Source organism: Cetorhinus maximus, chromosome 28 (genome assembly GCF_964194155.1).
Source record: "Cetorhinus maximus chromosome 28, sCetMax3.hap1.1, whole genome shotgun sequence".
Classification (NCBI taxonomy): domain Eukaryota; kingdom Metazoa; phylum Chordata; class Chondrichthyes; order Lamniformes; family Cetorhinidae; genus Cetorhinus; species Cetorhinus maximus.
Genome location: NC_135906.1, coordinates 3475979 through 3547618, shown reverse-complemented (window position 1 = coordinate 3547618; position 71640 = coordinate 3475979). Strand labels below are relative to the sequence as shown.

General features: G+C 46.8%; 2 protein-coding genes, 1 non-coding gene and 1 pseudogene across 3 annotated transcripts in view; 2 read left to right on the top strand and 2 right to left on the bottom strand.

Annotated features, from left to right (window-relative positions):
• LOC144668740 (zona pellucida sperm-binding protein 3-like) overlaps positions 1-17030 on the top strand; it is a 24009-nt gene extending 6979 nt beyond the window's left edge. Inside the window, exons 2-8 of the mRNA XM_078531070.1 lie at positions 1791-1906; positions 1995-2098; positions 2190-2367; positions 2454-2580; positions 2661-2886; positions 3027-3161; positions 16957-17030. Coding sequence (XP_078387196.1) covers positions 1791-1906; positions 1995-2098; positions 2190-2367; positions 2454-2580; positions 2661-2886; positions 3027-3161; positions 16957-17030 — 960 coding nt within the window. The remainder of the gene's footprint in view (positions 1-1790; positions 1907-1994; positions 2099-2189; positions 2368-2453; positions 2581-2660; positions 2887-3026; positions 3162-16956) is intronic.
• Positions 17031-51226: 34196 nt separating this feature from the next.
• Positions 51227-54348, top strand: LOC144668739 (zona pellucida sperm-binding protein 3-like). The gene is made up of 5 exons (XM_078531069.1): positions 51227-51261; positions 51350-51453; positions 51545-51722; positions 51809-51935; positions 54178-54348. Exons 1-5 carry the CDS (start codon positions 51227-51229, stop codon positions 54346-54348), a joined length of 615 nt encoding a protein of 204 aa, XP_078387195.1.
• Positions 54349-54545: 197 nt separating this feature from the next.
• LOC144669192 (U2 spliceosomal RNA) lies at positions 54546-54735 on the bottom strand. The gene has a single exon (XR_013573628.1). It is a non-coding gene; the product is annotated as a U2 spliceosomal RNA (small nuclear RNA).
• A 4091-nt stretch (positions 54736-58826) lies between these two features.
• Positions 58827-59000, bottom strand: LOC144669169 (U2 spliceosomal RNA; annotated as a pseudogene).
• Positions 59001-71640: the final 12640 nt, after the last annotated feature.

Sequence of the window (71640 nt, the reverse complement as noted above, 5' to 3'; positions counted from 1 at the left end):
GGTTGGGGCTGTTTAATTGGTTCAACGTTGCTGCTTCTGGTCTCATTGGTGTCAGGTGAGTGCAGCTTGTGTGTATAAAAGGTGCTGCTCGGTGGCTGAAGGGATGGTGAGTTGTTTGGTATCATGGGGGATTTTGTAGTGAGGGCTTTGTTCCCAGGGCTGGTGTTAGTTGGAGCTGTTTGTGGCTCTGATACTTGGCAACAGTTTCTAGGCCAGAGTCAAAGCCACCCCTGTGCCTCAGACAGTCTCTCCTCCTGGGCCTCCCTTTGGTTCCCATTTCCGTGTGTCTGAGGGTGGAAGTGTGTCTCCACTGCAGACTGTGATGGTGCAGTGTGGAGAGGACAAGCTGCTGCTCAGGGTCCAGCTGGATTTATTTGGAACCTGGCACCTGATCAAAGCTGCTGACCTGACCCTGGGGACAGCAGGTTGTCGGACAACCAGGATCTACTCTCAGAACCACACTGTCCTCTTTGACTATGGACTCCATGAGTGTGGCAGCAGGTTGCAGGTAATGGGAATCCTCAGCTCTTGCTCTAAGTTTGGGCTGTTGGTTATTCCCCACTCTTCATTCCAACACTGGGTGAGATGTCAATGATATTGAGGAGATAGCTGTCTCCTGCATTATAAAACTACAAATTAGCTTTCTAGTCTGTATTGTACTTTGCATTAACTGGTCCTTGAGTCTTTCCAACCTATGACATCAGCCCCATTGGTCTTGAACCTTCTCTTTGGATCCTCTAAGCTTTTCCTTCTGTTGTTTTGAGGATTTTCATCTCTATTCCCCTCATTCAGATCAATTCAACTGGAGACTTCAGTTTCAGTCCAGTTTTATCCAATTTGATTGTCTCTTAAATGAAGAAAATGGAATACGAATTAAGTCCACTTTGACTAAAGAGTAACTCCACACTTCCCAGTTTCCCTGCTATTGGAATAAATGGGGCCCTGGCTTCAAACTGTTCTATTTCCATGCTCCATGTTATTGTCCACTTGTGGCTCCTTTTACTGTTAACTGAAGCTGTCCTTTTGTTGAGAGACTTCCCAATTAATGGACCATGATCTTGTGCTCATGATCTCTCTCCTTCGATAAGGGCTGAGGTTACAAAGCAACAAATAACCAAATGAGGCCATACGGCCCCTTGAGCCTGTACCCCAATCATTAAGATCATGGCTGATCTTCTACACAACCTCCATGTTCCTCTCCCCTCAACATATTCTTTGATGCCCCAAAGTAAATCCATCTGTCTAAAATATACTCAATAACTGAGCATTCACAGCTCTCTGGGGCAGTGAAGTCACAAAATGCATGACCTACAGGATGTTCTGGCAGTGTTACATGTGGGACTGAGCACGCTACTGCCGACAGTAATTTAAGGCCCATGATCCAGACCCAGGGTCGGTTTGCTGCTGAACACAGATGTGGGTAGACCAAGCTGTACCTGTGAAAATAATTCTAGTTAATGAAGACTTAGTTAAGCTACAGGAGACAATGGAGACTTCCTCAAAACACAGCATTCTCTGAACACCCTCAAACTGGGATAGAATTCCCAAGATTCTTTCCTTGCTGAATGAAGAAATTCCCTGTTAAGTTAATCCTAAATGACTGGCGCCTGACCTGAACTGACAGCCCCTAATAGTAAATTCTCCAGTGATGGGGTAGCAGTCTCTTCACACTGACCCTGTCAATCCCCCTCAGAATTGTTTTCAGGGGATGGGATGACTTCATTGTTAACCCCTGTGGAGAACATTCTCATTTCAGATCAGTTCTTCATTCCTTCACCTGATTCTTTCAGATGATTGGAGATTTCCTCATCTACACCACCCACCTGAACCACACCCCAGAGTATCATGGATCTGTCATTGTGAGAACAAATGGAGCTGTCGTTCCCATTGAGTGTCGTTATTTGAGGTGAGAATCTTTATTCGCTTTGTCAATAAGATCTACAGCTGCTGGTGGTCTCTGAAGATGTCCTAAAATGACTCCCCTGCCTTTCCAGGAAGGGCAATGTGAGCAGTGACCCCATCAAGCCCACCTGGATCCCATTCAGCTCCACCAAGTCTGGAGAAGGGCATCTGTCATTCTCTCTGCGCCTAATGCATGGTATGTGATGGGTGGATGGGGAGTGATTTCCTGTAGTCACTCACTGGGAGTTACAGCCACTGTCTCTAACCCTTGTCCTCTTGTACTTCAGGTGACTGGCTTACAGAGCGCACGTCGACTGTCTACTACCTGGGTGAGCTCATTCACATTGAGGCCTCTGTTTCAATGACCAACCACATGCCCCTGAAGCTCTACATTGACCGCTGTGTAGCTACATTGAGCCCAGACAAGGACTCCACCCCGAGATACAGCTTCATTGACCACAATGGGTAAGGAGCTCTCTGCTTTCTCCAGCTGGTCCCATCTCAATGGCTTCACTTGATTCACTTCCTGTCCCTTTTTAATCTTTCTTCAGTTGCCTCCTGGACAGCAAAGCTGAGGACTCCTTTTCAACTTTTGTGTTGCCAAGAGACGAGCAGGAGCTGGACAAGCTCCGGTTTGACCTGGATGCGTTCCGTTTCCTTGGAGATGACCGTTCCTTGGTAAGAGGAAGCTGATCATTGGAGTCTCCATGTTGGGAGGGAGTCACTGAATCATGACGTGTGTTGAATGTGTCCCTCAGATTTTCATCACCTGTCACCTGAAAGTTGCTCCATTGGATCAGAGGGATTCCAGGAACAAAGCTTGTACTTTCCAGAAGGTGCAGAATGTGTCAGTTCCCTCTCTCTCCATCAGGGATGTGTTGTGTGGAGATGTGATGCACAACCTGGTTGATGGGCTCTATCTCTTGTTTAGCTGGACCCCATTGGAGGAATCGAGCATTGACATTTGTGCCTGTTGCCATGTGGGTAACTGTGGTGCCACAAGGGAGTTGTGGTTTGGTCCCAGAGGAAGGAGAGATCTTGTACCTGAAGCTGGTGGGACATTGATCCTCTAGATGTTGGACGTCCCCCTTTCCCCTCTCTAACTGGAATGTTTGATGTTGCAGAGAGTGAAGCTGGATTGAAGTGGGTGGGTGAGGCCTCACTAGGAGCCCTGCTCATTCTGGATACTGATGTGACCAAGCTGGCAACAGAGTCCCTGAATGAGGCTGAGCGAAGGATGCAGGAGAGGTCTCCAGGTGGTGAGTTGGCCGACTACTGGTTTCCATTTCCCCCTCAGTGTTTCCTTCACTAACCATTGGTTTCTCATTGCTTTGTAGGTGTGGAGTCTGAGGTGGTCCTGATCGTGGCCCTGACTGTGACAGCTGTCTCCCTGATCTCTGCTTCATTCTGGAGGTTATTAGCTATGAGGAGAGGTTGGAGAAACTCGGATTGTTCTCACTAGAGCGACGGAGATTGAGGGGCGACTTGATAGAAGTTTACAAAATTATGAGTGGCATGGACAGAGTAGATAGTCAGAAGCTTTTTCCCAGGGTGGAAGAGTCAATTACTTGGGGACATAGATTTAAGGTGAGAGGAGAAAACTATAGAGATGTGCGGGGCAAGTTTTTTTACACAGGGTAGTGAGCGTCCGGAATTCGCTGCCAGAGGAGGTGGTGGAAGCAGGTACGATAGTGGTGTTTTAGAGGCAGCTTGACAAATACATGAATAGGATGTGAATAGAGGGATACGGACCCCGGAAGTGCAAAATGTTTTAGTTGACGGGCAATATGATCGACGCAGGCTTGGAGGGCCGAAGGGCCTGTTCCTGTGCTGTACTTTTCTTTGTTCTTTTCTTTGTTCATTGCTGGCCTTGCTCCTGTACAGGAAACACAAGCAAACTCAGGTCAAACAGTGATCAAATGATCAATGAAGCAGAGACTCCTTCTACCTTGTGTCAGGGAGCTGAATGGTCTATGCATTCTCCTTGTTAGTTAAATATCTCCATGGACCTAATGACTGGTGTTAGTCTATCCAAGCACAGAACTAGGCCTCCTGAATGATGGGTTTACTGAAGGTTGAGAGAAGCAGGAATTGTTCATTTTTTTTCTGGGTGCTTCAGACCCCAGGCTTGGTATCTATAGCCACCCAGTGTGGGGGAGGGGGTGTGAGCAGGCCTGGCATGAGGGGGAGGGGATGTGAGCAGATCTGGGGCCTCCTTGTGGACCTGTTCCTGAGCCTGGCTGGTGTGGATGTTTACTCAGGCTGCCTCACTCTCTTCCATGGTGATGTTCACCCCCTGGAGAGGGGGATCACTGTATTGGAGTGTTTGAGGTTTGCTGTCATCAGTGGTGCCAGAAGGACCGAGTGGATGATCCATCTCAGCCTCCTCCTGAGGTCTCCAGCATCAGATGCCAGTCTTCAGCCGAGTTGATTCACTCCTCATGATATCAAGAAATGGCTGAAGAGCCCTGGATCTGCATCTGCACTGGCCCTTACAATATTCCAGCAATAGTACTGAAGGCTTGTGCTCCAGAACTTGCCGTTCCCCTGTTCAAGCTGTTCCAGTGCGGCTACAACACTGGCATCACCCAGCAAAGTGGAAAATTGCCCATATGTGACCTGTCCACAAAAAGCAGGACAAATCCAACCCGGTCAATTCCTGCCCCATCAGTCGACTCTCGATCATCAGCAAAGTGATGGAAGGGGTTGTCACAAGTGCTGCTTGTTAGCACTGTCGCTGCTCACTAACACTCAGTTTGGGTTCTGCCAGGGCCACTCAGCTCCTGACCTCATCACAGCCTTGGTCCTCAGGGCGGTGTCCAAACCCCAACCATCTTCAGCTGCTTCATCAAAGACCTTCCCTTCATCATAAGGTCAAAAATGGGGATGTTCACTGATGATTGCACAATATTCAGCATCATTCAGGACTTCTCAGATACTGAAGCAGCCCATGTCCAAATGCAGCAAAACCTGGGCAATATCCAGGCTTGGGCTGACAAGTGGCAAGTAACATTCGTGCCACATGAGTACCAGGCAATGAACACTTCCCACCAGAGAGAATCTAACCATCTCCCTTTGAAATTCAATGGCATTACCGCCACTGAATTCCCCACTATCAACATCCTGTGGGTTACCATTGACCTGAAACTGAACTGGGCGAGCCACATAAATACTGTGGCTACAAGGGCAGGTCAGAAGCCATGAATCCTGCAGTGAGTATTTCACCTCCTGATTCCATTAAGCCTGTCCACCATCTACAAGTCAGGAGTGTGATGGAATAATCTCCCCTTGACTAGACAAGTACAGCTCCAACAACACTCGAGAAGCTTGACACCATCCAAGGCAAAGCAGCCCACTTGACTGGCACCCCATGCACAATCATTCGCTCCCTCCATCACCAATACACAGTGCACAAGATGCTCTGCAGAAACTCACCAAGGCTCCTAGAACAGCACCTTCAAAATCCACGACCACTCCGATCTCGAAGAACAAGGGCAGCAGATAAATAGGATCACAACCAACTGGAAGTTCCCTGCTAAGCCACTCACCATCTGACTTGGAAATATATCGCCGTTCCTTCACTATCGCTGGGTCCAAATCTTGGAACTCCCTCCCTAACAGCAGTGTGGGTGTACCTACACCACAGGGACTGCAGTGGTTCAAGAGGGTAGCTCACCACCGCCTTCACAAGGGCAATGAGGGACGGGCCATAAACGTTGGCTGAGCCAGTGATGCCCAAACCTCATGAATGAATAAAATATTTTGTATCTGTTTTCATGGTAGACGACACGAACAACATCCCAATAATAGTGGAAGGTCAAGGGGCTACAGGGAGCAAGGGTCTTAAAACAACCACTATCACGAAAGAAAGTGTAATGGGAATACTAATGGGACTTAAAGCTGACAAGTCCCCTGGACCTGATGGCCTGCATTCTAGGGTCCTATAAGAAGTGGCTGCAGAGAGAGTTTATGCATGGGCTGTCATCTTACAAAATTCCACAGGTTCTGGAGATGTAATGAAGTCAGGAGCTGAGAGTCCCTGGCGAAATCCATACTGGGCATCAATGAGCAGGTTATTGCTCAGCAAGTGCTGCTTGATAGCACTGTTGATGACTCCTTCCATTGCTTTACTGATGATCGAGAGTAGACTGATGGGGCGGTAATTGGCTGGGTTGGATTGCCCTGCTTTTTGCGTACAGGACATACACGGGCAATTTTCCACATAGCCGGGTAGATGCCAGTGTTGAGCTGTACTGGAACAGCTTGGCTAGGGGCATGGCAAGTTCAGGAGCACAAGTCTTCAGTACTATTGCTGAAATATTGTCAGGGCCCATAGCCTTTGCAGTATCCAGGGTCTTCATCTGTTTCATGATATCACGTGGAGTGAATCGAATTGGCTGGAGACGGGCATCTGTGATGCTGGGGACTTCCGGAGGAGGCTGAGGTGGATCATCCACTCAGCACTTGTGGCTGAAAGTTGTTGCAAATGCTTCAGCCTTATCTTTTTCACTGATGTGCTGGGCTCCCCCATCATTGAGGATGGGGATATTTATGGAGCTGCCTCCTCCAGTGAGTTGTTTAATTGTCCACCACCATTCACAACTAGATGTGGCAGGACTGCAGAGCTTAGATCTCATCCGTTGGTTGTGGGATTGCTTAGCTCTGTCTATCACTTGTTGCTGATTCTGGTTGGTACGCAAGTAGTCCTGTGTTATAGCTTTACCAAGCTGACACCTCATTTTTAGGTATACCTGGTGTTGCTCCTGGCATGCCCTCCTGCACTCTTCATTGAACCAGGGTCAATCGCCTGGCTTGGTGATGATGGTAGAGTGGGGGATATGCAGGGCCATGAGGTTACAGGTTGTGTTCGAGTACAATTCTGCAGCTTCTGATGGCGCTCAGCGCCTTATGGAAGCCCAGTCTTGATTTGTTAGATCTGTTTGAAATCTATCCCATTTAGCACAGTGGTCGCGCCCCACACCACGATGGAGGGTATCCTTAATGTGAAGGCAGGACTTGGTCTCCACAATGATTGTGCAATGGTCACTCCTACCGATACTATCATGGACAGATGCATCTGCGACAGGCAGGTTGGTGAGGATGAGGTCAAGTATTTTTTTTTCCCCTTATTGGTTCCCTCACCACCTGCCGTAGACCCAGTCTAGCAGCTATGGCATTTAGGACTCAGCCAGAGGTGGTGCTAATGAGCCACTCTTGGTGATGGACATTAAGGTCCCCCACCCAGAGTACATTCTGTGCCCTTGCCACCCTCCAGAGGTGCTCCCTCCATTTGGTGTTCGGTATGGAGGAGCACTGATTCTTCAGCCGAGGGAGGAGGGAACGTGGTAATCAGAAGGAGGTTTCCTTCATGTTTGACCTGATACCATGAGACTTCATGGGTCCAGAGTCGACACTCCCTCCCGACTGTATACCACAGTGCCGCCACTTCTGCTGGGATGATGATGATGGTGGTGTCCGGGACCTAATCTGTAAGGTATGATTCCATTGCTTCACTAACCCCCAGATGTTAGTTAGGAGGACTTTGCAGTGTTGACAAGGCTGAGTTTGCCGTTGTCATTTCCGGTGCCTAGGGGAATGCTGGGTGGTCCTTCCGGTTCATTCCTTTGTTTGGTGCTTTGTTGTGGTTTGATACAACTGAGTTGCATGGAAGAGTCAACCACGTTGTGCTCTGGAGTCACATGTCGGCCAGACCAGGTAAGGATAGCAGATCAGACGGGTTTTGACAACAATTGACAATGGCACCATGGTCATCGTTAGACTTTTAATTCCACATTTTTCATTGAATTCGAATTCCAGTACCAACCATGGCAGGATTCAAACCCTGGTCCCCAGTGCATTACCCTGGGTCTCTGGGTTACTCGTCCAGTGACAATTCCACTACACCATCGCCTCCCCTCAACACTGAAACCCATTGTTAAGGAAGCAGGAGCAGAAAATTGAGAAAATCAGAATACAAACGGCAGATTAGTTTTGTGAAAAGGAAATTGTGTTGGACAAGTTCATGTGAGTTGTTTGGGGATGTAACAAGCAGGGTGGATAAAGGGGAACCAGTAGATGTAGTGTATTTGGATTTCCAAAAGATATTTGATAAGATGCCATATAAAAGCTTATTAGCCAAGGCAAGAGTTCCTGATGTTGGGAGTAATATATTTGCATGGATAGAGGTTTGGGTAACTAAAGGAAAGAGAGTCAGGAGAATTAGCTCATTTTCAAGTTGGCTAACGGTCACTAGAGGAGTGTCCCAGGGACCCGTGCTGGAATCTCAACTACTGACAATCCATATGAGCGACTTGGATGAAGGGACCGAGTGTATTATTGACAAATTTGCATCCAATACAAGGATAGGTGGGAAAGCAAATTGCCAGGACACACAGGTCAGGATTTTCCAGCACCACCTGTCACCAGGATCTTCCGGTCCCGCCAAAAGTTAATGGAACTTTGGCTGACCTGCCCCATCCCCTGTGATGGGCACTGCCACATGAGGCTGGAAAATCCCGGCAAAGGGAAATCGATGGGTTAAGGGAGTCGGCCAATATTTCAGAGATGGATAAAAATGTGGGAAAACGTGAGGTTATCCACTTTGGCAGGAAGAACAGAAGAGCAGAATATTATTGAAATGCAGAGAGACTGCAGAATGCTGCAGTACAGAGGGAACTGGGTGTCCCTCATACATGAAACTCCAAAAGTTAGCATGCAAGTCCAGCCAGGAATTAGGAAGGCAAGTTGAATGCTGGGCTTAATTACAAGGGGGACAGAGTGTAAAAGTGGATTTCGTACCAGGAGGGCCGATTTCAATCCTTTTAACAGTCTAAACACCTCAATCTGATCATTGCTCAATCTTCTAAACTCAATGGAATACAAGCCAGGCTTATACAACCTCTCCTCATAATTTAACCCTCGAAGCACCGTTTTCATTCTGGTGAATCTACCCGGCACTTCCTGAGCTGGGTGCCCAGAACTGAATATAATATCCAGATGGGGTTTGACCAAGGTTCAATACAACTGAAGCAGAAATTCATTCCTTTTACAATCCAGCTTCCTTGAGGTAAGGGTCAACATTCCACTCATCGTTTTTTTATTGCTACCTTTACCTGACCACCAGCTTTTAATAATTTGTGTCCTTGGAATCTCAAACCACTTTGTTCCTCTCCAGTTCCTGGTTTCTAACCATTTAGAACATTTTGGAATTTATTTTTTCAATTCCAAAATGGATGACCTCACACTAACATCACAATTACACAAGTTGTAAACACACATATCTATTGCAAAGAATGTTTGGGTCTGTTTTTGCACCCTCAGTGGGAATGTTAACAGAGTGAACGCGGTCCTTACCATTGGCACTGAAGACTGCATTCTGAAATCCAGCTCTCATTGACACCATCAGGAGCCAGGGTGTGCCCATGCATGTCCAGCAGTGGAAGGCTGTTTCCTTCTCCAGAACTTCAGATAAGGCTGTAATACACCAAGGGTTGTGGATTGAGATGCTCCTTGCAGCATTTCTTGTTCATCAATGATCAGACTCAAAGATCAGATGGAGTTTATCAGGTGCACTTCAACCATGAGTGCTGTGTTGAAGGCAGTCATCCACACGCGACTGTTATACACTGACTAAAGACGATTCCCCACATGTCAAGATGCCGTGTATGCTCCAGGGAAGGATGTTTATGTAGTTTCTCCACTACACTTGAAGCCTTTGTCTTCTCGGTGGTAGAGGCTGTGGGTTCACAGGGAAGCCGAGGGGTTTGGCAGCACTGCATGTTGCAGATGTCACACACTCCTGACACTGGACACCGGTGCTGGATGGATCATGTGGAAGGTAGTTGGAGGAGTGGTGAAACAGTCTGTGCGGCATCACCCTGCTCAATGTGTAGTCACTGCAGTTCTGTTCACATATACAATCATATTTTACTGATGCACATTCCCAGAGAGGAGTCACAACTGCTCAAAGTGCATGTTGAGAAATTGGGTAAGTGCTTACCATACATGTCTGTTTGTGCAAATGGTGGACTTTAGAAGATAGTTATGTTTTAAACTTCCTCCTTTAATTCAAGATAAAATAGATTAATTTGGAGAGGGGGATGTGACCTCCTGTGAAATCTGCCTGGAGACCTCGCTACGTGACTTCAATGAAATCTTGGGCAGTGAGAAATATCTTGTTAAAACCAGGAAGGATTTGGGCTTTTAAAAAGAAGATTACGTTTTTGCTGAGAGATCCATGTAATGTATAAATGTGGTGTGGTGTTTTTGGCTCTGTTAAGATGTTAATGGAGAATACCTTTTCTCTAGTTTGGAGTATTAGTTTCCTACTAAGTACTGTTTAGTCTGGGTTGATTTTGGTGTTTTGTTACAGCAAAGGTTTTCAAACATGAAATCTTGTCATGTGATTCTTTGTGTTGTTTACTGGGAAGTTCATATCTTTTTTTAAAGTTACCAGTCTCTATGGGAATCATAACACTATCCAATAAAATTAACGTTTTACATTCTTTAAGTGAATAACATTTTTCAGCATTGCATACAAGCCAACAATTGGAAACCGAGTTTACATTACAAAGCTCTGTCCAGCGGAGTTTTTACAGGTCACTTTGTACAAACTTGCTGCTTTGATTTTTTATTGGCTAGAGAGGGTCCTCCAGTCTCCTGAATTATACGGATATTTTTATATTGATTCATTCTAAAGTAGTGGAACTGCAGCTCATTGTTGTAAAGAGCCATCGCAGACACAATGGGCCAAATGACTTCCTCCTGTGCTGTTTGATCCTATCTTGCTCTGTGGTCTGACATTGTGATTCTGACCATTAAAGGTGACCTTTCAGTCTCCAGCTGTAGGTCAGTAATTGGCCTTTTGTCATTGTTAATCTGTACGGTCCTTCCCCAAACATCAGGCAAGGTCCACAACCAGAATCAGGAAGTCACCAATACAACTTTCAACTCCATTTAAAACAATTGTCAAAAGTGCCGGGGGGAAGATGGGGAGAAATTTTTTTTTTTCACAGGATGTTATGATGATTGTCTGAAAGGGGGATGGAAGAAGATTCAATATCACTTAATAATTCACTTTCAAATAGGACGTGGATATTTATTGAAAAAGGAAAAATTTGCAGGGCGACAGGGAAGGAGTGAGGGGATGGGATGAATTGGGTCCCTCTTTCAAAGAGCCTGAAAAGCTAAGTGGGCAGAATGGCCTCTTCCTGTGCTGGAAGATTCGATCAACATTTTATAATTAAAGACTTTACATTGCATACCATCCATTCGGCCATGTTATTGGGCCTGGGGTAGTGTGGGTGATGAGGTAATATGTCAACTCCCCACTTTTCAGACATCACCTTGAGTGGTTTTCCAGAATATTGGGCTCCGTTGTCCGAAACCACTTCTTACGGTGCCTCAGATAGGCTGAAGATTGAACTCAGTGGGCAGAATTTTACAGCCCTGTCATGGCCTGGGTGGGGCTGTAAAATGCCGGGAGCCTTTCAAAAGTCCCTTAGCTTTGGCGTGACTGTAAAATGCTGCCGGCATAAAATTCCACCCAATGCGTTGGCAGTGGCTGCGCTGGATGTATCATGGAACTGATGAATATTTGGCGAAATCATCACAACCAAGAAATCACCCCATGGATGCTGAAGAGATCGGTTAAAATTCTAATTATTGGATGTATCGCTGAAAAAGGAGACTTTTTTGTCTTGCTCTCGTCAGGTCAATTTGCAAGAATGGCAATGAAAGGGAAACAACAAATTTATACTGTATGAGAACAGAGTGTTTATTGCTGGTCAAGTGGACTCTGATTGGTTGAGGCATTGCCATGGAGAATGCACCAGTTGATGGTGATTGACATTTAACTGCCATGCACTGTTTGAAGTTTAAAATAGGGCCCAAGCCATTTGCTCATCATGCAAGCTTGATGCTTAAATAGGGCTCATCAAAGGCATCCTGCAGGATAATGGCTACCCTGATCAGATTATTTCGCACTGTATATCACGCAAACTCAAGAACGGGCCTAAGACTGTCTCCTTATGGCTGTGAAAAGTGCCCAATCTACCTCACACTACTCTAGAAGGGCAAGGTATCTCAAAATTTGAGCAGCAGGTGAAGCTAGTTGTTTCACACTGCTACAATGCAATAGCAACACGAGTGCTATTGGCCACTAACAAGATGCTGCCATCAAGCCAAAAAGACATTTTGCCTATCACACAAATGAGTAATGTGGTATATGAGTTTCAGTGCCAGTGTGATGCTAGGTATGTAGGCCGTATGTCCCAAAACCTGGCGGATCATATCAACATCATGTCCCATCCACTGTTCACAACGGGCAAGGTACAGGCTGGATCCAACCAGCCCATAAAACATAATGTGCAACATTAGATATGATTCGCGATTGGAGAACATTTGCTAAACAATCAGCAGTGTGCTAAGAATTATGCTGATGATCAGTTTAAGAATTTAAGATTGTCAGGCAGCCTCACAGTGTGGCCCATTTATGTGTACTGGAAGCTACATATATTTATTCACAGGGCCCTGTTCATTGCAGACAGAAAGAACATGTACGCATATTGCGCCTGTTTAACTGAACAAAATAAGTGACAGCCATTCACTCGTTCATTCCTCAGGGCAATGTCTTGATCAATCAGAGTCAAGCTGCCTGGTTTACATTTCAAACAATTCTTAGCAGTTAACTGTAAGTCACCATCACCTGGTGCATTCTCCATGGCAGCATCTCTACCATCAGAGTCTACTTGCTAACCAATCAGCACTCTCTGCTCACACAGTATAAATTTGTTTTTTCCCTTATATTGCCATTCTTGCAAATTGTCCTGACCAGTGCAAGATGAAAAGCTTTGACAAAAACTGTCTCTTTTTTTCAGCAATACTCAGGTTCTGGACCATCAAATGTTTATTGGATGTGTGGGTACCTTGTGAGGTAATAATGATTCTTCTGATGTCAGGGCATGTTGACTTGGCACGCCTCACATTCCCTCTGGCAGGATGCGAACAAGTGGAGACCCACAGGGGTCTGTGCTGAGGCCTCAACTTTTTACAATTTACATCAATGACTTAGATGAGGGGAGTGAAGGCTGGTAGCTCAATTTGCAGATGACGCAAAGATAGGTAGGAAAGTATTTTGTGAAGAAGACATAAGGAGGTTCTTGATGGATATAGAAAGGTTGAGTGAGTGGGCAAAGATCTGCCAAATGGAGTTTAATGTGGGATGTGTGAAGTTGTTCACTTTGGCAGGAAGAACAAAAAAGCAGAGTATGACTTAAATGGAAAATGGCTGCATAATTCTGAGGTGCAGAGGGATCTAGATGTTCTTGTACATGAGCCACAAAAACTTAGTGTACAGGTACTGCAAGTAATTAAGAAGGCTGATGGAATGCTATCCTTTATTACGGGGTGAACTGAACATATAAGTAAGAATGTTTTGCTTCAGTTATATAGGGCATTGGTGAGACTGCACCTCGAATGCTCTGCACAGTTTTGGTCTCCTGATTTAAGGAAGGATGTAAATGCATTGGAGGCAGTTGACAGGAGGTTTACTAGGTTGATACCTGGAATGAGTGGGTTGTCTTTTAAGGAAAGGTTGGACAGGCTGGGCTTGTTTCCACTGGAGTTTAGAAGAGTGAGGGGGGTGATTTGATTGAATTATACAAGATCCTGAACAGCCTTGACAAGGTGGACGTGGAAAGGATGTTTCCTCTTGTGGGAGAGTCCAGAACTAGGGGGCACTGTTTTAAATTTAGGGGTCACCTTTTTAGGATGGAGATGAGGAGAACATTTTTCTCTCAGAGGGTTGTGCGACTTTGGGACTCTGCCTCAGAAGGTGGTGGAGTTGGGGTCATTGAATATTTTTAAGGCAGGGGTAGATAGATTCTTGTTAGGCTAGGGAATCAAAGGTTATCGGGAGTAGATGGGAATGTGGAAATCGAAACACAAGAAGATCAGCCATGATCTTATTGAATGGTGGAGCAGGCTCGAGGGGCCGAATGGCCTACTCCTGTTCCTGTTTCTTACGTTCTTATCACTCGATGTCTAGATTCATACCTGATCACTATACTGTTCTCCAGCCTGTTTCCTGGTTCAATCTATCCACATATACACTTGGTGCAATTGCTGGAGGATGTCAGGTCTAAGAGAACAAGGACTTTCTGGCCCTTGGGGAATCCCAAGCTCATCTCTGTGAGGCCAAAATAGTCTTAGAGCCTCTGGAACATCCTGGAAGGACTCTGGCCACCCTCCAATCACAGTCTTCCATAACTGTTGCAATACAGGAACATTGGACATCTCTTGTTGCAGTTGCTGGCATCTATTCTTCCCGAAATTCAGCCGGTCGATATGAAAGATGTCTTCAATTTCCATTTCGATGAAATCCACTTGCAGATCTAAGGAAATATCTGCAGTTTTGGATCAGATGTGAGCATGGAACAAGCCAGTTTGTAGCGTATGTCACAGTCATAGCCTTGTATTTTGATGAGTAAGTGATGGAATCTGGATGGTGCACTAGTTAACAGCTGAATGTCAATTGTACACGAGGTGTGGACTCACTGGATTCTGTAATCACAGGTTTGGATAATCATACAGCCTGGATGGAATTCATTTGCTCCATTATGTCTGTACCATCTTTGAAAGAGCGATTTTGCTTTGTCTCTCCTGCCTGCTCTTTCCCTATAACCCTGCAAATCCCCCCTATCGGTATTTATCCTGTTCCCTTTTGAAACTTACTATTGAATCTGCTTACAGCATGTCTTCAGGCAGTGCATTCTAGATTGGAACAACTCACTGGATAAAAGGAATTGTGTCGAATTCTGGGTGTTTCATATGAGAAAGGATGTGAGGGTCTTGGAGGGAGTGCAGCAGAGATTTACTGGAATGGTACCAGGGATGAGGATTTCAGTTATACGGAGAGATCAGAGAAGCTGGGATTGTTCTCCTTAGAGCAGATAAAGTCAAGGGGAGATTGAATGGAGGTGTTCAAATTAATGTGGAGTATTGACAGAGTGAGGAGAAACTGTTCCCACCGGAACAACACTCAGTTACAAGATTTCAAATAATTGTCAAAAGAACCAGAGGGGAGAGAAAGAGAACATTTTTATCCAGTGAGTTGTTCCAAGCTGGAATGCACAAATCTTTGAAGGTGGCAGGAGAAGTTGATCAAATTGTTAAAAATCCCTGCAGGATATTTGGTTTAGACAGAGACAGAGGCCAGGATTTTCCAGCCACGCCATGGTGGGACCTGCTGCGGGAGATTTGGTGGCCCAGCCAAAAGCCCATTGACTTTCGATGGGAGCAGACGATCCCGGTGGTGGATGGGGCTGGAAATTCACACCCATCGAGTGTAAAAGCCTTCGAGGATTTGTGCACATGTTCTCCACTGTCCCTGCACCTCATTTAAAATCACCTGATATTATTTATATCATCTGTCCTCATTCTTCCTCCCACATGAATCATTCACATTGCTCTGCATTAAATTTCATTTCTCAGGTATGTTTTATATTTTATATCTCACATTGATGTTGATTTTCTACGTGTCTAACAGATTTTATTCGCAGTGTTTTAAATGTCTGCTCCAGCTTCCAGCACTTTCTTCAGCTTTATTGACTTTTCTCTGAGTCCACACTCAGGCTTAATTAATCAAGCACCATGAGCATTGATCAGTCAACAGACAGACATAATCAAAGGCAGAACAATTGAATCATTGGACACCACAAATTCTCTCTCCATTTCACCAATCTATGTCCTCCTAAAGCCTATTCCAATTCTCCTCACTGTTTGCATTCTGTATTCCTGTTATCTATAAACAACAAAATTCTGTCCTTTATATATGTCCAGGTCATTTAACGGTATCAGAAGGAGCAGTGGTCCTAATACTGACTCGTGGGGAACATCACTGTGTACTCCCCTCCATCCTGAATTGTCACCGTTGACCACTTCTGTCTGCTTTCTGTCCCATAGCCAGTGTCGTATCCACAATGTCACTGCCCCTTTAATCTATGGCTTTCACTTTCCTAACATGTGACAATTGAAAGTCCATATACATAACATGAACCAGGCTGAGCTCATCAACCCTCTCCATTACTTCCTCAAAGAACTCCAAGTTGGTCAGACACGATTTCCCATGAACATACCTTTGCTGCTGCTCATTTATTAACTCATGTTTTCCAAACCACATTTTAAGTTGTTGCAGATTTTAGAAGTTAGAAGTTTCCCCCAATGTTTCACTGATGTGAGACTGGCTGGTTTGTAGTTACAGGGTTTATCCCCCTCTCCTTTTTTAAACCGGATGGAACATTTACAACTCTCCAGTTCTCTGGCACCACCGCCATATCCAAGGAGGATTGGAAGGTTAGGGTCAGTGTGTCCACTATTTCCACCATTCCTTCCCTCAGTTACCCTCACAAATCACATCCAGACCGGGTAAATGTTCTACTTTATTGTGGTATAAAAAGTGTTGGATTGGAAGGGATTAACTGAACTTGTTTGTTCAGTGACTGTAATTAATGTCACTCTCCACGGATCCTAATTGTGTCACTGGAGGGTTTCCCTCTTCTGTTAAAAGGGAATCCTTTCAATGTGTTATCCCATAATGTCAGCGGGAACCTCACCACCAACACTGACAGGGATCAGCGGCTCCAGAGAGGAGGAGAGGATGGATCAGAATCTGAGAACAATGGATTGGAATGTTACAACAATGGATTGGAATCTGAGAACAATCGACTGGAATGTTACAACAATGGACAGGAGTTTCTCCTGGGATTTTTACTTTCTTTCCACATATTATGATCGTCTATCGTTAAAAATTCAGATCAAATATTCACTTTACATCGTTCAGTACTTTTACTATCCCATCCTGGCTGTCGTTGGTGTCTCTGGTAAGTCTCTCTATTAACTCTGTCCACCATGTTTAACTGTATTACTGTTCCCATCATTTACTCTGCCCTCTTTGCTGCTGTTGCTGCTGGTGACTCTCTATAATCAGTTATTAACTCTATACCCCATTGCTAACTGCATTCCTGGTTTTGTAATTTTCTTTCACTTGTGTTGCAGTTGGTGTCCCTGATAATTCTGTAAACCATGATTCATTCTCTTATTCTTTCTCATTAAACTCTTGGGAAGACTGAAGTCAGTGTCATCGGTCCCCACTATAAACTCCATTCCATACCCATGAAGTGCATCCACTTCCCTGGCCAATGTCTGAGGCTGAACCAGGCTGATGCAACCTTTGATTTCTATTCGACCCTGAGCTGATTTATGACCCCATATAAACTACTGCTCATCCCAAACTCTGCTTCCCATGTCCTACCTCATACCGAATCCCATTCACTCATCATCCCTGTGCTGACTGACCTCCACCGATTCCTGGTCTTGCAGCTCCTCAATTTTAATATTCCCATTCCTGTGTTCAAACCTCCCCATGCCTTTTCCCCTCCATTTAGTTTCATTCCCCTGTTAATTTCCCATGTTCCTGCATATCTTTCCCTTCAAGTGTTTATCCAAACCTCTTTATAAAATCAGTTTCTTTCCTTCTCTTTCTTGGTCATGAATTTTGTCTCTCCAGCATCAACAATGTTCCAGAAGCCTTGATTCTAAGAATATTGTAAACTGCACAACCAGCCACTCCCAGGATGTGGACTTAGACAGCTTGAGTGAGTGGGCAAATACATTGACATGATTTCACTGTCTCCAGCTCCTTCTCTTGGACCACTCTATTCTTGTACAAGACCAGAAAGCACCTCCTCCCTCACTTCCCAGAGTTCAGCTCTCAGCCTCACTCCATTCAGACAAAGTTTCACCTTTGTACTACTTACTTCATGGGTCTGTGAAACCTCCTGTATTTATACCAGTTGAAATCCTAGTCAGCTGATTCAGCCACTTATGGCTAGGAAACTAGTTCTGACTAACTACCTAATTAACAAATTACAAACAAAGGCAAGTGGAGTGCAGCTGAGATAACTGAGTGAAGACTTGGAATTTGGTGGTTGGGCGTGCGGGGGTGTTAAAGTGTTAATTTTTACTCTTAAATTTTGTTCTTAAAAGCTAATCTAGTCTGTAATTAGCAGTAACTGGAAAGTACTGTGCAGGCAGGCTGAGTTCTTTCATTCTGGCAATTGAGACAAGGTAAACTCACTCTCAGCTGTAGGAGCTGAGTAGTTAACTAGCTACCTGCCTGAACCTGGTTACTGAAGCCGCAGTTCAGTCTACAATGGATTCAGGATTCTTTAGTGCAGCCAAGGCAAACGGAGTTCAGCTGAGCTAACTGAGTGGAGACTTGGAGATTGGTGAGAGGGGAAGTTCAGTGAAGCAGGGAAGGAGATGTTTATTTCCTCTTTCTATCTTTCTCATCCCATAGGAATTGGTTCTTGCTCCAGTCCAGGGAAAGGAGTGAGCAATTTGGCGAGTATCGGGCTAGTGAATAAGCTCCATTCTATCCCTAAGGCTTTAAAAGGTACACAAATGTGTGGTAAAGTTAATAAAATATACAAGGAAATGACATAGGTAAATGATTAATATAATTGAGTAATTATTTAAAACACATTAAGGATGGCAGGGCAGGTGGTGTGTCGAGGCTGCAGCATGTGGGAGCTCCTGAATAACATTGTGATCCAGGTCAAACACGTCTGCAGTAAGTGTTTGCAGCTTGAGGAGCTTTGGCTCAGAGTCATTGAGCTGGAGGCTGAACTGCAGACACTGCGGCACATCAGGGAGGGGGAAAGTTACCTGGATGCTTTATACCAGGAGGCAATCACACCTCTTAAGACAGGGTCTTCTGATTTGGTCAGTGGCCAGGGACAGGAGGGTATGACTGTGAGTGAGGAAGATAAGGGGACCCAGAGGGCAGGAGTGCAGGAGTGTGAGCCTCAGCAATTATTTAACAGGTTTGAGGTTCACTCAGCTTGTTTGGATGAGAGCAGAGACAGCAGTGTGGATGAGCAAACAGACCACAGCACCGTAGTACAGGAAGCCATTCAAATTGGGGGAGCAAAAGTGAACATAGTGGTAGTAGGGAACAGTATAGTGAGGGGGATTGACACTGTTCTCTGTAGCAAAGAGCGAGAGTGCAGATGGTTGTGTTGCCTGCCCGGTGCCAGGGTTCTGGCATCTGCTCAGGGTTGGAGAGGAACTTGCAGTGGGTGTGGTGGTTCCAGTGGTCGTGGTCCATGTGGGTACCAAGAAAAAGGCAGGATGAGGAAGGAGGCTCTGCATAGTCAGTATGAGGAACTAGTCACCAGACTAAGAAGCAGAACCTTAAAGGTAATAATCTCTCTGTGGTAATTATAGTTTGGATAAACTTAGGACTGTAGCTTTAAGAATGATCCTGTGTTGTAAGATCACATGATTTGTGTAAACCAACATCTCAGCAGCACAGGGAACCTCTAGGGGAGAGTTCTTCTTTAGTTATGGAGTATGATGCACATATGTAAGTTGCTGCTGCTGTCTTGTAAATAAAGTTCACTGTGTCCACTCAGAAAAGTTGTCTGGAAGATCAACTCTATAACAAACTGGTGATGAGGAAACATCAGATGCGCTGCTGTAACTTGCCCAGAGATTGTCGGTATCTAAGTTCATTAAAAAGAAAAGAAGATATTCTGATCTGAAATGCCACAGTTTGGCAGAACCAAACCCTTTGAACCAATCACAAACGATTATTCTCAATATATAGATCAACTTGCGTTCTACTTTCAAGCCAACAAAATCACAGAGGTGGGAAGGAGGAGAGCGATTCTCTTGAGTATTTGTGGAGGCAAGACCTACAGTTTAATTTGAAGCATGAAGGCCCCCAGTGCCCTGGATTCATAGACTTTCATTCAATTAATAGACCTCATTCAGGGACATTTTCAACCCAAGCCCTCAGTCACAATGCAGAGATTCCGGTTTAATTGATGGAATGGAGTCCCAGGAGAGTCCATTGCTATCTACATGGTGAAATTAAAACAACTAACGGAAGATTGTGAATTGGGTGAAACCCTGAATGACATGCTCAGAGATCGTTTGGTATGTGGCGTGCAGGAGGATGCTATTCAGCGAAGATTGCTGGCTGAAGTGGATCTTGATTTTAAGAAAGCGTTAGAAATAGCGCTGGTGATGGAAAGCTCCGGAAGGGATTCACAAGCAATTCAAGGGGCACAAAATAGCACTGTCCTCCTAGTTGGGCGGGAACAGTCAGCAGAAAGTGGCGTGAAAAGCCGGAACTCTGCTACGAAGTGGGAAACAGCCCCTGCAAACCAAAAAATGCGAGGAAATCGCTCAGCAACAAAATCAAAAACGAATTTGTATCGACATGGAAACAATCATTCTTCTAGCGATTGGCAATTTAAAAGTAGAGTGTTATTTTTGTCACAGGAGTGGACACATATTGAAACATTGCAAAGTGAGATTTAAACAGGCCTCCAAACAACAATCGAAGTTCAATGAAGTCTGTAGTGTAGAAGAGCCGGAAAGAACCAATTCTGACATTTATTCATTATTCAACATGAAAGTTGGAAAGACAGAGCCAATTATTGTCACAGTGCAAATGAATGGTAAACAATTAAAAATGGAAGGAGACACAGGTATTTCTCCCACTGCTATAGGAGAACACACTTTCAGATATTTAAATAAAGGTGATCAACAATTAAATTTGGAACAAACATCTGCCAAGTTGAAAACATATGCAGATGAAGAAATCCAGGTAATAGGTATCACTAGAACAACTGTTCATTCTAGACACCAATCGGCACAGCTACCAGTGATGGTGGTAGGAGGTGAAGGACCAAGCCTTCTAGGGTGTGATTGGTTGAAAGAGATTAAATTAAACTGGTCCGAAATCTTCCAGTTACGAGCAGGGAGACCACTCGAGCTGCTAATAGAATATGACACTGTCTTCAAGGATGAACTGGGAAAAATCCAAGGCCTACAGGCCAGGATTTATGTGGGCCCAGAAGCAACCCCTCGCTTCTTGAAAGCAAGACCGGTGCCATGCGCCCTGAGAGAGAAGTTTGATGCTGTGTTGAACCGGCTAGAGAGGCTGGGTATCAAGATTGGTCCAGTTCTCAGAGTGGGCAGCACCCAAGGTCCCTGTCCTTAAACCAAACCAGACCATCCGGATCTGCGGGGACTATAAACTAACAATCAACGGAGCAGCCAAACTGGACAGGTACCCCATTCCCAAGATTGAAGACCTATAGTAGGAAGTACAACGTATACAAAGCTTGACATGAGTCATGCATATCAGCAACTGGAGTTGGAAGATGCCTCCCGGGAATTTGTGACCATAAATACCCACAAAGGGTATCAACATACATGCCTGCCCTTCGGTGTCTCCTCGGCCTGTGCCATTTTCCAAAGGACAATTGAGAGCTTACTACAGGGCCTACCTCAAGTAATGGTCTACCTGGACAATGTACTGATAACTGGGTTCACAGAAAAGGAACACTTGGCGAACCTGGAGGAAGTTTGGGAACGATTTATGGAAGCAGGAGTGTTCCTGAAGAAGGAAAAATGCACTTTTCAGGCAAACAAAGTCATTTATTTGAGCCTTTGGGTAGATGCCCAAGGGTTACACCCTGTTGTGGAGAAAGGTAAAGCAATAAGAGAGGCACCTGCACCTAAGAACATCTCTGAACTTAAAGCATTTTCAGGGATGGTAAATTATTATGGGCGATTTCTACCAAATTATTCCACAGTTCTAGCCCCTCTACATTCTCTGCTAGGAAAAAAACAGGGTTGGTTTTGGGAGTCACCCCAAGAAGAAGCCTTTGTGAAAGTAAAACAGCTCTTATACTCTTCAAATTTGTTAGTGCATTATGACCAGACAAAGGAATTGGTGCTAACCTGTGACGGGTCCCCCTATGGATTGGGAGCGGTCCTATCTCACAAAATGGATGACAGCACCGAGAGGCCATTAGGCTATGTATCCAGGACACTTATCACAGCTGAAAAAGGATATTCTCAGCTCCAAGAGGAAAGTGTGTTCATTATTTTTGGCGTAAAAAATTCCACCAATACGTGCACAGGCGACATTTCACGATCGTATTAGACCACAAACCACTTTTGGGTCTTTAGTGAGGAAAAGGCTATACCACTCATAGCGTCAGCACGAATATACAATGATGGGCCCTAATTTTGGCAGCATATGAATAACATTTGTACATAGACCAGGGATTCATATAGCAAATGCCGATGCCCTAAGTCGCCTTCCTTTACAAGAGAACAATGACCACATCCCAATTCCTCAAGCACTCATGTTAGTGATGAATGTCCGAGATTCCTCGCCAGTCTGTGCCAGGCAGATAAGAAACTGGACGAATTGTGATCCAGTCCTGTCTCGAGTGAGAGACTAAGTGTTACATGGCTGGTCCCAGAAATCAGTCTCTGATGAATTGAAGCCATTTTGCAACCGAAGATACGAGATGAGCAGTCAAGATGGTATTCTATTATGGGGTGTACGAGTGGTAGTTCCTTCACAAGGAAGGGAACCACTCTTAGTAGAGCTACACATGCCCATCCAGGAATCTCACGCATGAAGACGATAGCGCAAAGTTATCTTTGGTGGCCGGGGATGGACGGTGATATTGGACGGGGGGTAAAACACTGTGTGCAATGTCAACAGCTGCAAGAGTTACCAGTGGCAGTCCCGTTACACCCATGGGAGTGTCCTGGTAGACCTTGGGTGCAATTGCACAGAGATTACGTTGGTCCTTGCCTCGGAATCATCTTTCATTCCAAGCACTTAGACGTATTGTCGGAAAGGCAGATGAGCTTAGGGCGTGGATTGGCACGTGGGATTACAACATTATTGCTATTAGTGAGACTTGGTTGCAGGTGGGGCAGGACTGGCAGCTCAATGTTCCGGGGTTCCGTTGTTTCAGACGTGATAGAGGGGGAGGGATGAAAGGGGGAGGAGTGGCATTACTAGTCAGGGAAAATATCACAGCTGTGCATAAGCAGGACAGCCCGGAGGGCTCGTCTACAGAGGCCATATGGGTGGAGCTGAGGAATGGGAAAGGTGTGACCACACTAATAGGGTTGTATTATAGACCGCCCAATAGTCAGAGAGAATTAGAGGAGCAAATCTGTAGAGAGATAGCAGACCGATGTAAGAAACAGAAAGTTGTGATAGTAGGAGATTTTAACTTTCCACATATTGACTGGGACTCCCATACTGTAAAAGGGCTGGATGGCTTGGAGTTTGTCAAATGTGTTCAGGACAGTTTTCTAAATCAATATGTAGAGGTACCAACGAGAGAGAATGCAATACTTGATCTCCTATTAGGGAACCAGACAGGTCAGGTGACAGAAGTATGTGTAGGCGAACATTTTGGGTCCAGTGACCACAATGTCATTAGTTTTAAGCTAATTATGGATAAGGATAGGTCTGGTCCTCGAGTTGAGATTCTAAATTGAAGAAAGGCCAATTTTGTGTAAATGAGAAAGGGTCTAGGAAGAGTGGATTGGCATAAGTTGTTTTCTGGCAAGGATGTGTTCAGTAAGTGGAAGGCATTCAAAGGCAAAATTTTGAGAGTGCAGAGTTTGCATGTTCCTGTCAGGATTAAAGGCAAAGTTAACAGGCCTAGGGAACCTTGGTTTTCAAGGTATATTGGCGATCTGGTTAAGAAGAAGAGAGAGGTGTATAGCAGGTATAGGCAACAAGAAGCAAATGAGTACTTGTAGAGTATAGAAAATGTTAGAAAATACTAAAAAAGAAAATCAGGAAGGCAAAAAGAAGACATAAGGTTGCTTTGGCAGATAATATGAAGGTAAACCCTAAGGGTTTCTACAAGTATATTAAGAGTAAAAGGATAGTAAGGGACACAATTGGTCCCCTTGAAGATCAGAGTGGTCGTCTATGTGTGGAGCCTCACGAGATGGGGGAGATCTTAAACAGTTTTTTTGCATCAGTCTTTACTCAGGAAACTGGCATAGTGTATAAGGAAGGAAGGGAAACAAGCAGTAGTTTCATGGAACATATAGAGATTAAAGAGGAGGAGATGCTTGCTGCTTTGCAGCGAATAAAGGTAGATAAATCCCCCGGGCCTGTCATGATATTCCCTCGGACCTTGAGGGAGACTAGTGTAGAAATTGCAGGGGCCCTGGCAGAAATATTTAAAATGTCCTTAGCCACGGGTGAGGTGCCGGAGGATTGGAGGGAAGCTCATGTTATTCCGTTGTTTAAAAAAGGCTCCAAAAGTCAACCAGGTAATTACAGGCCAGTGAGCCTGACGTCAGTAGTAGGTAAATTATTGGAAGGTGTTCTGAGAGATCGGATATATAATTATTTGGACAGCCAAGGGCTGATTAAGAATAGTCAGCATGGCTTTGTGCGTGGTAGGTCATGTTTAACGAACCTTGTAGAGTTTTTCGAGGAGGTGACCAAGAAAGTAGATGAAGGAGAGGCTGTGGATGTTGTCTACATGGACTTTAGTAAGTCCTTTGACAAGGTCCCACATGGGAGGTTAGTTCAGAAGGTTCAGACACTTGGTATCCATGGAGAGGTTGTAAACTGGATTTGAAATTGGCTGTGTGGGAGAAGACAGAGAGTGGTAGTGGATGATTGCTTCTCAGACTGGAGGTCTGTGACTAGTGGTGTGCCTCAGGGATCTGTACTGGGACCATTGTTGTTTGTTGTCTATATCAATGATCTGGATGATAATGTGGTGAATTGGACCAGCAAATTTGCTGATGACACTAAGATTGGAGTAGTTGTGGACAGCGAGGAAGGCTTTCAAAGCTTGCAGAGAGATCTGGACCAACTGGAAAAATGGGCCAGAAAATGGCAGATGGAATTTAATGTGGAAAAGTGTGAGGTGTTACATTTTGGAAGGTCAAACCAAGGTAGGACATACACAGTAAATGGTAGGGCACTGAGGAGTGCGGAGGAACAAAGGGATCTGGGAGTTCAGATACACAATTCCCTGAAAGTGGCGTCACAGGTAGACAAGGTTGTAAAGAAAGCTTTTGGCATACTGGCCTTCATAAATCAAAGTATTGAGTATAGGAGTTGGGATGGTGAGGTTGTATAAGACATTAGTGAGGCCAACTTTGGAGTATTGTGTGCAGTTCTGGTCGCCTAACTACAGGAAGGATATCAGTAAGATTGAGAGAATGCAGAGAAGATTTACTAGGATGTTGCCGGGTCTTAAGGAGTTGAGTTACAGGGAGAGATTAAACAGGTTAGGACTTTATTACTTGGAGCGTAGAAGAATGAGGGGAGATTTGATAGAAGTTTACAAAATTGTGAGGGGTATAGACAGAGTAAATGCGAGTAGGCTCTTGCCACTTAGATTAGGAGAAATAAACACGAGAGGACATGGCTTTAGGGTGAAAGAGGAAAGGTTGAGGGGGAACATTAGGGGGAACTTCTTCATTCAGAGAGTGGTGAGAGTGTGGAACGAGCTACCATCTGATGTGGTAAATGCGGGCTCACTCTTAAGTTTTAAGAATAAATTAGATAGATACATGGATGGGAGAGGTCTAGAGGGTTATGGACTAGGTGCAGGTCAATGGGACTAGCGGAATAGTATTTTGGCACAAACTAGAAGGGCCGAATGGCCTGTTTTCTGTGCTGTAGTGTTCTATGGTTCTATGGTTTATGAGGTAAAATCACCAACGCCAGAACTTCGCCAACCATGGATTGCCAGAGGTAATTGTCTGAGATAATGGTACTACGTTTATGAGCGCTGAATTTCAATGATTTATCAACATCAATGATATCAACCACGTGAAGACTGCACTGGACCATCCGTCATCTAACGGACTGGCAGAAAGGGCAGTACAAACTTTTAAAGTGGGAATGAAAAAGTTAAAGTGAATCACTGGAAACTAGACTTGCTCATTTCCTATTTCACGACAGAACAACCCCCCCACCCCCCCCACTACAACAGGAGCAACCCCTGAGAATTACTGATGAGGCGTTGTCTTCGAACAAGATTAAGCCTGATACTTCCCAATTTTGGAGGGAAGGGTGGAGAAAAGTCAAGGAATCCAAAAAGAGATTCATGATTTGCATAATCGTGAGCTACAATTTACTGTTGGAGAAGCAGTATATGTAAGGACTTTCGGTCGAGGACTGAAGTGGATAGCTGGTAGAGTGAGCTCCGTCACTGAGCCATTATTGTACCATGTGGAAGTGGAAGGCAGGATCAGCAGTAAACATGTGGATCATTTAAGAAGAAGAGAGATACCCCAAAAAAAAATGTTCCACATGTAACCATTACTGAACCAGTGGTTCCTGTTGAAGTCGCTCAACCAAGGACAGACATGACCAATGCCTCTGTTAGAGTGGAAGACAGTGAACTGCATGTGCCTAATGAGGTATCTGATGTTAATGCAGTTCCAGAGAATGTGTTCCCTGCAAAAGAATTGAAGTCGTGAAGCTATGGATCAGAAAACCACCTGAAAGACTGAACTTGTAATTTCATGACCTGTGTAAGTATTCTAAGTTCATGAGATAAATATCCTTGTAAATGCAAAATGTACAGAAATGTTAAAGGGGGAGGAATGTAGCAATTATAGTTTGGATAAACATAGGACTGCAGCTTTAAGAATAATCCTGTTTTGTAAGATCACATGACCTGTGTAAACCAATGTGTGAGCAGCACGGGGAACCTCTAGTAGAGAGTTCCTCTTTAGTTATGGAGTTTGATACACATCTGTAAGTAGTTGCTGCTGTCTTATAAATAAAGTTAACTGTGTCCACAAAGAAAATTATCTGAAAGATCAACTCTATTACACGCTGGATTATTACCTGAGCACATGCAAATTGGCCTAGGACAAGTAAGATGAGAGAAATGAATGTGTGGGACAAAGACTGGTGTGTGAGAAGTGGGTTCCGGTTTGTGGGGCACTGGCATCAGTATTGGGGAATGTGTTATCTGTACCATTGGGACGGTCAACAACTGAACTGTGCTGGGGCTGGTATCCTCGTGAGCTGCATAACTATGGAAGTAGAGATGGTTTTAAACTGAATAGTGGGGTCAAGGCATCAAATCTGGGAAAATGTGGTAAAGCAAAGAGTAGAGATAAGACAAGAGGGAAAGCTATTAATGTGGGAAATGATAAACCATCCATGACAGAAAGGGACAAAGAGTGCACTCAGAGTAAATCAGCAGATAAGGCTATACACTACAAAAATAATAAATGGACAAAACTAAAGTCTCTGTATCTAAATGCACGTAGCATTCAAAACAAAACGGATGAACTGATAGCGTAAATAGAAACAAATAAATACGATCTGATAGCAATTACAGAAACATGGCTACAGGATGATGTAAGATTGGGATCTGAATATTTAACAGTGTGTGACATTTAGGAAGGACAGGAAGTTAGGAAAAGCTAGAGGGGTGGATCTGTTAATTAAAGATGATATTAGCACATTAGAGAGGGATGACCTAAATTCAGGAAACCAGGATGTTGATGCAGTTTGGATTGAGAGGAGGAATGATAAACGCGAGAAGTTACTTGTGGGAGTGGTTTGCAGGCCCCCCACACAGTAGGACAGAGTACAAAGGAAGGGATAATGGGAGCTTGTCAGAAAGGTACGGCAATAATCATGGGGGATTTTAATCTACATATAGACAGGAAAAGTCAAATGGGCAAAGGTATCATAGATGAGGAGTTCATAGAATGTTCTCGGGATAGTTTCTTAGAACAGCACGTTCTGGAGCTAACCAGAGAACAGGCTATACTAGACCTGGTATTGAGCAATGAGATAGGATTAATTGATAACCTCTTAGTGAAGGCACCTCCTGGGTAACAGTGATCATAATATGATTGAATTTTACATCCATATTGAGGGACAAATGATTACGTCCAAGACTAGTATTTTAAACTTAAATAAAGGCAATTATTAGGCCATGAAAGCAGAGCTAGTTAATGAACTGGAAAATGAGGTTAAGGGATAGGTCAATAGAGGTTCAGTGGCAGACATTTAAAGGGATATTTCAGAATACACAGAATATATACATTCCAATGAGAAAGAAAAATTCCAAGGGGAGGGCCCACCATCCGTGGTTAATTAATAAAGTTAAAGACAGTATCAAACTTAAAGAAAAAGCATATAATTACGCAAAGATGGGTGGCAGCTTGAAGATTGGAAAGAATATAAAGAACAGCAAAGAATGGCAAAAAGATTAATAAGGATGGAAAAATTTGAGTATGAGAGAAAGCTAGCTAGTAACATAAAGACAGATAGTAAGAGCTTCAATAGGTATTTAAATAAGAAAAGAGTTAACAAAGTGAGCATTGGTCCTATAGAAAGTGCGTCTGAGGAATTGCTAGTGGAAAATAATGGATGGTGGATGAATTAAACAGGCATTTTGCTTCAGTCTTCACTGTAGATAAGACAAATAACATCCCAGAAATAGCTGTGAATCAGGAAATGGAAGGGAGGGAGGAACTTGGGAAAATTACAATCACCAGGGAAGTGATATTAAGCAAATTGTTGGAATGCAGGATGACAAATCCACATGTCCAGATGGACTTCAGCCTAAGGTCTTGAACGAAGTGGCTAGTGAGATAATTGATACATTGGTTTTAATTTTCCAAAATTCCCAAGATTTGGGGAAGGTTCCATTAGACTGCAAAATAACAAAGGTTATTTATTTATCTTATTCAAAAAGGGAGGGAGACAGAAGGCAGGAAACTACAGGCCAGTTAACATCTGTCATAGGGAAAATGTTAGAAGCTATTATTAAAGATGTTACAGCAGGGCACTTAGAAAAAAATCAAGGCAATCAGGCAGAGTCAACATGATTTTGTAAAAGGGAAATCATGTTTCACCAATTTATTGGAGCACTTTGGAGGAGTCACATATGCTGTGAATAAAGGGTAGCCAGTGGATGAACTTTACTTAGATTTCCAAAGGCATTTGATAAAGTGCCACATCAAATGTTATTGTGGAAAATAAAAGCTCATGGGGTAGGGGGTAACATATTGACATGGATAGAAGATTGGCTGACTAACCGGAAGCAGAGAGTAGGCATAAATGGGTCTTTTTGTGGTTGGCAGGATATGACGAGAGGTGTGCCAGGGATCAGTGCTGGGCTTCAACTTTTTACAATTTATATAAATGGCTTGGATGAAAGGACCAAAGGAATGGTTGCTAAATTTACTGATGACACAAAGATAGGTAAGAATGTAAATTATGAAGAGGACATGAGGCTACAAAGTGACATAGATCGGTTATGTGGGTGGGAAAAGATCTGGCGAATGGGCTAGAATGTGAGCAAATGTGAAATTGTTCATTTTGGCAGGAAGAATAAAAAGGAAGCTTATTAACTAAATGGTGAGAGAGGGCAGAGCTCTGAGATTCAGAGGGATCTTGGAATCCTAGCACATGGATCACAAAAGCTTAGTGTGCAGGTACAGCAGGTAATTAGGAAAGCTAATACTATGTTATCATTTATTGTGAGGGAAATTGATCACTAAAGTAGGGGGGTTATGCTTCAGTTGTACAGGGCATTGGAGGGACCACATCTGGAGCATTGTGTACAGTACTGGTCTCCTTATCCAAAGAAAGATGTAAATGCATTAGGAGCAGTTCTGAGAAGGTTTACTAGATTAATACTGGGAATGGGTGGGTTGTCTTATGAGGAAAGGTTGTAATTTCGAAGAGTAAAAGGCGATTTGCTTGAAACCTTTAAGACCCTGATGGGTCTAGACAGGGTGGATGTGGAGATGGTGTTTCCTCATGTGGGAGAATCTAGAACTAGGAGTCACTGTTTGAAAATAAGAGGTCGCTCATTTAAGATAGAGATGAGGAGAACGTTTTTCTGTCAGAGGGTAGGGAGTCTTTGGAACGCTCTTCTTCAAAAGGCGGTGGAAGAAGAGTCTGAATATTTTTAAGGCAGAGCTAGCTGGATTCTTGATTAACAAGGGGTGAAAGGTTATCAGGGGTAGGAAGGAATGTGGGGTTGAGGTTACAATCAGATCAGTCATGACCTTATTGAATGGTAGAGCAGGCTCGAGGGGCTGAGTGGCCTACTCCTGCTCCTAACTTGTATGTTCGTATGTAAAGCTACCTCTTAGTAGAGAGCTTGTAACATTCACTCCACACAAATGCCCACCATCTTCACCAAGAGAGAATCTAACCATCCCCCCTTGATATTCAATGGCATTACCATCACTGCACCCCCCGCCCCCCTCTATCAACATCATGGGTGGAATTTTCCCAGGATGGCACTAAGTGCGGTAGCGGGTGGGTAAAATGATGTTTTACCCATGGGCCTCGATGTCGGGTTTTCACACTGTATCGTCCCAAACCCGGCACATTATTTCTGCATTCCTGGGAAACCTGCCGTTTCCATGGCGAACGGGCTCCCATTCACCCGCCTGCCATCACCCAGCCGCTGCATCTCGCCAGGCGCCATGTTTAAAGTCCAGCCACAAGCACATATCTCAGTTCATCCAGACCACCACTGCTGCATGGAAGACATGGCCCTGAAACTAAAGAGAACTGCAGCCCCAGATTCAGCCACACGTTCCTCGAGAACCTTTTGGATGCCATAGAGACCTGCCAGGATGTCCTCTACGCCCGCTCTGGCCGCAGGATGGACAGCAACAGCAACAGGTGCTGAAGGTGGATAAAGGATCAGATACTTTAACAGTTTTATGGCTGCGTCTCTATGATATGACCCTGATCACAAAGAACAAGTGAGCTGCCCTCGGCCAGACAGGAGTCAGACATTCTTAGAGGCTGTGTGAAGATTTATGGAGTGTGCGCAGTGCATGGTCATCATCATCTTCCTGCAATTGAGTGACTATTAGGGCCTCCCCTGCGTCTCCATGACAGGAGCATTCTCACATTCTGCCATAAGCCAGACGGGAGTCAAACGTTCACAAGTGTGATGTGAGGGACTATGGTGTCTCCTCACTGCATGTCGTCATCATCCTCCACAAATCTAGCAACTATGAGGGCCTCCCGAGCGTGCCTGCCTCGTCTAGCCTGTGCGAGGTCTTCATCCCCGTCATCATCGCCTCCGAGGACCTCCTCAGCCTCATCCCCTTCAGCGTCCTCCTCATCGGAGGAGATCTGCAGCTCCTCCAGCTCCTCCTCAGTCAGCTCGTCTCCCTGTTGGAGCGCCAGGTTGTAAAGGGCACAGCAAACGATGACGATGTGTGACATCCTCTGTGGACTGTATTGCAGGGCTCCACCAGACCACTCCAGGCACCGGAGCCTCACCTTCAGCATCCCGATGGTTACCTCCAGCAAGTTGCGAGCTGCAGCATGAGCCTCATTATACTGTCGCTCTGCTGCAGTCTGAGGCTGCCGCTCGGCATCATCAGCCATGGACTCTGCGGGGAGCCCTTGTCCCCGAGGAGCATCCCTGCAGCCTCAGTGGATCCTGGAAGTCTCCAGGGATCTGTGACCGACTGAGGATGTAGGCATCGTGCACACTCCCTGGAAACCGAGCACACACCTGCAGGATGTGTTTCTGGTGGTCGCACACCAGCTGCACATTCAGCGAATGGAACCCCTTGCGGTTGATGTAGTCCACCATGTGTTGTGACGGATATCTGAGCACCACGAGTGCAGTCGATCGCATCCTGCACCAGTGGGAAACCCGAGGTCTGGGCAAATCCAATCACTCTTGCATCCTGGCTTTCCTGGTCCCGGGCAAAATGCACAAAGTTGTGTGCCCTCGAAAAGATGGCATCCGTGACCTCATGGATGCATTTATGGGTGGAGGCTTGTGATGTCCCACAGAGGTCACCTGTGCAGCTCTTAAAGGAGCCACTGGCGTCGAAATTGAGCGCTGTGGTCACTTTCATGGCCACTGGCAGTGGGTGCCCTCCATGTCCCCGTGGTGCCAAATCCTGCAGTAGCTGGCAGATGTGACCAACCAGTTCCCTAGAAATGCACAGTCTGCGGAGACATTGGTTCTTGGTCATCTGCAGGAATGAAAGGCGGCGTCTATAGACCCTGGGTGTCACTAGGCGCCAACCAGCCAGGGCTCGCTCTGGCTCTTGGGCTGCGTGTGCGGGAGCCACAGCCCCACTTCTTCCTGAGGTTGCTGCTCCTGCCTCTGCGCAGCCAGGAGCCTCAGTCACTCTCTCCTCCGTCGTCTTCGCTCTCTGTAGGCCATCAGGCATACAGCTAGTTCACCAGGCTCCATGATCCTAATGTACTCCTCCTGCTGGGTTAAAGAGAGAGACACCTGGTTAGCATGGGTGTACTAAGAACCTGTCCTGGTTAAGTGTGACGGCCCCTTGACATTTCCCGGAGAGAGCTGATCCCCACTTGGATGGCCAGAGATTAGTGCGCTGCATGGCTGCCCTGTTAGCTTGAACCATGGGGGAGGCTGGTCCAAACCGGGATGTTTACATTGCAAGAGGCTGTGAACACCTCCAGCAGTGACTGCTCCATGGCCAGCTTTAGCGAGGAGATTGTACAACGTGTGCAGTCCAACTGCTCTGCAGTCCACTAAAGTGCTCCTGAATGTGCAGTCTGTGCTGGGGGGAGCTCTGGAGAACTTGGTGGCTCTTTGATGCCTCTGCGTTGCTTGAGTGGGCAGATAAGCTCGGAGCCCGACCCCAATCATATCAATGTGGCTGTGCCTGAACTGTCTGAATTTCAGAGGAATGGTCACTTCATACAGGTTTCCCTAATACGAGGTATTCAACTCCGAATTCCCCTCAAAGTGCAGCCGCCAAGTGCAGGTCGATTCTGTGCTGTTGTGAAACACGTCGGCGTGCTTTCCCACCGACCTGGACGCACAATCCAGCGGGAGAGGTGTTGGGGGGAGGGTGATTCCGGCGGCTTAGCCGGAAAATGATGGGCTGATGTATGACAATGAGGTTCCCGATGTCCGATGGCGGGAAACACGGCCGCTGTCGGCAGGCTGAGCGGACAATCGAGAACTGGTTTCCCGCCATCGTGGCCATATTGTCCGCTCATGCCACCGATCACGCCCAATGCCAGCGGGCATGGAAAATTCCACCCCATGGGCGGCTGACCATTGACTAGAAATTGAACAGGACCAGCCAAAAACATACTGTGGCTACAAGAACAGGTCAGGGGCTCGGAATTCTGCAGTGAGTAACTCACCACCTGATTCCCCAAAGCCTGTACCATCCACAAAGCACAAGTGCGGCGTGTGATGGAATACTCTGCACTTCCCGAGGTGAGTGCAGCTCCAACAACACTCAAGAAGCTGGACACCATCCAGGACAAAGCAGCCGGCTTGATTGGCACCCCATTCACCACCATCAACATCCACTCCCCCCACCACCAACGCACAGTGCCCGCAGTGTGTACCATCTACAGGATGCACTGCACAAACTCACCAAGGCTCCTTTGACAGCACCTTCCAAACCCACAGTCACTAACACCTTGACGGACAAGGGCAGTAGATGCATAGAAACACCACCATCTTCAAGTTCCCCTCTAAGCTACACACAATTCTGATTTGGAACAATATTGCTGTTCCTTCACTATTGCTGGGTCAAAATCCTGGAACTCCCTTCCTTGTAGTACAGTGGGTGAAGCTACACCACATGGACTGCAGCGGTTCAAGAAGGCAGCTCAACACCACCTTCTCAAGGACAATTAGGGAAGGGCAATAAATGGTGGTCCAGCCAGTGATGCCCACATCCCATGAAAGAATAAATGACTAACACTGAAAGAAACTACAATTTTCTGTTACACTTAAGTTAAACATAATATGCAAACTCAACTAGATTTTAGAAAGGAATCAATCCTTAAAATTCTTTCACTTCCCAAATTCCCGGAGCTAAACACTTAAACTCGCTGCACTCAGACAAAGCTTAATGCTGTGGACTCCTTGTGTGGCTCCAGTGTCACCTTTTGTTTTATAATGCTCCTGTTAAGAGTCTTGGAATGTTTTAATACACTGAAAGTGCTGTGTAAAGATGTTATTGTTGTTGAAATAGTCAGCATGGCTGGAAGAATCTATGGAGCGAGAAACAGAGCTAATGTTTCCGGTCCATGGATCTACATCATTACTGGGGGCACTTGGGGAATTTTAATTATTTTAGCCAGACATTGAAAGGCTGGAGAGGAGCATTTGGATCAACACTGACATCATCAACAATTTCAGTATCATCCTTTTAGCATTTAATCTGTCCTGCCTTCCATCATATCATAGACCTTCCCTTTGAAAGAACATTTGTTCTTTCAGGTACAATCATTTCAATGAAATGACAGCAAAATGCTGCAGATGCTGGAAATCTGAAATAAAAACAAAAACTGCTGGAAAAGCTCCGCAGACCCGGCAGCACCTGTGGAGCAAGGAGCAGAGTTAACGTTTCGAGTCCGTGTGACTCTTCTTCAGAGCTGCTTTTTTTGTGAGGACTAAAGGAGGTGCTGATAGCGGCAGAATGTGTTAATAGCAGAACAAGGGTCAGCGCTCTGTGAAAGCACAACATAGAAACAAGTGACAGAAAGCCCTGTGGGAGCAGGGGTGGGGGGAAAAATCAATGAATAAATAAAAATAAATAAATAAAAATAAATAAATAAAAATAAAGAAGAAGAAAAATTGAAATTAAAATTGAAATAAAACAAGTGGGATTAATAAAGGATTAGAGATGGTTGAGAGAGTTTATGGTCTGAAGTTGTTGAACTCAATGTTCAGTCCGGAAGGCTGTAAAGTGCCTAATCAGAAGATGAGGTGATTTTCCTCCAGTTTGCGTTGAGCTTTACTGGAACATTGCAGCAGGCTAAGGAGAGACATGTGGACATGAGAGCTGGATGGTGTGTTGAAATGGCAAGCGACAGGAAGGTCTGGGTCATAGAAACATTGAAAATAGGAGCAGGAGTAGGCCATTCGGCCCTTCGAGCCTGCCCCACCATTCATTATGATCATGGCTGATCATCCAACCCAGCTCCCGCTTTCTCCCCATATGCTTTGATCCCTTTCTCCCCAAGAGATAGATCTAACTCCTTCTTGAAAACATACAATATTTTGGCCTGAACTACTTTCTGTAGTAGCAAATTTCACAGGCTCACCACTCTCTGGGTGAAGAAATTTCTCCTCGCCTCAGTCCTAAATGGTCCACCCCGTATCTTCAGACTGTGACCCCTGGTTCTGGACTCCCCCACCATCGGGAACATCCTTCCTGCATCCACCCTATCTAGCCCTGTTAGAATTTTATAGGTTTCTATGAGATCCTCCCTCATTCTTCTGAACCCCAGCGAATATAATCTTAATCAACTCAATCTCTCCTCATATGTCAGTCCCGCCATCCCAGGAATCAATCTGGTAAACCTTCACTGCACTCCCTCTATAGCAAGAACATCCTTCCACAGATAAGGAGACCAAAACTGCACACAATATTCCGGGTATGGTCTCACAGAGGCCCAGTATAATTGCAGCAAGACATCCCTGCTCCTGTATTCGAATCCTCTCACTATGAAGGCCAACATACCATTTGCCTTCTTTACCGCCTGCTGCACCTGCATGCTTACCTTCAGCGACTGGTGTACAAGGACACCCAGGTCTCGTTGCACATTCCCCTCTCAGAATAAATAAAATTTATTAACTCATTCAACAGATTTATCTTTAAATCTGTCGCTAGGTTAAAATCCGGGTAGGGGGAGGGAAAGAGGATCTGATTCTCCCACTCGAACAACCTCCTATCCACCAGTCCTCCAATAGCCCAGCGTCCATCATGCTCCTCATCCTCCAGTCAATTTATCACCATTCAGGTAATAATCTTCCTTCCTGTTTTTGCTACCAAAGTGGATATCCTCTCATTCATCCACATGATGCTGCATCTGCCATGTATCTGCCCACTCACTCAGCTTGTCCAAATCACACTGAAGCATCTCTGCATCCTCCTCACAGCTCACCCTCCCACCCAGCTTTGTGTCACCTGCAAATTTGGAGATATTACATTTAATTCCCTCATCTAAATCATTAATATATATAGTGAATAGCTGGGGTCCCAGCACCGATCCCTGTGATATCCCACTAGTCACTGCCTGCCATTCGGAAAAAGACCCGTTTATTCTTACTCTTTGTTTCTGCCAACCAGTTTTCGATCCATCTCAATACACTACCCCCAATCCCACGCGCTTTCATTTTTCACGCTCATCTCTTATGTGGGACTTTGTCGAAAGCCTTCTGAAAGCCCAAATAAACCACATCCACTGGCTTCCCCTCATCAGCTCTGCTAGTTACATCCTCGAAAAATTCCAGTAGATTTGTCAAGCATGATTTCCCTTTCGTAAATCCATGCTGACTCTGTCCGATGCTTGTGGACAGGCCGAAGGTGTTCCGCAAAGCGGTCACCCAGTCTGCGTTTGGTGTCCCCAATGTAGAGGAGACCGCGTTAGCAGCAGCGAATGCAGTCGACCAAATTGAAGGAGGTGCAAGTGAAGCACTGTTTCACCTGAAAGGAGTGTTTAGGCCCTTGGACGGTGAGGAGGGAGGAGGTAAAAGGGCAGGTGTTGCACCTTCTGTGATTGCATGGGAAGGTGCCGTGGGAAGGGGATGGAGGAGTGGATCAGGGTGTAGGGAGGGAACGGTCCCTACGGAATGCTGATGGGGGGGTGGGTGAGGGGAAGATATGTTTTGTGTTGGCATCATGTTGGAGTTGGCGGTAATGGTGGAGGATGATCCTTTGAATGCGGAGGCTGGTGGAGTGAAAAGTGAGGACAAAGGGGACACGATCATGGTTCTGGGAGGGAGAGGAAGCGGTGAGGGCAGAGGTGTGGGAGAGGGGTCGGACATGGTTGAGGGCCGTGTCAAGGAAGGGAAGGGAAGTGTCAGAATGGACCATGTGAAGGTGAGAGAGGGGTGGAAATTGGATGCAAAATCAATAAATTTTCCCGGTACCGATGAGAGTACAAACCGACACCGATACAGTCATCAATGCATCGAAAATAGTGATGTGGGAGGGGGCCTGAGTAGGACTGGAACAAGGAACGTTCCACATATCCCACAAAAAGACAGGCATAACTGGGGCCCATGCGGGTACCCACAGTATCACAGTATCTTTACAGTGTAGAAGGAGGACATTCGGCCCATCAAGTCTGCACTGGCTCTCTGAAAGAACATTCTACCTCTTCCCTCTCCCCTGCATTATCCCCATAACCTTGTACATTCTCTCTTTTCCGTTAGCAATCCAATTGCCTTTTGAATACCTTGATCGAACCTGCCTCCACCACCCTCTGGGTGAAAAAAATTTTCCTCACATCACTTCTACTCCTCTTGCCCATTATTTTGAATCTGTGCCCTTTGGGTCTTGATGTTTTCTTGAGTGGGAAAGGTTTCTCACTATTTACCCTGTCCATATCCCTCAGGATCTTGAATACCTCTATCAAGTCTCCTCTCAGCCCTCTTCCAAGGAAAAGTGTCCCAACCACTCCAGTCTATCCTCATAGCTGCAGTTGTTCATCCTTGGAATCATTCTCATTAATCTCCTTTGTACTCTTTCCAATGCCTTTACATCCTTCCTCAAGTATGGTGTCCAGAATTGGACCCAGTACTCCAGATGAGGCCTAACTAGTGTCTTATGCAAGTTCAGCATGATCACCTGTACTCAATGTCCCTATTAATAAAGCCCAAGATACTATATGCTTTATTAACTGCTTTCTCAACATGCCCTGCCATCTTCAATGACCTATGTACGCATACACCGAGGTCCCTCTGTTCCTGCAGCTCCTTTAGGTGCTCTCCATCTTTTTCCTGCCACTTCTCTCTTCTCTGCATTGAACTTCATCTGCCACTTGTCTGCCCAATCCACCAACATGTCTATGTCCTTTTGAAGTTCAAGACTATCCCCATCACAGTTGACAACATTTCCAATCTTCGTATCATCTGCAAATTTGGAAATCATGCCCTGCACACCACAGTCTAGGTCCTTAATATATATCATGAAGGACAAGTGTCCCAACTCTGATCCTGGGAGACTTCACTACAAACCTTTCACAATCAGAAAAACCACCATTTAACACTACTCTCTGTTTCCCGTCACTCAGCCAATTTCTTATCCAAGTGCCTACTTTCCCTTTTATTCCATGACCTAGAATTTTTCTCACAAGTCTGTTGTGTGGCACTGTATCAAAAGCCTTTTTTAAAAATCCATATACACCACATCAACAGTGTTTCCCTTATCAACCTTCTCTGTTACTTCCTCAAAAAATTCTAGCAAGTTAGTTAAACATGATTTTCCCTTAATGAATCCATGCTGGCTTTCCCTCAATATCATGTACTTGTCTAAGTGACTATTGATTTTACCCCATACTGTAGTTTCCAGAAGTTTCCCTACCACTGAGGTCATTCTGATTGCTCTGTAGTTGCCGGCTTTATCCTTGCACCCCTTTTTGAACAAGGGTGTAACATTTGCAATTCTCCAGTTGTGTGGCACCTCCCCTGTGTCTAAGGAAGACTGGAAGATTATCATTATTTCCTCTGCAATTTCCACTCACTTCTCTCTGTACTCTTGGATGCATCTCATCCGGTTCTGGTACCTTATCTATTTTAAGTAAAGGTAGTCTTTCCAACACCTCCTTCCTCTTGATTGTAAGTTTTTCTAGTGTACCAGTTACCTCCTCTCTCACCTTGGCCTGGGTAGGATCCTCTTCCTTTGTAGAGACAGATGCAGAGTACTCGGACAACACCTGCACTCTTTCTCCAGCCTCCATATGCAAGTCCCTTTTTTGACCCTAATCAACCCTACTCTTTCTTTTACCACCCTTTTATTATTTACATGCTTGTAGAAGACCTTGGGATTTCCTTTTCTGTTCGCTGCCGGCCTCTTTTCATGCTCTCTCTTTGCTTTTCTTATTGGTTTTTAAATTTCCCCCCGGTCCTGCTATATTGAGGTTGATTTTACATTGTATTTTCGACCTGACATCTGTTGTGTGCGCACTTTCTCCTTTTCATCTTCTATCTCTCTCATCATCCATGGTTCTCTGGATTTATTTGTCCTACCTTTCCCCTTCAGGGAATATCCCTTGACATTTGCTGCAATACTTTTTCTTTAAAGGTGGCCCATTGTCGACCACCGTCTTTTCTGCCAACATTTGATTCCCACTCACTCATCTCAGATGCCTTCTCATCCCACCGAACTTGGCTTTCCCACAATTAATTATCCCCGCTCTGGATTGTTCCCTGTCCTTTTCCATGATTAACCTAAACCTTATGATACAATGGTCACTGTCCCCTAGAGGCTCTCCCACTGATATTTGATCCACTTGGGCCAACTCATTCCCCAGAACCAGGTCCAAAAGTACATGTCCTCTAGTTGGACTGGAAACATACAGATGCAGAAAATTATCTTGAACACATTCCAGGAACTCTTGCCTACTTTTCCCTTTGTACTATTCCTATCCCAGTCCATATTCGGATAATTGAAGTCTCCCATTCTGATTACTCTATAACTCTTGCACCTCTCCATAATTTCTTTGCAAATTTGTTTCCCCATATCCCTTCCACTAGTTTGTGGTCTGTGTCGTATATAATCAATGTTGCTGCACCTGTTTCATTCCTTACCTCCAGCCAGAGAGATTCTGTCCTTGACCCCTCTGGAACATCTTCTCTCTCCAATCCTGTAATGCCATCTTTCACCAGAATTGCCACTTCCCACTGCCACCCTAACCCCCACCACCACATTTTCTTCCTTTCCTGTCTCTCCTAAACACCTTGTACCAGGAATATTTAACCCAGTCCTGCCTTTCTTTGAGCCAGGTCTCTGTTATAACAATAGTATCATAATTCCATTTGTTAACCTGTGCCTGCAGTTCACCAATCTTATTAACCACACTCCGTGCTTTCACACACATGCACATTAGCCCTGATTTAGGCTTTTTATCCTCTCCCCCTCATTCTGGCCCCATCTAATGACTTGCTGTTGCCTACTCTAGTTCTAACAAACTCTCCAAGGTTCTATTAACCTTGATACAACTGGCTGATATATCCTTGGTATCAGTTGATGCTTCCCTACTCCCCACTGCCAGTTTTTCTCCTCTCCACTCTGAATTTCCCCTCAGGGTCCCATCCCCATACCAATCTAGTTTAAACCCTCCCCAATAGCACTAGCAAAGCTCCCCGTGAGGACATTCGTCTCAGTCCTATTCAGGTGTAGATCGTCCAGCTTGTACAGGTCCCACCTCCCCCAGAACCTGACCCAATGCCTCAGAAATCTAAAGCCCTCCCTTCTCCTCCATTTCTCCAGCCACGTGTTGAACTGCTCGATCTTCCTATTCTTGTGCTCGTTGGCACGTGGCACTGGGAATAATCCTGTCATTACTGTTCTTGAGGTCCTGCTTTTTAATTATTTTCTTAACTCCCTAAAATCTGGTTTCAGGACCTCATCCCTTTTCCTACCTATATCATTGGTACCAATGGGGACCACAACCTCTGGCTGTTCACCCTCCCCCAAAAGCATGTTCTGCAGCTGCCCTGTGACATCCTTGACCCTGGCACCAGGGAGGCAACGTACCATCCTGGAGTCATGTCTATGGCCACAGAAATGCCTGTTTGCTCCTCTATGGAATCCCCTACTACTTTAGCACTCCCACCCTTCCTCCTCCCCTCCTGTGCAGCTGAGCCACCTGTGGTGCCATGAACTTGGCTCTTGATATCGTCCTCCGAGGAACCATCTCGCTCACCAGTATCCAAAATGGAAAAGCAGTTAGAGAGTGAGGTAGCCTCAGCAGATTCCTGCACTACCTGCCTGCTTCTCCTAGATACTCTGGCGGTCACCCATTCCCTCTCTGTGTTCTTCGAACCTGCTGTGTGACTACCTCTCTAAAAGTGCTATCCACGTAATCCTCGGCCTTGTGGATGTACTGCAGTGACTCCAGCAGCCACTCAAGCTCCGCAAATCAGAGCTCAACTTTCTGCCACTAGTGACGCTTCCTGCAGATATGATCATTGAGTCCAGTCTGTGCCTGCACGACTTCCCACATCCCACAGGATGTACATTCCACATGGCCGAGCTGCGCTGACATACCTTAAACTTTGTATGAAGCATTTACTACGGTATATAGTACAGTACTGTGTTTATTAAAGGCTAGCATCACCCACAATTACAACTAAAAGTTACACATTCCTTAATTACACGGGAATGTGTTTTAAGTATTTATTTTAATTATTTTATTTTAGCTATTTTACTTTACTTATTTTGCTGTATATATATTTTTTATTTTAAAGTTTTACTTCTTGTTATTTACAAGACCTACTTTAACTCCTGCATTCTAAGCTGGCTTTTAACACACTAACCCTTACACCAAGCTCTTACCAGCCAATCAGCTTACTGGTTTCATGCGATGTCACAGTTGCTTTTACCACTCAGCTTCTACAGAAGCTGAAATTCTCCTGGTTCCAGACTTGCCTCTGCTCCGCTCTCAGGCAGGAAAGGCTGTGCTCTGAGCCCAAGTATCTATTTATGCTGATCCTGGTTCCTGACCTGCCTCTGCTCCACTCCCATAGCCACACCTTTTAGTTGGAGGAAGTGAGACAAGTTAAAGGAAAAGTTATTCAGTGGGAGAACAAGTTCAGCCAGACAGAGGAGAGTGGTGGTGGATGAGCATTGTTTGGGCCTCGTTTCAATATATGACTGAATTCAATAACAAATGTTAAAACCTTAATAAGTTCTCAATCAAGCTAGTAACTTTGTTCTCAACCTGATGTATTTTACCCCACTTTATTTTCCTTCTTCACAGTTAACTTAATGGCGATTAGAATACTGTCTCAGCAAAAGTGCGGTCTCTCCAAATGTGTTACTTGCTACCTGGTGGCCATGGCAGTGGCAGATCTACTGGTCATTACCCTGGACCTGATATTAAGACACATACCAATTGTTTATGGGGAGCAGTTCCGGTTCCTGTTTTCCATTCCCGTGTGTAACATACACGCTGTTTTCCTTCATGCAGCCACTGACTGTTCTGTCTGGTTCACTGTCACTTTCACCATTGACCGATTTGTGGCCATTTGTGGCCAGAAGCTGAAAAGTAAATATTGCACTGAGAAAACAGCGACTGTGGTTCTGGGAACAGTGACTGTGCTGAGCTGTTTAAAGAACATTTTCTGGTATTTTATGTTCATAGGTGAATATTTGCTGTTGAACGTCCCCTGGTTTTGTGATGTAACAGGGGGTATTCAGTATTCTCAAGTCTGGGGATCAATCGAGTTCCTCCATAATATTCTAAACCCAGCGGTCCCATTTGTTGTGATTTTGCTGCTCAACGTTTTCACTGTCAGACACATTTTAGTGAGCAGCAGAGCCCGCAGGAGACTCCGGGCTGACAGCAGTGGGGAGAGTCCCAGAGACCCAGAGATGGAGAGTCGAAGGAAATCCATCATATTACTGTTTGTTATCTCGGCAAATTTCATCCTGTTATGGACGACGTTAATGGTTTATTCCGTGTGGTACCGGATGTGGGATTTGGGATATGGTTCTGTTTGGATTGATGAAGTTGTGCTGGAACTGGGCTTCATGCTGCAGCTCCTGAGTTGCTGCACAAACACTTGTATTTATGCCGTGACCCAGACTAAGTTTAGAGAACATCTGAAGGATATGCTGAAATATCCCTTCACCCAAATTGTTCGACTCATTCATTGATCAGAAAAACGGAATCACTGAGAGCTTCAAGCACCTTCTCATTTTATTTCACATTTCCAGCAGGGGCCATGTCCTGTTCCCCATGGTGATAGGGAATGGGGGTGGGTCCTGTTTCCCACAGTGACAGTGAAGTGAGGGTACAGCCTGCGGCCAATAGTGATGGGAGACTGAGGGTGGGGCCTGTTCCCATGGTGAAAAAGCATTAGGGGAGAGGCCTGTTGCCAAGGTGACAGGGGACTGGGAATTGGGGGATTTCCACATGGTGACAGGACGTAGGGGAGGGTATTGGGTGATCTCTGGCACGGGATCAGCTCACTCAACGCAGGCCCGGGATGGAGCCAGGGCCCATCCTGCTCCGTGTGGCTCGCTATCACACCAGGAGACTTCAGCTAACACAGTATAATCTGGAGCCTGGGCCTGTCCTGCTCTGGGGGCTCAGTAACAAACCCCATGAGATGAACTTTTAATAAACACTCCGGTGTATTTAACTCCTTGTCCAACACTGTGAGGCAGCTTTCAGTTTTTAGGTTGATTTCACAGGCGATCTCCAGCTCTGAATTCCTCAGCAGAGAGCTTCTGATCTCCGGATAGTCGGAGTCCAGATGGATGTACCCCGGAAGATGCGCCATGGGACATTATCGGAAGTCCCAACGCACTGACTCTGCGGGAACTGCCAGGGAAGTTTGAACATCTGATGGGCAATTCACCTGCTCACTGGGACCCTCCGCAAAAGTCTCCAACTTCAAACAGTTCCCACGTACTTAACTGAATAGATACCCAGGAAATGTTAGACCAATGAAAACCTAGTCTAACTCCTGGGTAACTGCACAGCTGACCGACCAATCACTCACAAAGTCCCCCCCCACCTGACTGCCTCGTGACCCCCAACTACCCCCTGACCGCTGACTCCCCATTGACCTCCCAACACCCCCAACTCGACCTGACTAGCTGCTCCACCCGACTCCGCCGATGTACCCTATTCCCCCGACTCAACCTGACTAGCCTTTGCCCCAGCTACCCGCTTACCCACCTGCCAAACTACCCACCTCACCCACCTGCCAACCTACCCAGCTTCCACCTTACCGACCTGACACCCTATCCCCTTACCCATTTACCTCACACATCCTACCCCCTTGCCCACCCACCCCTATTACTCACTTACCTTCTCTCCGTTGCTTCCAAAGAAGCTTTGGGACGTTTAAACTCTTTACTTACTGGTCAAAGTCCTGGAGCTCCCTTCCTAACAGCGCTGTGCGTGTACCTACACCACATGAACTGCAGTGGTTCAAGAAGGCAGCTCACCACCTCTCTCTCGAGGGCCACTAGGGATGGGCAATAAATGCTGCCCCAGCCAGTGAAGCCCACATCCCGTGAATGAATTAAAAAAAATCCGGGAGCTGGTGTTGTAAAAAGGGGGCGTGGCCTGTCCTCCCCCAACGATCCGACGCTAGGAAGAAGCAGTTCCATTTCAGGCTCGCTCCGCATTTCTGGAGAAGCCGGGATGGGAAGACCTGGTCAGGAACGCCGCACTCCGGTGTGCTGGAGGAAAGTAGGAGCGGAGTGGTAATCCGACAGTGATTGACATTCCTCGGAAGATTCCGGCCTCATCTTTCAATTCGATAATTTACAGTCTTCCAGACTCAACACTGAGTTCAACCATTACAGACTGGAATCTCTGTCTCCATTTCTTTTCATGTTTCACTCTTACTCTTGTTCTCACATTCGGAATGCAGCACAACTGCTCGAGGCACATCTTTTGTTTCTTTACTTGTCCCATTTCCACTCCCTTTGACTCCGCACGACTAGCTCTTCTGTCATTTAATCTCTCCCTGTCTTACACCCAATCACAGAGCTTCCCTATTGTCCTTTTTCTCACCCTCCTGTTGCTTAAAGTCGATGACATTTCAAACTTGTCCAGTTCTGATGCCTGAAATGTTAACTCGATTTCTCTCTGTACAGATGCTGTCAGACCTGATGAGTATATCCAAGGATTTCTGAATGATTTCTGTTACTCCAGCCCGGGATCACGGATGCAATGGATGTTATTGAAAACAAGTTCCCTGGGCCATTTTGTTAGAGCTTGGTTGCTTCTAAAATTGTATTTTTACTCTTCTGACATTGTCTCAAATTAACCATTAAACTTCTGACATGGATCCATGCATCCATTTAGCATGGGTGGATGATTGGACAATGGAGAAGTAGCAGAGAGTAGGGATAAACGGGACATTTTCGCTTTCTCAGCTGCTAACTAGGGGATTTCTGCAAGGATCAGAGCTGGGGCCTCAACTATTTACAATCCCTGTTAATGATTTAGACAAAGAGATCAAGCTGAGAGAAGTAGGGAAAGCGGAGGGGTGAAATCAGAAAGGAAATTAGGACAGTAAAGAGAGGGCATGAAAGAATATTGGCAAGCAAAATCAACACAAAGATGATTGATCAATTTAGAGTAAGAGGATCACGAAGGAAAGAGTGGAGCTCATAAAACACCAAAAAGCTAACCTGTGTATGGAGGCGGAGGATGTGGGTGTGGGTCTGAATGAATACTTTGCGTCTGTCTTAACAAAAGAGAGGGAGAATGCTGACATTGTAGTTCAGGAGGAGGAGTGTGAAGTATTGGATGTGATAAACGTAGGGAGAGAGGAAGTATCAAGGGGATTAGCATCGCCAGAAGTGGATAAATCACCAGGGCTGGATGAAATGTACCCCAGGCTGTGTCCGCTCCAGTCAACAAAGATCTGACTACACTAATCCCATTTTCCAATGCTTGGCACATAGCCCTGGAGGCTATGTCAACGCAAGTGAATATCTAAATACTTCTTAAATGTTACGAGAGTTTCTGACTCAACCACCCTTTCAGGCAGTGAGTTCTAGACTCCCACCACTGTCTGGGTGAAAAAAATGTTCCTCAACACCCCTCTTAGCCTTCTACCTCTTACCTTAAATCTACGCCCCCTGGTTATTGACCCCACTACTAATGGAAAAAATGCCTTCCTATCCACCCTATCTATGCTCCTCATAATCTCATACACCTCTATCAGGTCTCCTCTCAACCTTCATTGCTCCAAGGAAAACAACCCCAGCCTATCCAATCTTTCCTCATGGCTCAGACACAACAGCACAGGCAGCATCCTGGTAAATCTCCTCTGCGCCCTCTCCAGCGCAATCACACCCTTCCTATAATGTGGTGACCAGAACTGCACACAGTACTCCAGTTGTGGCCTAACCAGCGTTTTATACAGTTCCAGCATAACCTCCCTGCTCTTGTATTCTATGCTTCGGCTGTGGCTCAGTTCATAGCACCCTTGCCTTTGAATCAGAGGGTTGTGGGTTCATGTCCCACTCCCGGAAAACCAAGAACTGTGATTATACTCGAAAGAGTTGCAATCTGTGACTGTTGATAACTCGAAAGAGTTTGAAACTCATTGACCACCCCTTGTATTCTATGCTTCGGCTAATAAAGGCAAGTATCCCTCATGCCTTCTTAACCACCTGATCTACCTGCCCTGCTACCTTCAGGGATCTATGGATATGCTGACCAAGGTCCCTCTGATATTCAGTGCTTTTCAGGGTCCTACCATTCATAGTGTATTCCCTTGCCTTGTTAGCCATCCCCAAGTGCATTACCTCACATTTTTCTAGGTTGAATTCCATTCGCCACTGCTCTGCCCACCTGACCAGTCCATTGATATCCTCCTGCAGTTTACGGCTATCCTCCTCGCTATTTACCACTCTACCAATTTTCCTCTTATCTGCAAACTTCTTAATCATACCCCCTACATTTAAATCTAAATCATTTATGTACACCACAAACAGCAAGGGCCCCAGCACCGAGCTCTGCGGAACCCCACTAGAAATAGACTTCCAGTCACAGAAACATCCCTCTACCATCACACTCTGCTTCCTGCCTCTCAGCCAATTTTGGATCCAACGTGCCACTTTGCCATGGACCCCATGGGCTCTTACTTTCATGGCCAGTCTGCCATGAGGGACTTTATCAAAAGCCTTGCTAAAGTAAAATGCATTACCGTCATCAACACTCCTGGTTACCTCCTCAAAAAATTGGGACAAATTTTTCAAACACGACCTTCCCTTAACAAATCCACGCTGACTGTCCCCGATTAATCCTTGTCTCTCCAAGGCCAGATATATTCTGCCCCTCAGAATTCTTTCTAGTAACTTCCCCGCCACTGAGGTTAGACTGACTGGCCTGTAATTTCCTGATCTATCCCTTCCTCCCTTTCTTAATAATGGAACAATTTTAGCATTCCTCCAGTCCTCTGGCATCACACCTGTGGCCAGAGAGGATTTGAAAATTATTGCCAGGGCCCCTGAAATCTCTTCCCTTGGCTCCCTCAACAGCCTGGGATATATCTCATCCAGGCCTGTGGATTTATCCATTTCTAAGGCCGCTAGACCTGCAAGTGCCCCCTCGCTCTCTATGTTAATTTCCTCTAATATTTCACAGTCCTCCACCCTGATATCTGTATCTGCGTCGTCCTTTTCCATTGTGAAGACCGACGTAAAGGATTCATTGATAACTGCACCCATGTCTTCCGGGTCCACACACAGATTACTTCTATTATCCTGAATTGGCCCTACTCTTTCCCTAGTTATTCTCTTACTCTATATATATTTAAATAACCCCTTTGAGTTTTCCTTTATTCTATCCACCAATGCTTTCTCATGCACTCTCGTAGCTTTCCTAATTTCCTTTCTAAGTTCCCTCTATACTTTTTACATTCCAGGAAGGACTCAGCTGTATTGAGCCCTTGGTATCTGCCATAAGCTTCTCTTGTTTTCTTCATCCTAACCTTTATGCCCCTTGACATCCAGGTTTCTCCAGGATTGGTTCCCCCCACCCATTGCCTTTATGGGAACATAATTGCCCTGTGCTTTTGCTATTAGCTCCTTGAAGACCCCCCACTGTTCTGACACAGTTTTAACTGCAAGTAGCTGCTCCCAGTCCACTTGTGCCAAATCGCATCTCATCTTAGTAAAATTAGCCTTTCCCCAGTTTAGAACTTTCATTCCTGGCCCAACCTTATTCTTTTCCATAACTATCCGAAATCTAACTGAGTTATGGTCACTATCTCCAAAATGTTCCCCTACTGATATGCCTTCCACCTGCCCGGGCTCATTTCAGAATATTAGGTCCAGAACTGCCCCCTCCCTTGCTGGGCTTTCTACGCACTGTCTGCGAAAGTTCTCCTGGATGCAACTTCAGAATTTTACTCCCTCCCTACCTTGCACACTGAAACTATCCCAGTTAATATTTGGGTAGTTAAAATCCCCTACCATTACTGCCCTATTATTCTTACACTTCTCTGAAATTTGTCTACATATTTGATCCTCTATCTCTCCCTGACTGTTTGGGGGCCTATAGTACACAGGTCATATCTGACTAATTAGATTGAAGTTTTTGAGGAAGTAACAAGTAGGATTGATGAGGGTGGTGTAGTTGATATGATACACATTGATTATAACAAGGCTTTCGACAAGGTTCCACATGGCAGACTGATTAAAAAAATAAAAGCCCATAGGATCCAGGGGAACGTAGCGAGCTGGATACAAAATTGGCTCAGTGGCAGGAAACAAAGGATGGATGTTTTTGTGACTGGAAGGCTGTTTCCAGTGGGGTTCTGCCGGGCTCAGTACTGGGCCCCCTGCTTTTTGTGGTCTATATTAATGATTTGGGCATAAAAGTAGAATGATCAAGAAGTTTGCAGACAGCAGAGAAATTGGTTGATAGTGAGGAGAGTTGCTGTGGACTGCAGGAAGATATCAATACACTGGTCAAGTGGGCAGAAAAGTGGCAAATGGAATTCAACCCAGAGAAGTGTGAGGTGATGCATTTGGGGAGGTCAAACAAGGCAAAGGATTACACAATAAATGGGAGGAAACTGAGAGGTGTAGAGGAAGTGAGGGGTCTTAGAGTGAGTGTCCACAGATCCCAGAAGGTAGCAGGACAGGTTGAGAATTTGGTTAAGAAGGCTGATGGAATCCTTTCATTTCTTAGCCGAGGTGTAGAATATAAGAACAGGGAGGTTATGCTGGAACTATAGAAAACATTAGTTAGGCCACGACTTGAGTACTGTGTGCTGTTCTGGTCACCTCGTTACAGAAAGGATGTAATTGCATTCGAGAGGGAACAGAGGAGATTTAACAGGGTGTTGCCTGGACTGGAAAATTGCAAATATGAGGAAAGATCGGAGAGGCTGGGGTTGTTCTCCTTGGAACAGAGGAGGCTGAGGGGAGATTTGATTGAGATGTACAAATTTGTGAAGGGCCTGGATAGACTGGATGGGAAGGGCCTATTTACTTTAGCAGAGAGCACATTGACGAGGGGATATAGATTTTAAGTGATTGACTGAAAGATTAGAGGGGAGATGTGGAAAACCTTTTCTCACCCAGAGGATTGTGTGGGTCTGGAACTCACTGCCTGAAAGGGGAGTAGAGGCCGGAACCCTCAACTCATTGAAAAGGTGTCTGGATATGCACCTCAACTGCCGGAACCTGCAGGGCTATGGACCAAGTGCTGAAAAGTGGGATTAGGCTGGGGGGGGTTCGTTCTTCAGCCGGGGCAGACACGATGGGCCGAGTGGCCTCTTTCTGTGCTGTAAACATTCTACAATTCTACGTTACATTCAGACGGTTGCTATGTAGCCATTCACACCTCATCTGGACACATCTTTTGTTTCTTTACTTTAACCATTACCACTGCCTCTGGCTTTTGTACCATGAAACCTTTTATCCTTTAATCTCTCCTGCCCTCCACCCTATCACGCACCTTCCCTTTTGTTCATCGACATCATTCCCCCCCCAGACCAACTCCTATTGGTCCAAATAAAATCGGCCTTCCTGGTAATAAACCCATGAGTTCTGTCATTGGTGGAGATTGGGGCTGGTTAATTGGTTCGATGTTGCAGCTTCTGGTCTCATTGGTGTCAGGTGAGTGCGGCTTGTGTGTATAAAAGGTGCTGCTCGGTGGCTGAAGGGATGGTGAGTTGTTTGGTATCATGGGGGATTTTGTAGTGAGGGCTTTGTTCCCAGGGCTGGTGTTAGCTGGAGCTGTTTGTGGCTCTGATACTTGGCAACTGTTTCTAGGCCAGAGGTTTCCATGGAGCAAAGTCAAAGCCACCCCTGTGCCTCAGACAGTCTCTCCTCCTGGGCCTCCCTTTGGTTCCCATTTCCGTGTGTCTGAGGGTGGAAGTGTGTCTCCACTGCAGACTGTGATGGTGCAGTGTGGAGAGGACAAGCTGCTGCTCAGGGTCCAGCTGGATTTATTTGGAACCTGGCACCTGATCAAAGCTGCTGACCTGACCCTGGGGACAGCAGGTTGTCGGACAACCAGGATCTACTCTCAGAACCACACTGTCCTCTTTGACTATGGACTCCATGAGTGTGGCAGCAGGTTGCAGGTAATGGGAATCCTCAGCTCTTGCTCTAAGCTTGGGCTGTAGGTTGTTTCCCACTCTTCATTCCAACAATGGGTGAGATGTCAATGATATTGAGGAGATAGCTGTCTCCTGCTTTATAAAACTACAAATTAGCTTTCTATCTTGTATTGTACTTTACTTTAACTGGTCCCTGAGTCTCTCCAACCTATGACATCAGCCCCATTGGTCTTGAACCTTCTCTTTGGATCCTCCAAGCTTTGCCTTTTGTTGTTTTGAGGATTTTCAGCTCTATTCCTCTCATTCAGATCAATCGACCTGGAGGTTTCAGTCCAGTTTAATCGAACCAGGTTTAGAATAAGATGTGATGAAAATTTGCTTTTTCAGTAAAATGTGGATAGCTTGAATTTCCAGGCAATGGTGGGATGTGACTCCAGCTTTCAGAACTAAGCTGAAGTGTTAATTTTTTCAAAGGTTACTGATAAATTAGTACTAAACTTTTATATTATGAAAAGTGAAGTTGCAACAAGATATGGGAACAATGGAATTTACCTGTAGAGGGGATGAGGCTGAGTCAGTGGTGAAGACATCCTAAGATCTTTCGCAAATGTGAGAAGCCTCCAGCCTCTGCATCAAGTTCCTGTCTAAAGGAACCAAGGATGTGTTAACTCGTATTGAATTCTCCTGTCCAGGTGGTGTTGCTTTGCCTGGGTCTGTACAAATCTGTTTTTTAACTGTTGCCTTAATGAAGGTGTCACTGGGAGCCAGTTTAATCAGAATTTTGGGAGTTCTTATAGTAATTTGTAGACCTAATGGATGTGCTTAATCTTTTCTTTAAATGTTTACATTTTTATCTAAACCTCCTGAATTTGTGGCAGTCTTTGCTGTTCCTGAATTCCGGGCACTGAAATCAAAATAATATACTAATTGCAAAACAGTTGAGTGCCTGATCAAGTTTCCCTCGTAGATTTGATCCACCTGACTAGCATCATCTGCCACATCATAACATTGCCTTCATTCCCCAAAATAAATCCATCTGTCTCCAATGTACTCGGTGACTGAGCATTCACAGCTCTCTGGGCTAGAATCCCAAAGATTCACCACCTGCTGAATGAAGTAATTCCCTGTCACATTAATCTTAAGTGACCCCCTGACCTGAGATGCCTACACCTAATAATCAACTCTCCTCCGGCTGGGGGGAAGCAGCCTCTTCACACTGACCCTGTCAATCCTCCTCAGAATTGTTTTCAGGGGATGGGATGACTTCATTGTTAACCCCTGTGGAGAACATTCTCATTTCAGATCAGTTCTTCATTCCTTAATCTGATTCTTTCAGATGATTGGAGATTTCCTCATCTACACCACCCACCTGAACCACACCCCAGAGTATCATGGATCTGTCATTGTGAGAACGAATGGAGCTGTTGTTCCCATTGAGTCGTTATTTTAGGTGAGAATCTTTACCCTCTTTGTCAATAAGATCTACAGCTGCTGGTGGTCTCTGAAGATGTCCTAAAATGACTCCCCTGCCTTTCCAGGAAGGGCAATGTGAGCAGTGACCCCATCAAGCCCACCTGGATCCCATTCAGCTCCACCAAGTCTGGAGAAGGGAATCTGTCATTCTCTCTGCGCCTAATGAAGGGTATGTGATGGGTGGATGGGGAGTGATTTCCTGTAGTCACTCACTGGGAGTTACAGCCACTGTCTCTAACCCTTGTCCTCTTGTACTTCAGGTGACTGGCTTACAGAGCGCACTTCGACTGTCTACTACCTGGGTGAGCTCATTCACATTGAGGCCTCTGTTTCAATGACCAACCACATGCCCCTGAAGCTCTACATTGACCGCTGTGTAGCTACATTGAGCCCAGACAAGGACTCCACCCCGAGATATAGCTTCATTGACCACAATGGGTAAGGAGCTCTCTGCTTTCTCCAGCTGGTCCCATCTCAATGGCTTCACTTGATTCACTTCCTGTCCCTTTTTAATCTTTCTTCAGTTGCCTCCTGGACAGCAAAGCTGAGGACTCCTTTTCAACCTTTGTGTTGCCAAGAGACGAGCAGGAGCTGGACAAGCTCCGGTTTGACCTGGATGCGTTCCGTTTCCTTGGAGATGACCGTTCCTTGGTAAGAGGAAGCTGATCATTGGGATCTCCATGTTGGGAGGGAGTCACTGAATCATGACTTGTGTTGAATGTGTCCCTCAGATTTTCATCACCTGTCACCTGAAAGTTGCTCCATTGGATCAGAGGGATTCCAGGAACAAAGCTTGTACTTTCCAGAAGGTGCAAAATGTGTAAGTTCCCCCTCTCTCTCCCTCAGAGATGTTGTGTGGGGATGTGATGCACAACCTGGTTGATGGGCTATTTCTCTTATTTATCTGCACCCCATTGGAGGAATCGAGCATTGACATTTGTGCCTGTTGCCATGTGGGTAACTGTGGTGCCACAAGGGAGTTGTGGTTTGGTTCCAGAGGAAGGAGAGATCTTGAACCTGAAGCTGGTGGGACATTGATCCTCTAGATGTTGGACGTCCCCCTTTCCCCTCTCTAACTGGAATGTTTGATGTTGCAGAGAGTGAAGCTGGATTGAAGTGGGAGGGTGAGGCCTCACTTGGACCCCTGCAGGAGCTGAGGTGCGGTATCGCACACTCCTGCTGAAACAACAGGTCAGCTTTGACCTTGACAACGTAGTCCAAGGTCGCAACACATTGCGTAATAGATTTAATGCTGCGCACATTTATGGATACAATCTTTACACTCATTTTAAAGCATTTAGTCTCTTACCAAACCTGTTGCCTGAGAGTCCGAGACCTTTGGTCTGCTCCTGCATACCCATAGTGTTCACAAATTGCCTCACTTTGGATAGGCTGAGGAAACTGTCCTGAAGTTCCCCATTGGAGATGTTCTGCTCAGGTGGCATCTGGGGGTTCGTGTAGAGAACGGGATTTGAAATGTCCTTTGTTGGAGAAGCTTCTCCAATCCTCTCCCCCTCTGGGGCGTCGCTGCTCCCGGCTTCCCGGAGCTGGGGTGCGCTGGCCTCTTCGGGTTGTAGGCAAAGTTGAGGTGCGCTGGTCTCCTCATTGTCTCAGGTGTTCTGGCGCTCGGGTTTCTCGTCCTCCAACTCCCTAGAGCTTTTCCGATTCTTCTGTAGGTGCCGCACTTGCCTTTCTTCGTCGGAAGAGCAGCTGCCCTTGTCATCCGCGTCGGATGGGAGACGCCTCTTGCCACTTGTCTGGGAAGTGGCTTGGTCCCTTCTTAGCCTCTTCTTCCTTTTGTCTCTCTTCACCAGCTGCCACTCCCCCTGCTGATTTTCCGCTGCTTCCTCCTCCTCCATTGATTCGCTCTCCTGAGGAGTGGGAGGTTCAGGGGGTAGTGCTGTTGATCGGCTGTCTGCTGCCTCAATCTTTTCCTCCACCTTGTCTCTCTCTGCGTCCTCCTTTGTCCCGTTGTTCTCACTGGGGGCCATGGTGGTTGGAGCGTTGCAAGTGTCCTTGGTAGTAGTGACTCGAAGCATTTCTTCTGCTTCCCCCTCATTGGCGTTGGCTGCCCGTGCATAAGTGAGACAGCGTTTGGGGCAGGTCCTGTAGAGGTGACCTGCCTCGCCACACAGGTTGCAGTACTTAGTCTGTTTGCAGTCCTTTGTCTGGTGCCCTTCCTGTTTGCAGTTCTTGCAGAGGGCGGCGCTGCAGTTGGCCGCCACATGACCAGACTTGCCGCATGAGTGACAAAGTTTGGGTTGCCCAGTGTAGACAAGGTAGCCCCGGCTTCCCCCGATAGCAAAGCTGGAAGGAGGATGGAAGATGGTTCCCTTACCATCGGTCTTGAGCGTGACCTTAAACTGGCGTTTGCATGTCCAAATCCCGAAGGCGTCTCCATCCTTGGTGCAGCTCCCAACCTTGTCGACGTACCTGGTGAGGAAGGTGAGCACGTCGGCGACAGGGACGTAGGGGTTGTAGAGATGCACCGTCACCACACGGTCCCGTTGCAACGGCAGAGCAAAGAGCGGCTCCACCGTCAGGATCTTCATCTCCAGCTGGTCTCTCTTCTCCTCAAACACCTTCAGGAACTTGACGCAGGCAGCAACATTCCTGAAGGTCACGTAGAAATATCCAGCGCTGGGGAAGTCTCGCAGGGAGTAGATCTCCTCCGCTTCAAATCCACACGCCTTCAACAGGATCCGCTTGATGAGGAAGGCCCGATCCATGGGTGCTCCTCCTTCAATGTCTTTCATTGCCACCCGAACGGTGTTACGTACCCCCTGGTTTGGGGCTCCTTTGGTTTTAGCCATCACTTCACTACAACTGATCTTAGCCAAAAGTCCGAGAAGCGATAACCCAGAAACCCATGCGCCCGTCCTGTCTTCCCCAGCCTCCGGCTTCACCGTCCGTTTTGCTGCGTGTGGCCGAACACGGGCTGAAGACCCGACAGCCAGCATTGAGCATCAGGCGTTTCTTGCTTGATGCTGCCTCCCTGAAGCAGCGCCTGCAACAGCCTCAAAACCCAACAGGGGGCATCGTCCAGTCCCGGGCTCCACCCTGACAAGCAGAACAAGTGCACACCAGCAGCATCCCTGCAGTTGCACCAAAATCCAACAGGGGGCATCACTCAGTCTGGCACCAATGAGCCTGTCCTGCCACTCTGCACAAGTTCAGTTCAACCAGATCAATGATGGAAAGCAGGACAATGCTCTGAATGACTTTTTCTTCTTTTCAGTTTCCCTTTCACCCTGTAGAGGGCAAAACTGCACCATTCCTGAAGACGCTGCAATACCGGGTCGATGTGTGGAATGGACGGAGAAAGATCCTGTTCCATCTCCCTGCTCCAAAAATCAATTTAATATTTGGTCCCCGGATAAGGGACGTATCAGATATTAAACTGATAAGAACAGATTTTTTTTTAATGAAAAATATACTTTATTCATAAAATATCTGGAAGAACATTACAAACATTTCAAAATCACCATCACAAAACTACAATCAGATTCAACTTTTACACATGGATCACAAAGTGCATCAATACAATCAATGAATATTACAATCATTTCAATATGGTCAATGCAGACAATCAGACAAAGGTATTGGAGTTATCAACATACATCATGTTGCTCTCTGAGGTGCTTCAATACAATTAGTATTCACTGCAGACATTCATTTTCAGCTGTACAGCCCGAGGGGCTCTCAACATTTCCCAGCCCCTCGGTGCCCTATGGCAGAAAGGTCTTAGACAGCGACCCTTCCCCATTGCGCCTTTGCGGTGGCTGCCCCAAGCTTTAGTGCGTCCCTCAGCACGTAGTCCTGGACCTTGGAATGTGCCAGTCTGCAACACTCGGTCGGGGACAACTATTTGCGCTGGAAGACCAACAAGTTTCGGGCAGACCAAAGAGCGTCTTCCACCGAGTTGATGATCCTCCAGCTGCAGTTGATGTTTGTCTCGGTGTGTGTCCCTGGGAACAGCCCGTAGAGCACAGAGTTCTGTGTCACAGAACTGCTCAGGATGAACCTCAACAGCAACCACTGCATCTCTCTCCAGACCATCTTTGCAAAGGCACAATCCACAAGGAGGTGAACAACGGTCTCTTCCCCACCACAGCCACCTCGAGGGCAACGTGCAGAGGGGGTGAGACTCCTGCCGTGTTGTGGATTCCCTCCCCAAATCCCTTTTTGAGAGCACATCCAACATGTTTGTCCAGACTCTCCCATGTACTGTCATCAAAGCCCTTTGTAATGGAGGACAGGAAGGACTGGGACTCTGTGCTGTCTGTGGGCTTCACGTCATACAATCCGACATAAAAGGATTTGCTGATCCTCAAAATGTCGGACTGCGATGACTTTACTGAACCATCTTCTTCCTTCAGGCTGCTGATCACAGAGCTCTCTCTGTGTACCTTTTGGAAGAAGTGTGAGCACATCTCATCCTGCTCCACAGAGCGGACTCTGGAACGGAAGATGATCTTCGAGGCCTCCGAGGCAAAGAGCGAGGCTTGCTGGCTGTTCACCTCTTGGAATTCCTCCTTGACATCGACCTCCAACGACTGCAGCCGGAGCAGATTCTGCATGTTTTTCTGGAGTCGGGACATTTCCCTCTGTTCCTTTCTAGCTTTCTGGGTGCCTTTGAGGATGAAAAACCTCTTGATGTTTCCCTTGATCACTTCCCATCAGGGTGTCAGGGACTCAAAGAGGGGTTTCACAGTTCTCCAACCTTTGTAATCCCTCTTGAGTTCCTCAATGTTCTCTGGGGTTAGCAGTTGTACGTTTAGCTTCCATGTCCCCCGGACAACCCTCTGGTCTTCCTGTAAGTGACAGTCAGCCAGTAGGAGGCAGTGGTCAGTGAAGAACACCGGCTTGACGTCAGTGGATCTGACTGCGAACGCTTGTGATACAAATAGCAAGTCTATCCAGGAACGGTTTTGGACACATCTGGCTGCGACCAGGTGTATCTACGCTGCGCTCCGTATACAGGGTTGCTGAAGGCGTCGTGCAGCTTGGCATCCTTAACTGTTTCGATCAGGGATCTGGACGTAGCGTCCAATCTGCTGTCGGCCCTGCCGGATCGTCCAGCCGCATCGATGATGCAGTTGAAGTCACCGCCCAGAATGACCGGCCTGGAGGTCGCCAGCAGCAGTGGGAGCTGCTGAAAAACCTCCAGCCGCTCGGCCCCTTGTGACGGGCCATACACGTTAATTAACCGGAGTGGAGCATTCTTGTACATTATGTCTGCTATGAGGAGGCGCCCGCCCACCACCTCCTTAACCTCGGAGACGGTGAAATGCCTCCCCACAGCAGAATACCCAGGCCGGAGGAACGAGAGTCGTTTCCGCCCGATCTGATCGATGGCCCATGGGACCAGCATCGTGACCATTGCCTGTAGGAGTTGAGGTGCGGTATCGCACACTCCCGCAGAAACAACAGGTCAGCTTTGACCTTGGCTAGGTAGTCCAAGGTCGCAACACATCGCGTAGTAGATTTAATGCTACGCACATTTATGGATACAATCTTTACACCCATTTTAAAGCATTTAGTCTCTTACCAAACCTGTTGCCTCTGAGAGTCCCAGACCTTTGGTCTGCTCCTGCTTACCCATAGTGTTCACAAATTGCCTCGCTTTGGATGGGCTGAGGAAACTGTCCTGAACCTCCCCATTGGAGATGATCTGCTCAGGTGGCATCTGGGGTTTCGTGCAGAGAACGGGATTTGAAATGTCCTCTGTTGGAGAAGCTTCCCCAATCCTCTCCCCCTCTGGGGCGTTGCTGCTCCCGGCTTCCCGGAGCTGGGGTGCGCTGAGCACTTCACTGCTCCCAGATTGCTGGGGCTGGGGTGCGCTGGCCTCTTCGGGTTGTAGGCAAAGTTGGGGTGCGATGGTCTCCTCAATGTCTCCAATGTTCTGGAGCTCGGGTGTCTCACTCTACAACTCCCTAGAGCTTTGCTGCTTCTTCTGTAGGTGCCGCCCTGGCACATCTTTGTCCGAAGAGCAGCTGCCCTTGTCATCCGCGTCGGATGGGAGACGCCTCTTGCCACTTGTCTGAGAAGTGGCTTGGTCCCTTCTTAGCCCCTTCTTCCTTTTGGCTCTCTTCACCAGCTGCCACTCTCCCTGCTGATTTTCTGCTGCTTCCTCCTCCATTGATTCGCTCTCCTGAGGAGTGGGAGGTTCAGGGGTCAGTGCTGTTGATTGGCTGTCTGCTGCCTCAATCTTTTCCTCCACCTTGTCTCTCTCTGCATCCTCCTTTGTCCCGTTGTTCTCACTGGGGGCCATGGTGGTTGGAGTGTTGCAAGTATCCTTGGTAGTAGTGACATGAAGCATTTCTTCTGCTTCCCCCTCGTTGGCTTTGGCTGCCTGTGCATAAGTGAGGCAGCGTTTGGGGCAGGTCCTGTAGAGGTGACCTGCCTCACCACACAGGTTGCAGTACTTAGTCTGTTTGCAGTCCTTTGTCTGGTGCCCTTCCTGTTTGCAGTTCTTGCAGAGGGCGGCGCTGCAGTTGGCCGCCATATGCCCCGACTTGCCGCATGAGTGACAAAGTTTGGGCTGCCCATCGGAGACAAGGTAGCCACGGCTTCTCCCGATAGTGAAGCTGGAAGGAGATGGAGATGGCTCCCTTACCGTCGGTCTTGAGCGTGACCTTAACCTGGCGTTTGCATGTCCAAATCCCGAAGGCGTCTCTAACCTCGGTGCAGCTCCCAACCTTGTCGACGTACCTGGCGAGGAAGGTGAACACGTCGGCGACAGGGACGTGGGGGATGTAGAGATGCACCGTCACCACACGGTCCCGTTGCAACGGCAGAGCAAAGAGCGGCTCCACCGTCAGGATCTTCATCTCCGGCTGGTCTCTCTTCTTCTCGAACACCTTCAGGAACTTGACGAAGGCAGCAACATTCCTGAAGGTCACGTCGAAATATCCAGCGCTGGGGAAGTCTTGCAGGGAGTAGATCTCCTCCGCTTCAAATCCACACGCCTTCAACAGGATCCGCTTGATGAGGAAGGCCTGATCCATGGGTGCTCCCCCTTCACTGTCCTTCACCGTGACCCGAACGGTGTTACGTACCCCCTGGTTTGGGGCTCCTTTGGTTTGAGCCATCGCTTCACTACAACTGATCTTAGCCAAAAGGCTGAGAAGCAATAACCCAGAAACCCATGCGCCCGTCCCGTCTTCCTCGGCCTCCGGCTTCACCGTCCGTTTTGCTGCGTGTGGCCGAACACGGGCTGAATACCCAACAGCCAGCATTGAGCATCAGGCGTTTCTTGCTTGATGCTGCCTCCCTGAAGCAGCGCCTGCAACAGCCTCAAAATCCAACAGGGGGCATCGTCCAGTCCCGGGCTCCGCCCTGACAAGCAGAACAAGTGCACACCAGCTGCAGCCCTGCAGTTGCACCAAAATCCAACAGGGGGCATCACTCAGTCTGGCACCAATGAGCCTGTCCTGCCACTCAGCACAAGTTCAGTTCAACCAGATCAATGATGGAAAGCAGGACAATGCTCTGAATGACTTTTTCTTCTTTTCAGTTTCCCTTTCACCCTGTAGAGGGCAAAACTGCACCATTCCTGAAGACGCTGCAATACCAGGTCGATGTGTGGAGTGGACGGAGAAAGATCCTGTTCCATCTCCCTGCTCCAAAAATCAATTTAATATATGGTCCCCAGATAAGGGACGTATCAGATATTAAACTGATAAGAACAGATTTTGTTTTAATGAAAAATATACTTTATTCATAAAATATCTGGAAGAACATTACAAACATTTCAAAATCACCATCACAAAACTACAATCAGATTCAACTTTTACACATGGATCACAAGGTGCATCAATACAATCAATGAATATTACAATCATTTCAATATGGTCATTACAGATAATCAGACAAAGGTATTGGAGTTATCAACATACATCATGTTGCTCTCTGAGGTGCTTCAATACAATTAGTATTCACTGCAGACATTCATTTTCAGCTGTGCAGCCCGAGGGGCTCTCAACATTTCCCAGCCCCTAGGTGCCCTATGGCAGAAAGGTCTTAGACAGCGACCCTTCCACATTGCGCCTTTGTGGTGGCTGCCCCAAGCTTTAGTGCGTCCCTCAGCACGTAGTCCTGGACTTTGGAATGTGCCAGTTTGCAACACTCGGTCGGGGACAACTCTTTGCGCTGGAAGACCAACAAGTTTCTGGCAGACCAAAGAGTGTCTTTCATCGAGTTGATGATCTTCCAGCGGTAGTTGATGTTTGTCTCAGTGTGTGTCCCTGGGAACAGCCCGTAGAGCACAGAGTCCTGTGTCACAGAACTGCTCAGGATGAACCTCGACAGAAACCACTGCATCTCTCTGCAGACCTTCTTTGCAAAGGCACAATCCACAAGGAGGTGAACAACGGTCTCTTCCCCACCACAGCCACCTCGAGAGCAACGTGCAGAGGGGGTGAGAGTCCTGGCGTGTAGGAAGGATGACGGGGGAGGGCCTTTCTCACCACCAGCCAAGCCACGCCTTGGTGCTTGTTGGAAAGTACTGGCGATGAGGCATTCTGCCAAATGACTTTGACAGTCTGCTCGGGGAACCATCCCACAGGATCCACCCTCTCCTTTTCCCTCAGGGCCTCTAAGACGTTACGTGCTGACCACTGCCTGATGGACTTGTGGTCAAAGGTGTTTCTCTGCATAAATTTTTCCACCAGGGACAGGTGGTACGGCACGGTCCAACTACTTGGAGCGTTCCGCGGCAGCGTGGCCAGACCCATCCTTCGCAACACCGGGGACAGGTAGAACCTCAGCACGTAGTGAGACTTGGTGTTTGCGTACTGAGGATCTACGCACAGCTTGATGCAGCCTCACACAGTTTGAGGGCTTGTTGGGCACATTTTCTCCCCCTTTATCTAGAGGCTTGTACATCGCGTCCCTGCGGACACGATCCATTTTCCACCTCCAGATAAAGCGGAAGATGGCTCGGGTGAGCGCCACCACGCAGGAGTGTGGAATGGGCCAGACCTGCGCCACGTACAGCAACAGCGAGAGTGCCTCACACCTGATGACCAGGTTCTTACCCGCAATGGAGAGGGAGCGTCACTCCCACATGCCCAGTTTTCTTTGCACCATAGACCCTTGCTCCTTCCAGTTTCTAATGCATGCCCCGGTCCCTCCAAACCATATCCCCAGCACCTTCAGGCCGTCAGCCCTGACGGTGAAGGTGACAAAGGATCGGTCAGCCCAGTTCCCAAAGAACATGGCCTCGCTCTTCCCACGATTTACTTTGGCTCCCGAGGCCAGTTCGAACTGGTCGCAGATGTGGATCAGTCTGCACACCGACAGCGGATCCGAGCAGAAGATGGCGACATCGTCCATGTACAGGGAGGCTTTGATCTGAGTGCCTCCACTGCCTGGGATTGTCACTCCTCTTTTGCCCGGATCCTTCCTGATGGACTCAGCAAAGGGTTCTATGCAACACACAAACAGGACAGAGGGAAGCCCTGCCTGGCTCCAGATTTAATTGGAAAGCTATCTGATTCCCACCCATTGATTGAGACTGCGCTGTTAGTGTAGAGCAGTTGGATCTAATTGCGAATTCCCTCCCCAAACCCCATTTTGGAGAGCACATCCACCATGTAGGTGTGCGATATTCTGTCAAAGGCCTTCTCCTGATCCAGGATGATGAGGCAGGTGTCCACACCCCTGTCCTGCACATAGGCAGGATTACATTTACATTTTTGGAAGCTCAAACCAAGGTAGGACATACACAGTAAATGGTAGGGCACTGAGGAGTGCAGAGGAACAAAGGGATCTGGGAGTTCAGATACATAATTCCCTGAAAGTGGCGTCACAGGGAGACAAGGTTGTAAAGAAAGCTTTTGGCATACTGGCCTTCATAAATCAAAGTATTGAGTATAGGAGTTGGGATGGTGAGGTTGTATAAGACATTGGTGAGGCCAACTTTGGAGTATTGTGTGCAGTTCTGGTCGCCTAACTACAGGACGGATATCAGTAAGATTGAGAGAGTGCAGAGAAGATTTACTAGGATGTTGCTGGGTCTTAAGGAGTTGAGTTACAGGGAAAGATTAAACAGGTTAGGACTTTATTCCTTGGAGCGTAGAAGAATGAGGGGAGATTTGATAGAAGTTTACAAAATTGTGAGGGGTATAGTCAGAGTAAATGCGAGTAGGCTCTTTCCACTTAGATTAGGAGAGATAAACATGAGAGGACATGGCTTTAGGGTGAAAGGGGAAAGGTTTAGGGGGAACATTAGGGGGAACTTCTTCATTCAGAGAGTGGTGAGAGTGTGGAACGAGCTACCATCTGATGTGATAAATTCGGGCTCACACTTAAGTTTGAAGAATAAATTAGATAGATACATGGATGGGAGAGGTCTGGAGGGTTATGGACTAGGTGCAGGTCAATGGGACTAGTGGAATAATATTTTGGCACAGACTAGAAGGGCCGAATGGTCTGTTTTCTGTGCTGTAGTGTTCTATGGTTCTATAGGCAATCGTATTCCTGAGCAGCGCGAGGCTGTCAGAGATCTTCCTGCCTGGCACAGAGCAGGTCTGGTCAGGGTGGATCACCAATTCCAGAGCGGATTTGACCTGATTGGCGATGACTTTGGACAGAATCTTATAGTCCACATTCAACAGTGAAAAGGGTCGCCAATTTCCCCCTTGTGTTTGTAGATGAGGGTGATGATGCCTTTCCTCATGGATTCTGACATGCTGCCGGCCAGGAGCATACTCTCGTACACTTCTAGCAGGTCTGGGCCGATCAAGTCCCACAGAGCCCAATACAACTCCGCCGGCAAGCCGTCACTTCCGGGAGTTTTACTCTTCTCAAAGGACTCAAGGGCCTTAGTCAGTTCGTCAGGAGTTAGCGGTTTGTCCAGGCGTTGGTGGATCTGACCACAAATGCTCAGGACACAAACAGGAAGTCTATCCTGGAACGGATGGACCCGTCTGGCCGCATGTGAATTTTGCTTTTTACTTTGATCTAGCTAGAACCTTTGACACTACAGGTCTGACAACAGACGTCCGTGTGACCTGGTGGAGTCCTTCCGCCTCCATGTCTACAATGGAGCTTTGTCGCCAACTGTGTCTTCCATTTAGGTGCATGTGTCTCAGGTCAGGCTTAGGTTTTAGTTTTTCATGCTTTGAGAATCTAGGTTTCTTCTCCAGCTTCTCTGGGATTCTGGGCTCCATCCTTCACTGGCACCATGTTGTAAGGTTGCTTGGTGTCTCACTTGTTTGGTTGAACATAAACCATTTATTTGGTAACCCATAACTATATACATATCCAAGGTACCGTCATGCGTGGACTGTCTCCCTGCTGCCTCCTTTCAGACTCTACAACATAGTCTACTGTCATGTGACTCGCTACATCATATCATGGGTGGTACTGTTCCCCAATCCTACATTAACCCTTGCTCTGCCAACAACTTTGTGCTACATTCCTCTCAAATGTCCTGTCACACTGGGAGAGCCAGACACCCCACAGGTCACAATGGGCACTGGAGCACACAAACATCTGCCTTCATGGAGTCCCACAAAGCAACTGTGCAGAGCCTGTGGTTCACTGACTATCAGCTGATATTTTTCAAACAACATGGATGGCCAAAGGGATCAAGCACTTGAAGGACATGCCACAACACAGGTCTACTTGCCTACTAAACAAAGCAGCATTTGACAGAGCCAAGTGATCCCACAACTAATGAATCAGATTTAAGATCGGCAGCAGTGCCACATCCAAATGTGAATGGAGGTGGACAATTAAACTAACTGAACAGGTGGCTCCACCAATATCCCCGTCCTAAATTAAAGAGGGAGCCAAGTACAATCAGCACAAAAGACTTCAGCCAGAACTGCTGAGTGGATGATCCATCTCTGCCTCCTCCAGGAGGTCCCCAGCATCACATATGCCAGTCATCAGCCAATTTGATTCACTCCACATGATATCAAGAAACGGCTGAAGGCCGGATACTGCAATGGCTAGGGGACCTGACAACATCTAGCAATAGCACTGAAGACTTGTGCTCCTGAACTAACCACGCCCCCTAAGCAAGCTGTTTCAGTTCAGCATCACAACACTGGCATCGACCCAGCAATGTAGAAAACTGTCTAGATATGTCCTGTCCACAAAAAGCAGGACAAATCTAACCTGGCCGATGACCACCCCACAGATGACTCTCCATCAGCAGTGATGCAACGTGTCGACACATTCCAATCGGGTGGCACTTACTCAGCAATAATTAAGCATCACTCAGCTCCTGACCTCATTACATCCTTGGTTCAAACATGGACAAAAGAGCTGAACTCCCGAGGCGAGGGGAGAGTTACTGCTCTTCGCATCAAGGCCGCATTTGACCGTGTGTGGCATCAAGGAGCCCTAGCAAAACTGGAGTCAATGGGAATTGGCAGAAAACTCTCCACTGGTTGGAGTCATACCCAGCACAAAGCAAAATGATTGTGGTTATTGGAGGTCAATCATCTCAGTTCTAGAACATCACTGCAGGAGTTCCTCAGGGTAGTGTCCTAGGCCCAACCATCTTCAGCTACTTCATTAATGACCTTCCTTCTGTCAAAGTCAGAAGTGGGGATGTTTGCTGATGATTGTGCAATGTTCAGCATCATTCACGACTCCTCAGATACTGAAGCAATCCTTGTGCATTTACAGTTAAGAGCTGGACAACTTACTTCCATTTATCAGTCCAAACCTGTAACATTTGCACCCCACAAATAAATATCTTTTGATTCCTCGTCACTCCCTTTGAAACCTTACTCTGACGTGGGAGTTAGAGGTTACAATACCTTAGTCATTCCAACTAGGTGTGCTGCCCAGGGTCAGAGAAGGTTAATACCTCCCATTCAGTAATCATGCGGCATTGAGTTTATAGCAGTGGTGGGCAACCTGCAGGCCCATCAGGGTTCTGAGTTCACTTTGTTGACTGTTGCCCTCACACTGGGTTTCCAGATTCTGCTGGTTTCTGTCCGGGTAGTTCTTTTCTTACTGCTATTACTGAAGTGATACTCACGCAAAGCTGGGGCACGTGAAGTGAGGTGTGTGCTGATTGCACACAACATTGACTGAGAGCTGTGCGCTCCCTCTGCATCCAAAGCACCCTGACGGTTCAATCGGCACACCCCACAAATTCCAGGCACGCAAGTGCAGTGAGCAAAATGACCCTATCCCGCGAGACCATCTTGGTTACAAGACCGGTGGACGTGGGAGGTTGCGCATTGTTACTTTTGCCGGTAATTTAAATTGGCCCCTAATTATATAATGGATCGGTGTCAAAGTGGTGTTGATAAAGGAGGAGAATCAAGTGCAAAATCAAAAAGTACAGAGGGAAAAGTAGCCTAAAAGAGGAAAATCGTCGATGAGGGCAGAATGGGAAGAGAGAGTTGGGAGCCGGATTGTGTTGTGGAACAGAAAGGGAGGCTATTTTGCTTAATTTGCAACGAGGTGATAAATCAGTTTAAAAAAACACGTTAAGAGACATTATGAAATACGCCATTCCTCTCACATGGCCAAATTCACAGTGGGTTCTGCCCAACGTGCTCAACAGCTTCCAAATTTGAAGGAAGTTGTGGAAACATTTCCCATCACTGATTAGGAAATATTCAGTGTGTATTAAGTATATTTAATCTTATTCACGGGGCCAGGGTTAGTCCGCGTGCCTGATTTCAATCTTGTGACCCACTGAGATGGAGGGGAACCACTCACCCGGCCCACTCACTAGCCTAGGTCGCCCATCACTAGTTTATAGGTTACCGTAGCTGTGGCAGTCTTGAACCTTCTGCAACAGTGAGTCGTGCCTTCCTGCATTCCTCCAGGAACAACAGGTGCAGTGTTGGCCAAGAGTATCCACCTAAGTCTGAGATAGTCAACCACAAAGCTCAACTATTTGGTTGCAGGTAAATGTTGTGTACTCAGGGTGGAGGTACATACAGCTAGCTGTATGACTGCCAAGGGATGAGTGTCCTCAACCTGTTCCACCGGTCAAGAGCAAAGACATGACAAGCTAACATCTCTCAAGAGCCCAGTCGTCTGCAAAAGGTGGTATCCAGGCTGGAAGCTGGTCTCCCTTCTGAATACATGCAACACAGACCTGGTTTGTTAAAACCAATTTCCATAATATGATCAATGGAAGCTAATCCTCAATGGGTGAGTAAAGACTTGCACTGCTTCGCCAGATCCCTGCTTGCTGTGAATTGTAATCAGGCAAATTGTAGGGCAACGGTTTGTTCTTTTTTTGTACTGTTGTATGGTTTACGGAATAGACAACCCATCAGATAATGTGATTATGGGTAAATGTGTCCAGACAAAAGTTGAACTAACCTGAACAAGCTCTCTCTCTCTCTCTCTGTTGGTACAACTTTCCATGCTTTGCTGGCATCACGATAGTCATATCGTTTGAGACCACCCTGCTCTGCATAACGGAGGTCCTGCGCAAGGTTGTGGTCAATCCCAGGAGGTAGTTACAACACCAACGAGCGACGTAAAAAACTCAGAATGAGCACCCTTGTAGCACTGCAAAATTGCCAATGACGATCTCCAACAAGAGAAAATTTAAATCATTGCCCCTTGGCATTCAATGGCATTAATATTGCTGAAACCCCCACTAACAACATCCTGGGGCTTACCATTTGACCAAAACAGAACTGGACCAAGAACAGGTCAAAGGCTGGGAATTCTGTGGCAAGTAACACCTCCTAGTTCCCCAAACCCTGTCCACCGCCTACAAGAGCAAGTCGGAGCAGCAGCAGGTGCTGAACGGTGCCAGCAGAGTTTCTCAATAAAGTCCTGAGGGTCAAGGCCCAGATCGAGCCAGTCGGAGCAGCAGCAGGTGCTGAACGGTGCCAGCAGAGTTTCTCAATAAAATCCTGAGGGTCAAGGCCCAGATCGAGCCGGTCGGAGCAGCAGCTAACCCCACCAGAATTCAAGAAGGCTGAGGAAAGCAGACATCAGAGCAAAGCAAAGAGCAGATTGGTAGGTAGTGGGCAAGTTGTTTTTCTCCACTTTAAAGCTACACTAAGGAAAGGCATGAGTTCTAGCTTTTTATAAAAGAACGAAACTGAAATAATGTTCTACTCTACTTGGCTTAACTGTAAGGTAAGAATATTTACTGAGCAGGAGAGCTCAGTCCCGTGTGTTGTACGGCCTGCAGTATGTGGGAAGTCTTAGACACTCCTGGCAGTCTGGATGACCACATCTGCAGGAAGTGCCACCGGTTTGACCAGCTTGAGTGCCGGGTTTTGGAGCTTGAGCGGCGGCTGGAAGCACAGCAGTGCATCCATGAGGCTGAGTGTTACGTGGATAGCATGTTTTTAGACATGGTCACCCTGCAGTTTACAAAGTGCAGACAGAGGAGGAATGGATGACCACCAGTCAGAAGGGAGGCAGGCAGGTAGTCAGGAAAGCCCCAGAGTGCATCACACTAAAGAACAGTTTCTCTGTGTTGGAAAACGGAGAGAGTGATGGCTCCTCTGGGGAGGGCGAGCCAGAACCCAGTCTCACAAGGTGGGAGGAGAAAGAGAGGAAGAGTAATAGTGATTATAGACTCAATCCTGAGGGGTACGGACAGGCATTTCTCTGGCCACAGACGTGACTCCAGGATGGTGTGTGTCTCCCAGGGGCCCGGGTCAAGGGTGTCACTGAACAGCTGCAGGGCATTCTGAAGGGGGAGGGCAAACTGTCAGAGATCATGGTTTCCATTGGTCCCAATGACATAGGTAGAAAGAGGGATGAGCTCCTACAACAAGAATTTAGGGAGCTGGGTAGCAGATTGAAAAGCAGGTCCTCAAAGGTTGCACACTCTGGAATACTCCCTGTACCATGTACTAGCTGAGTATAGGAATAGGCTGATGGAGCAGATAAATGAGTGGCTGAAGAGTTGGTGCAGGAGGGAGGGGTTTAGATTCCTGGATCACTGGATCCACTTCCAGAGAAGGTGGGACCTTTACAAGTCCGACGGGTTGCACCTGAACGGGACCAACATACTTGCGATGTTTGCTAGTGCTGTTGATGGGGGTTTAAACGAATTTGGCCGGGGGTGTGGGATACAGAGTGGAGGTATAGCAGGGGTGATGTACAGACAAGTATAGAAGAAAAACAGAGTCAGTCTGGAAGGCAGAGCATATATAGTCAAGTTAAGGCACAAGGGAGCATGGCAAGGCTGGATGGTATTTATTTTAATGCAAGGAGTCTTGCGAGTAAGGCAGATAAGTTGAGGGTGTTGATTAATACGTGGAGATATATTACAGAGACATGGTTGAGGGAGGGGCAGGACTGGCTGCTCAATATTCTGGGGTATAGAATCTTCAGGTGAGATGGGGAGTGGGGTGTGTAAAAGAGGAGGTTCCCTAACCCCACCCCTTTCACGGCATGTGGCCTTGGCTGACTGAGCCAGCATTTATTGCCTATACCTAGCTGACCCTGAGAGGGTGGTGCTGAGCTTCCTTCTGTATCCGCTGCACGTGGTGCACTTGCACCAACAGGACTGCTTTGGGGGAGAGCTGAAGGATTTGCTGGAACACTGAAACATTTCAAAGTCAGGATGCTGACTGACTGGGAGGGGAACTTCTAGCTAGCAGGGCAGCCATCCATCTGCTGCCCTTGGCGTTCTAAGTGGTAGTGCTTCCTTGCTTTGGAAGGTGATACAGTGCGAGTGGTAAATGTGATGGAGGCAGCATCTAGACAAGGGGGTCACAGCCCTGGCTGCTTAGAGTGAGTGTACGGCAGCTCCAGGGTCAAGATTCACATGAGCCCTGCGATGTTTCACTCAGGTGGGGGTGGCAGGGCTGCAATGGCGATCCAGGTACAGGGTGGACTAATCAATGCTCCTCTCTCCTTTCAGACCTCACACAATAACGCTGAACAGATGCAGACTGGCGGAGGGTTGGCACAATTGCTCATTTTCACCAGATACGAGCAGGAGGCGCGCCATGCGCCCAGGTCTACCGGCAGCAGTGAGGTTGGGGTGCCAGTGGGAGGGAAGAGTGCCGTGCACCGAGGTCACAATATCTGTCATTGCAACCATGGGCTGAATTGTGTGTTTGTCGGGCGGGTGGGCCCGACCCAATCGGCAGTGGGCGCGGAGCCAATCGCTGCTGGCAAAACGGGCCGCACCGCCATTTGTGCGGCCGCGCCAATTAAGGCCCGCCCAGCGTGTTTCAGACTCCCGTCTTCAGCGGGAAATTCAAATCTGCAGCGGGCGTGTTCAGACCGCTGCTTCCAATGGGGAACTGGCAGTCTGTATAAAGAAAGGCCAGGCAGCCTCCTTTAGGCTGTTCACCATGACCAGCGACCGAGCTCCAGAAGAGGTGAGGGTAGAGGAGGAGGAGGGGGGCAGGCTGAAGGGTAGGCCAGCGCGGGGGCCAATGTGCCCCTCAGTTCCCCGATGCCTGCCTTGCTGCCCTCCTGGAAGAGGTGTCAAATCATTGGGAGGTGTTGTTTCTGGAGGATGGGAGGAGGAGGGCCCCCCATGTGACCAGGCAGGCATGGCAGGAGGTGGCGGAGGCAGTAAGCTCTCAAGATGCTGTGTGGAACACAGGAACCCAGTGCCACAAGCGCTTCAATGATTTGTTGCGCTCTGGAAGGTTGAGGACCATGTCAGCCTTGGCCATTTTACCCAGGAGGTAGCGTTAGCCTTTGAGGCCCCCTCCCCCATGTCTTAGTGTTGTTACTGCATTGGGCATTTAGCACACGCTGGGTGGGCAAACACATAGTGACCATGTTTACATCAGCCTTAGTGGTTGAAGAGAAGATGGGTTCTCCCCGCAGCATATGTTGGTGTTTGTGGTATTTGAGTAGTCTGGGGGCAACCTGCAGGGGAGGCAGCTAGACACATACTCAGAACTCCAACACATGTCTTATTGATGGTGATGAGATGGTGGAAGGGGAGCCTCAAGGTGTCGTGGCCAAGAGCCATCTGCTGGCATCGGCACTGCACCTAGTTGCGCCTCCTTGCCATGAGCGCTAAGACCCGTGTGCTATTCAAAGTGATGGACGCCGAATGTGTCCAAGGTGTCCATTGGGGCAGGGGGTTGGGAGCAGCCGGACTATCTTCTGGGGACTGATCACCAGTAGTGTGGACAGGAGCCGCTGGAGGCCTCAGATGGGCCACTGTGGTTGGGGTGCAGGGTGCGGCGTGCAGAGTACATGAGTGATCAGCCCCAATAAATCCTCTTCTCTGTTCTGCAGGCACAAACAGAACAATAGCCAGGAGCGTCTGCGGACTGGTGGTGGGCACACCGTGCTGCAGCACCTCACCATTTATGAGGAGCAGGCCATGGAGCTGGGGAGGAGGCAGATGGCCAGGTCGGCAGGTGTCGGCGAGGCTGGGGTGCAGCAGCCAGGTATTTGAGGGTCACAGTCCCATCCACTCTGTCTTCCCACCATCCAAAGCACTGATGGTTGCTGCAATCGTTAATGCAGCAACACTGCTCATTCACAGACTGATACAGTCAGACGTGTGGGTCATACACAAAAGGTCCCTCGTCCCCTTGAGGATGTGCGTCTCTAGCACCTTCCAAAGACACCTTACCCCATGTGTGACCCCTATCCCCATGGCCTAACATGCCATGGCATCGCTGCTGCATATACAAAGACTTATAGCATCTGAGGAGGGTTTGTACCTCCACCACCCTTTCAGCCAGTGCGTCCCACATTACTCTGTCCAAAAGGTGCTCAGCACCTCACCTGTCAACCTCATGGCACTCAACTTAAATAAATGCCACTACATTAGAACAGAGTGTCTGTCACCTGCTTGACAACTGTGGACAGCTGACTCGGAGACTCCACAAAGATTATCCACTGACCCCTGGAAAGAGCCAGGGGTATAGAAGTTGAGGGCCACAGTGACCTTCAGCGACACTGGCATGGGGTGTCCACCCACACAGTCAGAGCTGATCTCAGGGCCGATCCTCTGACAGATGGAGGTCACTGTCTCCCTTTAGAGATGGTGCCTCATTCGTCATTGCACCTCAGACATTAAGGTAGCTGTATCGCCACCTGCAGGAAGGATGCTGCAGTTAGCCTCCGTGCCCTATGGCCGCAAAGGGGAAGTTGGACCAGGAGTCACATTCCCACCTCGCTATCCAGTAACCCCTGTGGGTGTAAGTCCGAATGTAGATAAAATAGCATTCAGTTACAATGGCGCTTTGTGCAACTGAAATCTGCTCAAGTGGGCAGCTCACAGGAATGGGCCAGCCCAGCACCCATGGGATATGCCACAGAAAGGAATCCTGCAGAGAAACAGAGCAGAAATATACAGCCAACATACCTGTCAGTTTTCAGCACCAGTTTAAAGTTACTGCATTAGAAGTGGTCCAGTGAATTGAGAAAGTCACAACAGTGTTGTTTTCAGAGATGAATTCAATTAACTCTTGCGTTAATTCAGTGTTGCCTGTTATTTTGGACCCTCCCAATCCCGATATCTTCGTGCTGTAATTGCTCCTGTTAAGATATTACTGCACTGCTGTTAACACAGCATCTTCCCAGCTGCGTTTCTCTCGCAGCCGGTCATGTGACAGTCCGGACACTACAGCACCTGCATTGCGGTTTGAACCATCATGCAATTTCCTTTAATGATCCTTTTCTTGAAAGTTTTGGAGGGGATGTAAGAAAAATCAAAGTCTGGAATCCAACTCCAGACAATTTCAAAATTCCAGTTACTCAACCCCCAGACAGACACAAAAGCAAGCTGTGCTTAACTGTCTGTCTTTTTATGCAATTACTTAATATCTTGTGGCTTCATAACTTCAAGTGCTTTTGAAAACATTAATTCTTAACTGTCGCTGAGTCAGTATGTAATAGCAGGCTCTATAAAAGGTGCAAGTTATGAATTCACATTGCCAGCTCTGAGCTTCAATACGAAGGTGCACGTGCTGGGAACTGAAACTTGTGGGCCAGTGGACATCAAGGTATCTCTGTCTACTACACCCTATAGGTACGTGTATCAACAATTCTCCCCCATAGACACTATTTGGTCATTTAAGCTTCATGCCGACAGTGTGAATCTGCAAGTTGATTTGCTGCCTGCATCTTGTAAAATGCCCATCTCTGTCCCGGAAAGAAAACCTCCCCGCCAAATTAAAATCGGTGTGAAAGTGCAAAGCTTCAGTCAACATTCTGCTAGTTCTCATTTCACCTCTGGACACGATGAGCAAAATGCCCATCCAGATCTCTCATGTGATAATTGTACTAAAAAAGTCCACGAAGTAAAACTTGGAGCTGCCACCTTCAGGCAAGTCCCTTCCTCCTAAAGGATGTAATAAAGTCTGTAAATTGTTGAATTAACAATAAAAACAGTTAAGCTTTAACCTGATTCCACTGTTCCCAGACATTACTTTCAGCAGGTTCACCCAATCAACCAGCTCAT

Excerpts from the sequence above, each read along its gene's own strand:
- LOC144668739 (XM_078531069.1), top strand. The coding sequence starts at position 51,227 with ATGGAGCTGTTGTTCCCATTGAGTCGTTATTTTAG. Across the intron at positions 51,262-51,349 it reads CCATTGAGTCGTTATTTTAG|GAAGGGCAATGTGAGCAGTG; the intron begins GTGAGAATCTTT and ends CTGCCTTTCCAG. Across the intron at positions 51,936-54,177 it reads TTGGAGATGACCGTTCCTTG|CCTCCGGCTTCACCGTCCGT; the intron begins GTAAGAGGAAGC and ends TGTCTTCCCCAG.